The sequence below is a fragment of the Oncorhynchus gorbuscha genome, unplaced genomic scaffold (assembly GCF_021184085.1).
Source record: "Oncorhynchus gorbuscha isolate QuinsamMale2020 ecotype Even-year unplaced genomic scaffold, OgorEven_v1.0 Un_scaffold_2334, whole genome shotgun sequence".
NCBI lineage: Eukaryota > Metazoa > Chordata > Actinopteri > Salmoniformes > Salmonidae > Oncorhynchus > Oncorhynchus gorbuscha.
In genome coordinates, this window is record NW_025746878.1 from 10,045 (window position 1) to 80,000 (window position 69,956).

Genomic DNA, 69,956 nt, shown 5'->3' on the forward strand with positions numbered 1-69,956 from the left:
AAGGGGTTGGGCCACCAGGTAACTGCTAGAATAAAGGAAACACCAACATAGTGTCTTAATAAGGGGTTGGGCCACCAGGTAACTGCCAGAATAAAGGAAACACCAACATAGTGTTTTAATAAGGGGTTGGGCCACCAGGTAACTGCTAGAATAAAGGAAACACCAACAGTGTCTTAATAAGGGGTTGGGCCACCAGGTAACTGCCAGAATAAAGGAAACACCAACATAGTGTTTTAATAAGGGGTTGGGCCACCAGGTAACTGCTAGAATAAAGGAAACACCAACATAGTGTCTTAATAAGGGGTTGGGCCACCAGGTAACTGCCAGAATAAAGGAAACACCAACATGGTGTCTTAATAAGGCACTGGGGCACCAACCACCAGGTAACTGCCAGAATAAATGAAACACCAACATAGTGTTTTAATAAGGGTTGGGCCACCAACCACCAGGTAACTGCCAGAATAAAGGAAACACCAACAGTGTTTTAATAAGGGTGTTGGGCCACCAGGTAACTGCCAGAATAAAGGAAACACCAACAGTGTTTCAATAAGGCTTGACCAACACCAGGTAACTGCCAGAATAAATGAAACACCAACATAGTGTTTTAATAAGGCGTTGGGCCACCAGGTAACTACCAGAATAAAGGAAACACCAACAAACTGCTAAGGAACCACCAACATAGTGACAGACGCTCAGAGAGACAGACGGTAACTCAGAATAAAGGACAGACGCAACAGAGAGACAGGCTCAGAGAGACAGAACTGCTCAGAGAGACAGACGCTCAGAGAGACAGACGCTCAGAGAGACAGACGCTCAGAGAGACAGACGCTCAGAGAGACAGACGGCCAGAGAGACAGACGGTCAGAGAGACAGACGCTCAGAGAGACAGACGGCCAGAGAGACAGACGGCCAGAGAGACAGACGCTCAGAGAGACAGACGGCCAGAGAGACAGACGGCCAGAGAGACAGACGGTCAGAGAGACAGACGGCCAGAGACAGACGGTCAGAGACAGACGGTCAGAGACAGACGGTCAGAGAGACAGACGGTCAGAGACAGACGGTCAGAGAGACAGACGGCCAGAGAGACAGACGGCCAGAGAGACAGACGGCCAGAGAGACAGACGGCAAGAGACAGACTTACCCTGAGTGAGCGGTCATAGGAGGCGCTGAACACCTTGGTCTGGTCTGGTGTAGAGATGACTGCTAGAGCGTACACTGTCCCCACATGACCCGTTAGGGTCCGGACCTGCTCCTTGGACTCTATATCCCAGACCTAGAGAACACATCAGGGATCCACATTAAAAACACTGTTCCCTTGAGGACAGTCTAAATCACGTCCCCTTGAGGACAGTCTAAATCATGTCCCCTTGAGGACGGTCTAAATCATGTCCCCTTGAGGACGGTCTAAATCATGTCCCCTTGAGGACGGTCTAAATCCTGTCCCCTTGAGGACGGTCTAAATCCTGTCCCCTTGAGGACGGTCTAAATCCCCCCTGAGGACGGTCCCCCCCCTGAGGACGGTCTAAATCCTGTCCCCTTGAGGACGGTCTAAATCCTGTCCCCTTGAGGACGGTCTAAATCCTGTCCCCTTGAGGACGGTCTAAATCCTGTCCCCTTGAGGGACAGTCTAAATCCTGTCCCCTTGAGGACAGTCTAAATCATGTCCCCTTGAGGACAGTCTAAATCATGTCCCCTTGAGGACAGTCTAAATCATGTCCCCTTGAGGACAGTCTAAATCCTGTCCCCTTGAGGACAGTCTAAATCATGTCCCCTTGAGGACAGTCTAAATCATGTCCCCTTGAGGACAGTCTAAATCATGTCCCCTTGAGGACAGTCTAAATCATGTCCCCTTGAGGACAGTCTAAATCATGTCCCCTTGAGGACAGTCTAAATCATGTCCCCTTGAGGACAGTCTAAATCATGTCCCCTTGAGGACGGTCTAAATCATGTCCCCTTGAGGACGGTCTAAATCATGTCCCCTTGAGGACAGTCTAAATCATGTCCCCTTGAGGACAGTCTAAATCATGTCCCCTTGAGGACAGTCTAAATCATGTCCCCTTGAGGACAGTCTAAATCATGTCCCCTTGAGGACAGTCTAAATCATGTCCCCTTGAGGACAGTATAAATCATGTCCCCTTGAGGACAGTATAAATCATGTCCCCTTGAGGACATATGTATCTCTGTATATGTGTGTGTCTTACGTGTATAAGGTTCTCGTAGGTGCCACAGACGATGTGATGGTTGGTGACAGCGATGGAATAGACACTGCCCCCACTGGTCTGGAGGACATGAACACAGTCCAGGGAACGGATGTCCCAGATCTGATGACCGGGGAGAGGAGAGGGAGGAGAGAGGAGGAGGGGGGGGAGAGAGGGAGGAGGGGGAGGAGAGAGGAGGGGGAGGAGAGAGGAGGAGGGGAGGAGAGAGGAGGAGGGGGGAGAGAGGAGGAGGAGAGGGAGGAGAGAGGGAGGGGGGAGAGGGAGGAGAGAGGAGGAGAGGGGAGGAGGGGGGAGGAGAGAGGGGAGGAGAGGAGGAAAGGGAGGAGAGAGGAGGAGGGGGGAGGGAGGAGGAGGAGGGGGGAGAGAGAGGAGGGGGAGGAGAGAGGAAAGGGAGGAGAGAGGAGGAGGGGGGGAGGAGGAGGAGAGGGAGGAGGGAGGAGAGGGAGGAGGAGGAGGGGGAGAGGGAGGAGAGAGGAGGAGGGAGGAGAGAGGAGGAGAGGGAGAGGGAGGAGAGAGGAGGAGGGGGAGAGGGAGGAGAGAGGAGGAGGGGGAGGAGAGGAGGAGAGGGAGGGGGAGGGAGAGGAGAGGGAGGAGAGAGAGGGGAGGGAGAGGAGGGAGGGGAGAGGAGGAGGGGAGGAGGAGAGGGGAGGAGGAGAGGAGGAGAGGGAGGAGAGAGGAGGAGAGGGGAGGAGAGAGGGAGGAGAGGGAGGAGGGGAGAGGAGGAGGGGGAGGGGAGAGGAGGAGGGGGAGGGAGGAGAGAGGAGGGAGGGGGGGAGGAGAGGGGAGGGAGGAGAGAGGGGGAGGGGAGGAGAGAGGAGGAGGGGGGAGGAGGAGAGAGGAGGAGGGAGGAGAGAGGAGGGGAGGAGAGAGGAGGGGGAGGAGAGAGAGGGGAGGAGAGAGGAGAGGGAGGAGAGAGGAGAGGGGGAGGAGAGAGGGAGAGGGAGGAGAGAGGAGGGGGGGAGGAGAGGAGGAGGGAGGAGGAGAGGAGGAGGGGGAGGAGAGAGGAGGAGGGGGAGGAGAGAGGAGGGGGAGGGGAGAGGAGGGGGAGGAGAGAGGAGGAGGGGGAGGAGAGGGAGGGGGAGGAGAGAGGAGGAGGGGAGGGGGAGGAGGAGGAGGAGAGAGGGAGGGGGGAGGGGAGAGAGAGGAGGGAGGAGAGAGGAGAGAGGAGGAGAGAGGAGAGGGAGAGAGGAGAGGAGAGAGGAGGGTAGGAGAGGAGAGAGGAGGAGGGGAGGAGAGAGGAGAGAGGAGGAGGGGGAGGAGAGAGGAGAGCAAGGGGGAGGAGAGAGGAGAGCAAGGGGGAGGAGAGAGGAGAGTAAGGGGGAGGAGAGAGGAGAGTAGGGGGAGGAGAGAGGAGAGTAGGGGAGGAGAGAGAGAGTAAGGGGAGGAGAGAGGAGAGTAAGGGGGGGAGGAGAGAGAGGAGAGTAAGGGGGAGGAGAGAGGAGAGCAAGGGGGAGGAGAGAGGAGAGTAAGGGGGAGGAGAGAGGAGAGTAAGGGGAGGAGAGAGGAGAGTAAGGGGGAGGAGAGAGGAGAGTAAGGGGGAGGAGAGAGGAGGAGGGGGAGGAGAGAGGAGGAGGAGAGAGGGGGAGGGGGAGGGGAGAGGAGAGGAGGAGGGAGGAGAGTAAGGGGGAGGAGAGAGGAGGAGGGGGAGGAGGAGGAGAGTAAGGGGGAGGAAGGGGAGAGAGGGGGAGGAGAGAGGAGAGTAAGGGGGAGGAGAGAGGAGAGTAAGGGGGAGGAGAGAGGAGAGTAAGGGGGAGGAGAGAGGAGAGTAAGGGGGAGGAGAGAGGAGAGTAAGGGGGAGGAGAGAGGAGGAGGGGGGAGGAGAGAGGAGAGTAAGGGGAGGAGAGAGGAGAGTAAGGGGGAGGAGAGAGGAGAGTAAGGGGGAGGAGAGAGGAGGAGGAGAGGGGAGGAGAGAGGAGGAGGAGAGAGGAGAGAAGGGAGAGAGGAGGATGGGGAGGAGAGAGGAGAGTAAGGGGGAGGAGAGAGGAGAGTAAGGGGGAGGAGAGAGGAGAGTAAGGGGGAGGAGAGAGGAGGAGGAGAGAGGAGGAGGAGAGTAAGGGGGAGGAGAGAGGGGAGGAGGGAGAGGAGAGAGGAGAGAGGAGGAGGAGGAGGAGAGAGGAGGAGGAGAGAGGAGAGTAAGGGGGAGGAGAGAGGAGGAGGGGGAGGAGGAGGAGGAGGAGAGAGGAGGAGGAGGAGGAGAGAGGAGGAGGAGGAGAGGAGGAGGAGGAGGAGGAGGAGGAGGAGGAGAGGAGAGAGGAGAGTTTTATTAAGTCTAGAATTATTATTCACTGTTCTGAAGCCAGAGAACACAAATAAAGATTCTCTTATCAGCTGTAGAAAGACAGAAACCACAGCTGTAAGTCATCAACTTCCATCCCCATAGCAATGGTGGAATGTTCACATGCTCCACCAATCAGAGAGCTCCTCCAAAACATGCCATGATGTGGTGGAGAGATGGGAAAGGAGAGAAAGGGGGAGGGACAGAGGTGTGAGAGCAAGAGAGGGATGGAGAAGAGAGGAAGAGAAGAGAGGAGAAGAGAGAAGAGAGGGATGGAGAAGAGAGGGATGGAGAAGAGAGAAGAGAGGGATGGAGAAGAGAGGGATGGAGAAGAGAGGAAGAGAAGAGAGGAGAAGAGAGGGAGAAGAGAGGGATGGAGAAGAGAGGGATGGAGAAGAGAGAAGAGAGGGATGGAGAAGAGAGGGATGGAGAAGAGAGGAAGAGAAGAGAGGAGAAGAGAGGAGAAGAGAGGGATGGAGAAGAGAGGGATGGAGAAGAGAGGATGGAGAGAAGAGAGGGATGGAGAAGAGAGGGATGGAGAAGAGAGGAGAAGAAGAGAGAGGAGAGAAGATAGGAGAAGAGGAAGAGAAGAGAGGAGAAGAGGAAGAGAAGAGAGGAGAAGAGGAAGAGAAGAGGAAGAGAAGAGAGGAGAAGAGGAAGAGAAGATAGGAGAAGAGGAAGAGAAGATAGGAGAAGAGGAAGAGAAGAAGAGGAGAAGAGAAGGATGGAGAAGAGAGGGATGGAGAAGAGAGGATGGAGAAGAGAGGGATGGAGAAGAGAGGGATGGAGAAGAGAGGGATGGAGAAGAGAGGGATGGAGAAGAGAGGGATGGAGAAGAGAGGAAGAGAAGAGAGGGATGGAGAAGAGAGAGGAGAAGAGGAAGAGAAGAGAGGAAGAGAAGAGAGGAAGAGAGGAAGAGAGGAAGAGAAGAGAGGAAGAGAGGAAGAGAGGAAGAGAAGAGAGGAAGAGAGGAAGAGAAGAGAGGAAGAGAGGAAGAGAGGAAGAGAAGAGAGGAAGAGAGGAAGAGAAGAGAGGAAGAGAGAAGAGAGGAGAAGAGAGGAAGAGAAGAGAGGGATGGAGAAGAGAGGGATGGAGAAGAGAGGGATGGAGAAGAGAGGAGAAGAGAGGGATGGAGAGGAGAAGAGAGGGATGGAGAGGAGAAGAGAGGGATGGAGAAGAGAGGGATGGAGAAGAGAGGGATGGAGAAGAGAGGAGAAGAGAGGGATGGAGAGGAGAAGAGAGGGATGGAGAAGAGAGGAAGAGAAGAGAGAGGAGAAGAGGTACAAAGAAAGATGTGAGAGAAAGTTGCCAGTATTGTCTGGCCTCCACACATGTTTTACAGACAGACAGACTTGAAGACAGACCCTCATGAACACAACACCTCCATCTCCCTCTCTCTTGTTTCCACCCCTCTGTCTCTCTCCCTCCCCTGAGTCTTCATTAGTGTCTCTCCTTCCCCCTCTCTCTCCCCCTCTCTCTCTCCCTCTCTCTCTCCCTCCACCCAGAACAGTGAGGCACCAGAGGAAAACAGTCAGTCACACCCTACGTCTCTCTCCCTCTCCCCTCCCTCCCCCTCTCTCCTCCCTCTCCTCCCTCCCCCTCTCTCCTCCCCTCTCCACCCAGAACAGTGAGGCACCAGAGGAAAACAGTCAGTCACACCCTACGTCTCTCCCTCTCTCCCCCCTCTCTCCCCCTCTCTCTCTCCCTCCACCCAGAACAGTGAGGCAGCAGAGGAGAACAGTCCCCGCGAGTTCCTGTGTTTCTATATTTAGTAACTGTAACTGCCAAGTACAACCACACATCCCCATGCTTTAACTATGACACACACACACACATCCCCATGCTTTAACTATGATGACACACACACACACACACACACACTTCCTGTCCTCCTACCTTGATGGTCTGGTATGATCCACTGTAGAGGTGGTTCTGAGAGGCCACCAGAGCACGAACCCAGTGGTTCAATCCCGTTAACTCCTTCTTCAGCTTCAACTCTGTCCCCACTATGTCCCACACCTGGAGGGAGACAAGAGGGGAGGAGGAGGGGAGAGAAGAGGAGAGCGAAAAAGGAGAGAGATTAGATAACAGACACAGATCGGTGAGAACCACACATTTAGAACAGGGCAGTATTAACACACACACACACACACACACACACACACACACACACACACACACACACACACACACACACACACACACACACACACACACACACACACACACACACACACACACACACACACACACACACACACACACACACACACACACACACACACACACACACACACACACACCAGGCGTTAGCAGTGATGATGTCATTGAAACACTTCAGGGAAAGACAGAGTTGTGGAAGAGGGAAAATCCCTTTCAATAGTGAGATCATTCCTCCCTCCTTCTGTCCCAGTTCCCTGACAAGTCTCTCGCTCTCTCCCTAACTCTCACTCTCGCTCCCTCAAACTCTCGCTCCCTCAAACTCTCGCTCCCTCAAACTCTCGCTCCCTCAAACTCTCGCTCCCTCAAACTCTCGCTCCCTCAAACTCTCGCTCCCTCAAACTCTCGCTCCCTCAAACTCTCGCTCCCTCACTCTCTCTCCCTCACTCTCTCTCCCTCACTCTCTCTCCCTCACTCTCTCTCCCTCACTCTCTCTCCCTCACTCTCTCTCCCTCACTCTCTCTCCCTCACTCTCTCTCCCTCACTCTCTAACTCTGTGATTATGTCTGTCCTCTCGTCTCAGTAGAAAAGCCACATCAGAAGACCTGAGGTACTGTACAGGAAGAGTAGGTCTGGGGTTAAAGGTTAAAGCTGTATTCCACAGTAAGGACCTCGTACCCAACGGTCAGCAAGGTGGTGGTGGTGTGATGGTAGTGGTGTGGTGGTGTGATGGTAGTGGTGTGATGGTAGTGGTGTGGTGTGATGGTAGAGGTGTGATGGTAGTGGTGTGATGGTAGAGGTGTGATGGTGATGGTGTGATGGTGGTGGTGTGATGGTGATGGTGGTGGTGTGATGGTAGTGGTGTGATGGTGGAGGTGTGATGGTAGTGGTGTGATGGTGGTGGTGTGATGGTAGTGGTGTGATGGTAGTGGTGTGATGGTAGAGGTGTGATGGTGGTGGTGTGATGGTAGTGGAGTGTGATGGTGGTGGTGTGATGATGTGGTGGTAGTGGTGTGATGGTGGTGGTGTGATGGTGGTGGTGTGGTGGTAGTGGTGGTGTGATGGTAGTGGAGTGTGATGGTGGTGATGTGATGGTGGTGGTGTGATGGTAGTGGTGTGATGGTAGTGGTGTGATGGTGATGGTGTGATGGTAGTGGTGTGATGGTAATGGTGTGATGGTAGTGGTGTGATGGTAGTGGTGTGGTGTGATGGTAGTGGTGTGGTGTGATGGTAGTGGTGGTGTGATGGTAGTGGTGGTGTGATGGTAGTGGTGTGATGGTAGTGGTGTGATGGTAGTGGTGTGGTGTGATGGTAGTGGTGTGGTGTGGTGTGGTGGTAGTGGTGTGGTGTGATGGTAGTGGTGTGGTATGGTAGTGGTGTGATGGTAGTGGTGTGATGGTAGTGGTGTGATGGTAGTGGTGTGATGGTAGTGGTGTGATGGTAGTGGTGTGGTGTGATGGTAGTGGTGTGGTGTGATGGTAGTGGTGTGGTGTGATGGTAGTGGAGTGTGATGGTAGTGGAGTGTAATGGTAGTGGTGTGATGGTAGTGGTGTGATGGTGGAGGTGTGATGGTGGAGGTGTGATGGTGGAGGTGTGATGGTGGTGGAGTGTGATGGTGGTGGATTGTGATGGTAGTGGTGTGGTGTGATGGTAGTGGAGTGTGATGGTAGTGGAGTGTAATGGTAGTGGAGTGTAATGGTAGTGGAGTGTAATGGTAGTGGTGTGATGGTAGTGGTGTGATGGTAGTGGTGTGATGGTGGAGGTGTGATGGTGGTGGAGTGTGATGGTAGTGGTGTGATGGTAGTGGTGTGGTGTGATGGTGGTGTGGTGTGATGGTGGTGGTGTGGTGGTAGTGGTGTGATGTGATGGTAGTGGTGTGATGTGATGGTAGTGGTGTGATGGTAGTGCTGTGGTGTGATGGTGGTGGTGTGATGGTGGTGGTGTGATGGTGGTGGTGTGATGGTGGTGGTGTGATGGTAGTGGTGTGATGGTGGTGGTGTGATGGTAGTGGTGTGATGGTAGTGGTGTGATGGTAGTGGTGTGATGGTGGTGGTTTGTGGTGGTAGTAGTGTGATGGTAGTGGTGTGATGGTAGTGGTGTGATGGTGGTGGTGTGATGGTAGTGGTGTGATGGTAGTGGTGTGATGGTAGTGGTGTGATGGTGGTGGTTGTGTGATGGTGTGATGGTAGTGGTGTGGTGGTGGGATGGTGGTGGTGTGATGGTAGTGGTGTGATGGTAGTGGTGTGATGGTAGTGGTGTGATGGTAGTGGTGTGATGGTAGTGGTGTGATGGTAGTGGTGGTGGTGTGATGGTGGTGGTGTGATGGTAGTGGTGTGATGGTAGTGGTGTGATGGTGGTGGTGTGATGGTAGAGGTGTGATGGTAGTGGTGTGATGGTAGTGGTGGTGTGATGGTAGTGGAGTGTGATGGTGGTGATGTGATGGTAGTGGTGTGATGGTGGTGATGTGATGGTAGTGGTGTGATGGTAGTGGTGTGATGGTGGAGGTGTGATGGTAGTGGAGTGTGATGGTAGTGGTGTGTGATAGTAGTGGTGTGGTGTGATGGTAGTGGTGTGGTGTGATGGTAGTGGAGTGTGATGGTAGTGGTGTGATGGTAGTGGAGTGTGATGGTGGTGATGTGATGGTAGTGGTGTGATGGTGGAGGTGTGATGGTGGAGGTGTGATGGTGGAGGTGTGATGGTGGAGGTGTGATGGTGGAGGTGTGATGGTGGAGGTGTGATGGTGGAGGTGTGATGGTGGTGGTGTGATGGTAGTGGAGTGTGATGGTAGTGGTGTGATGGTAGTGGTGTGATGGTAGTGGAGTGTGATGGTAGTGGAGTGTGATGGTAGTGGTGTGATGGTAGTGGTGTGATGGTGGAGGTGTGATGGTAGTGGAGTATGATGGTAGTGGTGTGATGGTAGTGGTGTGATGGTAGTGGTGTGATGGTGGAGGTGTGATGGTGGAGGTGTGATGGTGGAGGTGTGATGGTAGTGGTGTGATGGTAGTGGTGTGATGGTGGTGGTGTGATGGTAGTGGTGTGATGGTAGTGGTGTGATGGTAGTGGTGTGGTGTGATGGTGGTGGTGTGATGGTAGTGGTGTGGTGTGATGGTAGTGGTGTGATGTGATGGTAGTGGTGTGATGGTAGTGGTGTGGTGTGATGGTAGTGGTGTGGTGTGATGGTAGTGGAGTGTGATGGTAGTGGAGTGTAATGGTAGTGGAGTGTAATGGTAGTGGAGTGTAATGGTAGTGGAGTGTAATGGTAGTGGTGTGATGGTAGTGGTGTGATGGTAGTGGTGTGATGGTGGAGGTGTGATGGTGGTGGAGTGTGATGGTGGTGGATTGTGATGGTAGTGGTGTGATGGTAGTGGTGTGATGGTGGTGGTGTGGTGGTAGTGGTGTGATGTGATGGTAGTGGTGTGATGGTAGTGGTGTGATGGTGGTGGTGTGATGGTAGTGCTGTGGTGTGATGGTGGTGGTGTGATGGTGGTGGTGTGATGGTGGTGGTGTGATGGTAGTGGTGTGATGGTGGTGGTGTGATGGTAGTGGTGTGATGGTAGTGGTGTGATGGTAGTGGTGTGATGGTGGTGGTTTGTGGTGGTAGTAGTGTGATGGTAGTGGTGTGATGGTAGTGGTGTGATGGTGGTGGTGTGATGGTAGTGGTGTGATGGTAGTGGTGTGATGGTAGTGGTGTGATGGTGGTGGTTGTGTGATGGTGTGATGGTAGTGGTGTGGTGGTGGGATGGTGGTGGTGTGATGGTAGTGGTGTGATGGTAGTGGTGTGATGGTAGTGGTGTGATGGTAGTGGTGGTGGTGTGATGGTGGTGGTGTGATGGTAGTGGTGTGATGGTGGTGGTGTGATGGTAGAGGTGTGATGGTAGTGGTGTGATGGTAGTGGTGGTGTGATGGTAGTGGAGTGTGATGGTGGTGATGTGATGGTAGTGGTGTGATGGTGGTGATGTGATGGTAGTGGTGTGATGGTAGTGGTGTGATGGTGGAGGTGTGATGGTAGTGGAGTGTGATGGTGGTGATGTGATGGTAGTGGTGTGGTGTGATGGTAGTGGTGTGGTGTGATGGTAGTGGAGTGTGATGGTAGTGGTGTGATGGTAGTGGAGTGTGATGGTGGTGATGTGATGGTAGTGGTGTGATGGTGGAGGTGTGATGGTGGAGGTGTGATGGTGGAGGTGTGATGGTGGAGGTGTGATGGTGGAGGTGTGATGGTGGAGGTGTGATGGTAGTGGTGTGATGGTAGTGGAGTGTGATGGTAGTGGTGTGATGGTAGTGGTGTGATGGTAGTGGTGTGATGGTGGAGGTGTGATGGTAGTGGAGTGATGGTAGTGGTGTGATGGTGGAGGTGTGATGGTGGAGGTGTGATGGTGGAGGTGTGATGGTGGAGGTGTGATGGTAGTGGTGTGATGGTAGTGGTGTGATGGTGGTGGTGTGATGGTGGTGGTGTGATGGTAGTGGTGTGATGGTAGTGGTGTGGTGTGATGGTGGTGGTGTGATGGTAGTGGTGTGGTGTGATGGTAGTGGTGTGATGTGATGGTAGTGGTGTGATGGTAGTGGTGTGGTGTGATGGTAGTGGTGTGGTGTGATGGTAGTGGTGTGATGTGATGGTAGTGGTGTGATGTGATGGTAGTGGTGTGATGGTAGTGGTGTGATGGTAGTGGTGTGGTGTGATGGTGGTGGTGTGATGGTAGTGGTGTGATGGTAGTGGTGTGGTGTGATGGTAGTGGTGTGATGGTAGTGGTGTGATGGTAGTGGTGTGATGGTGGTGGTTGTGTGGTGGTGGGATGGTGGTGGTGTGGAGGTGTGATGGTAGTGGTGTGATGGTGGTGGTGTGATGGTGGTGGTGTGATGGTGGTGGTGTGATGGTAGTGGTGTGATGGTAGTGGTGTGATGGTAGTGGTGTGATGGTGGTGGTGTGATGGTAGTGGTGTGATGGTAGTGGTGTGATGGTGGTGGTTGTGTGGTGGTGGGATGGTGGTGGTGTGGTGGTGGGATGGTAGTGGTGTGATGGTAGTGGTGTGATGGTAGTGGTGTGATGGTAGTGGTGTGATGGTAGTGGTGTGATAGTGGTGGTGGTGTGATGGTAGTGGTGTGATGGTAGTGGTGTGATGGTGGAGGTGTGATGGTAGTGGAGTATGATGGTAGTGGTGTGATGGTGGAGGTGTGATGGTGGAGGTGTGATGGTGGAGGTGTGATGGTGGAGGTGTGATGGTGGAGGTGTGATGATAGTGGTGTGATGGTAGTGGTGTGATGGTGGTGGTGTGATGGTGGTGGTGTGATGGTAGTGGTGTGATGGTAGTGGTGTGGTGTGATGGTGGTGGTGTGATGGTAGTGGTGTGATGGTGATGGTGTGATGGTAGTGGTGTGATGGTAGTGGTGTGGTGTGATGGTAGTGGTGTGATGTGATGGTAGTGGTGTGATGTGATGGTAGTGGTGTGATGGTAGTGGTGTGATGGTAGTGGTGTGGTGTGATGGTGGTGGTGTGATGGTAGTGGTGTGATGGTAGTGGTGTGGTGTGATGGTAGTGGTGTGATGGTAGTGGTGTGATGGTGGTGGTGTGATGGTGGAGGTGTGATGGTGGAGGTGTGATGGTGGAGGTGTGATGGTGGAGGTGTGATGGTAGTGGTGTGATGGTGGTGGTGTGATGGTAGTGGTGTGATGGTAGTGGTGTGATGGTAGTGGTGTGATGGTAGTGGTGTGATGGTGGTGGTTGTGTGGTGGTGGGATGGTGGTGGTGTGGTGGTGGGATGGTGGTGGTGTGATGGTAGTGGTGTGATGGTGGTGGTGTGATGGTAGTGGTGTGATGGTAGTGGTGTGATGGTAGTGGTGGTGGTGTGATGGTGGTGGTGTGATGGTAGTGGTGTGATGGTGGTGGTGTGATGGTAGAGGTGTGATGGTGATGATGTGATGGTAGTGGTGTGATGGTAGTGGTGGTGTGATGGTAGTGGAGTGTGATGGTGGTGATGTGATGGTAGTGGTGTGTGATGGTGGTGATGTGATGGTAGTGGTGTGATGGTGGTGATGTGATGGTAGTGGTGTGATGGTAGTGATGTGATGGTAGTGGTGTGATGGTAGTGGTGTGATGGTAGTGGTGTGATGGTACAGGTGTGGTGGTGGTGGTGTGATGGTACAGGTGTGGTGGTACAGGTGTGGTGGTGGTGGTGTGGTGGTGTGATGGTAGTGGTGTGATGGTGGTGGAGTGTGATGGTAGTGGAGTGTGATGGTAGTGGTGTGATGGTAGTGGTGTGATGGTAGTGGTGTGATGGTAGTGGTGTGATGGTAGAGGTGTGATGGTAGTGGTGTGATGGTAGTGGTGTGATGGTAGTGGTGTGATGGTGGTGGTGTGATGATGTGGTGGTAGTGGTGGTAGTAGTGGTGTGATGGTAGTGGAGTGTGATGTTGGTGATGTGATGGTGGTGGTGTGATGGTAGTGGTGTGATGGTAGTGGTGTGATGGTAGTGGTGTGATGGTGGTGGTGTGATGGTGGTGGTGTGATGGTGGTGGTGTGATGGTGGTGGTGTGATGGTAGTGGTGTGATGGTAGTGGTGTGATGGTAGTGGTGTGATGGTAGTGGTGTGATGGTAGTGGTGTGATGGTGGTGGTGTGATGGTAGTGGTGTGATGGTGGTGGTGTGATGGTAGTGGTGTGATGGTAGAGGTGTGATGGTAGTGGTGTGATGGTACAGGTGTGGTGGTGGTGGTGTGATGGTAGAGGTGTGGTGGTGGTGGTGTGGTGGTGGTGATGGTAGTGGTGTGATGGTAGTGGTGGTGTGATGGTAGTGGAGTGTGATGGTGGTGATGTGATGGTAGTGGAGTGTGATGGTAGTGGTGTGTGATGGTAGTGGTGTGTGATGGTAGTGGTGTGTGATGGTAGTGGTGTGATGGTGGAGGTGTGATGGTAGTGGAGTGGTGTGATGGTAGTGGTGTGGTGGTAGTGGTGTGATGGTGGTGGAGTGTGATGGTGGTGGATTGTGATGGTGTGGTGGTGTGGTGTGATGGTAGTGGTGTGATGGTAGTGGTGTGATGGTAGTGGTGTGATGGTAGTGGTGTGATGGTAGTGGTGTGATGGTAGTGGTGTGATGGTAGTGGTGTGATGGTAGTGGTGTGATGTGATGGTAGTGGTGTGATGGTAGTGGTGTGATGGTAGTGGTGTGATGGTAGTGGTGTGATGGTAGTGGTGTGATGGTAGTGGTGTGATGGTAGTGGTGTGATGGTGGTGGTGTGATGGTGGTGGTGTGATGGTAGTGGTGTGATGGTAGTGGTGTGATGGTAGTGGTGTGATGGTAGTGGTGTGATGGTGGTGGTTTGTGGTGGTAGTGGTGTGATGGTGGTGGTGTGATGGTAGTGGTGTGATGGTAGTGGTGTGATGGTGGTGGTGTGATGGTAGTGGTGTGATGGTGGTGGTGTGATGGTAGAGATGTGATGGTGGTGGTGTGATGGTAGAGGTGTGATGGTAGTGGTGTGATGGTAGTGGTGTGATGGTAGTGGAGTGTGATGGTGGTGGTGTGATGATGTGATGGTAGTGGTGTGATGGTGGTGGTGTGATGGTAGTGTGATGGTAGTGGAGTGTGATGGTGGTGATGTGATGGTAGTGGTGTGATGGTAGTGGAGTGTGATGGTAGTGGTGTGATGGTAGTGGTGTGATGGTAGTGGTGTGATGGTAGTGGTGTGATGGTGGAGGTGTGATGGTGGTGGAGTGTGATGGTAGTGGTGTGATGGTAGTGGTGTGATGGTAGTGGTGTGATGGTAGTGGTGTGATGGTGGTGGTTGTGTGATGGTGTGATGGTAGTGGTGTGGTGGTGGGATGGTGGTGGTGTGATGGTAGTGGTGTGATGGTGTGATGGTAGTGGTATGATGGTAGTGGTGTGATGGTGATGGTGTGATGGTAGTGGTGTGATGGTGGTGGTGTGATGGTGGTGGTGTGATGGTAGTGGTGTGATGGTAGTGGTGTGATGGTGGTGGTTGTGTGATGGTGTGATGGTAGTGGTGGTGGGATGGTGGTGGTGTGATGGTAGTGGTGTGATGGTGATGGTGTGATGGTAGTGGTGTGATGGTAGTGGTGTGATGGTAGTGGTGTGATGGTAGTGGTGTGATGGTAGTGGTGTGATGGTGGTGGTTGTGTGATGGTGTGATGGTAGTGGTGTGGTGGTGTGATGGTAGTGGTGTGATGGTGTGATGGTAGTGGTGTGATGGTGATGGTGTGATGGTAGTGGTGTGATGGTAGTGGTGTGATGGTGTGATGGTGTGATGGTAGTGGTGTGATGGTAGTGGTGTGATGGTGATGGTGTGATGGTAGTGGTGTGATGGTAGTGGTGTGATGGTAGTGGTGTGATGGTAGTGGTGTGATGGTGTGATGGTAGTGGTGTGATGGTAGTGGTGTGATGGTGATGGTGTGATGGTAGTGGTGTGATGGTAGTGGTGTGATGGTAGTGGTGTGATGGTGGTGGTGTGATGGTGGTGGTGTGATGGTAGTGGTGTGATGGTGGTGGTGTGATGGTGGTGGTGTGATGGTGGTGGTGTGGTGGTGGTGTAGTGTGATGGTGGTGTAGTGTGATGGTGGTGGTGTGATGGTAGTGGTGTAGTGTGATGGTGGTGGTGTGATGGTGGTGGTGTGATGGTAGTGGTGTGATGGTGGAGTGTGATGGTAGTGGTGTAATGGTGGTGGAGTGTGATGGTAGTGGTGTGATGGTAGTGGAGTGTGATGGTAGTGGTGTGATGGTAGTGGTGTGATGGTAGTGGTGTGATGGTGGTGGTGTGATGGTGGTGGTGTGATGGTGGTGGTTGTGTGATGGTGTGATGGTAGTGGTGTGATGGTGGTGGTTGTGTGATGGTGTGATGGTAGTGGTGTGGTGGTGGTGGTGTGATGGTGTGATGGTGGTGGTGTGATGGTGTGATGGTAGTGGTGTGATGGTGGTGGTGTGATGGTGGTGGTTGTGTGATGGTAGTGGTGTGGTGGTGGTGGTGTGATGGTGTGATGGTGGTGGTGTGATGGTAGTGGTGTGATGGTGTGATGGTGGAGGTGTGATGGTGGAGGTGTGATGGTAGTGGTGTGATGGTAGTGGTGTGATGGTGGTGGTGTGATGGTGGAGGTGTGATAGTAGTGGTGTGATGGTGGTGGTGTGATGGTGGAGGTGTGATAGTAGTGGTGTGGTGGTGGTGGTGTGATGGTGGTGGAGTGTGATGGTAGTGGTGTGATGGTAGTGGAGTGTGATGGTAGTGGTGTGATGGTAGTGGTTGTGTGATGGTGTGATGGTAGTGGTGTGGTGGTGGTGGTGTGATGGTGGTGGTGTGATGGTGTGATGGTAGTGGTGTGATGGTGTGCTGGTGGTGGTGTGAGATGGTAGTGGTGTGATGGTGGTGGTGTGATGGTGTGATGGTAGTGGTGTGGTGGTGGTGGTGTGATGGTGTGATGGTGGTGGTGTGATGGTGTGATGGTAGTGGTGTGATGGTGTGCTGGTGGTGGTGTGAGATGGTAGTGGTGTGATGGTAGTGGTGTGATGGTGGTGGTTGTGTGATGGTGTGATGGTAGTGGTGTGGTGGTGGTGGTGTGATGGTGGTGGTGTGATGGTGTGATGGTAGTGGTGTGATGGTGTGATGGTGGTGGTGTGATGGTGGAGGTGTGATGGTGGAGGTGTGATGGTAGTGGTGTGATGTTGGTGGTGTGATGGTGGAGGTGTGATAGTAGTGGTGTGATGGTGGTGGTGTGATGGTGGAGGTGTGATAGTAGTGGTGTGATGGTGGTGGTGTGATAGTAGTGGTGTGATGGTAGTGGTGTGATGGTGGTAGTCTGACACCAGGAAAGAGAGGAACCGTCTATCTCTACTGACACCAGGAAAGTTAAGGAAGCAGCTTCACGGCCTCTATTTTTTTAAACGGTCTCCGGCTCTACCTTGATGGCCTTGAGGGATCCGCTAAACAGCATGCTGTGGGAGGACACCAGCGTACACACTGGGTTGTCATGGGCACGGATTGTGTTCACCTTCTGCAGGGTTTGGACGTCCCACACCTACATCACACACAGAGAGAGACAGGGGAGAGAGAGAGACAGGGGAGAGAGAGAGACAGGAGACAGAGAGAGAGAGAGAGAGAGAGAGAGAGAGAGAGAGAGAGAGAGAGACAGGGGAGAGAGGGAGAGAGAGAGAGAGAGAGAGACAGGGGAGAGAGGGAGAGGGAGACAGGGGAGAGAGAGAGAGAGAGACAGGGGAGAGACAGGAGACAGAGAGAGACAGGAGACAGAGAGAGACAGGAGACAGAGAGAGACAGGAGACAGAGAGAGACAGGAGACAGAGAGAGACAGGAGACAGAGACAGGAGACAGGGAGAGACAGGAGACAGGGAGAGACAGGAGACAGAGAGAGACAGGAGACAGAGAGAGACAGGAGACAGAGAGAGACAGGAGACAGGGAGAGACAGGAGACAGGGGAGAGAGAGAGAGACAGGGGAGAGAGAGAGAGACAGGGGAGAGAGAGAGAGAAAGAGACAGGAGACATAGAGAGAGAAAGGGGAGAGAGAGAGAGAGAGACAGGAGACAGAGAGAGACAGGAGACAGGGAGACCGAGAGAGACAGGGGAGAGAGAGAGACAGGAGAGAGAGAGAGAGACAGGGGAGAGAGAGAGAGGGAGACAGGGGAGAGAGAGAGAGACAGGAGACAGAGAGAGACAGGAGACAGAGAGAGACAGGAGACAGAGAGAGACAGGAGACAGAGAGAGACAGGAGACAGAGAGAGACAGGAGACAGAGAGAGACAGGAGACAGAGAGAGACAGGAGAGAGAGAGAGAGACAGGGAGAGACAGGAGAGAGACAGGGGGAGAGAGAGACAGGGGAGAGAGAGAGAGACAGAGACAGGGAGAGAGAGAGACAGAGAGACAGGGGAGAGAGAGAGGAGAGACAGGGAGAGAGAGAGAGACAGGGAGAGAGAGAGAGAGACAGGAGAGAGAGAGAGAGAGACAGGGAGAGAGAGAGAGAGAGGGGACAGGGGAGAGAGAGAGAGACAGGGGACAGAGAGAGAGACAGGGGACAGAGGGAGAGAGAGACAGGAGACAGAGAGAGAGAGACAGAGACAGGGGACAGAGAGAGAGACAGGAGAGAGAGAGAGAGAGACAGGGGAGAGAGAGAGAGACAGGGGGGAGAGAGAGAGAGAGAGACAGGGAGAGACAGAGAGAGACAGGGAGAGAGAGAGAGAGAGACAGGAGAGAGAGAGAGACAGACAGACAGGAGAGAGAGAGAGAGAGACAGGAGAGAGAGAGAGAGACAGGGGAGAGAGAGAGAGAGAGAGACAGAGAGAGAGAGAGAGACAGAGAGAGAGAGAGAGAGACAGGAGACCAGAGAGAGAGAGACAGGGGAGAGAGAGAGAGAGAGACAGGGGAGAGAGAGAGAGAGACAGGGGAGAGAGAGAGAGAGAGACAGGGAGAGAGAGAGAGACAGGGGAGAGAGAGAGAGAGAGAGAGAGAGAGAGAGAGAGAGACAGGGGAGAGAGAGAGAGAGAGGGGAGAGAGAGAGAGAGACAGGGAGAGAGAGAGAGAGAGAGACGGGGGAGAGAGAGAGAGAGACAGGAGAGAGAGAGAGAGAGAGAGGGGGAGAGAGAGAGACAGGGAGAGAGAGAGAGAGACAGGGGAGAGAGAGAGAGAGACAGGGGAGAGAGAGAGAGACAGGGAGAGAGAGAGAGACAGGGGAGAGAGAGAGAGAGACAGGGGAGAGAGAGAGAGACGGGGAGGAGAGAGAGAGAGAGAGACGGGGAGAGAGAGAGAGAGAGACGGGGGAGAGAGAGAGAGAGAGGGGAGACAGAGAGAGAGACAGAGAGACAGGGGAGAGAGAGAGAGGGGACAGGGAGAGAGAGAGAGAGACAGGGAGAGAGAGAGAGAGACACAGGGGAGAGAGAGAGAGAGACAGGGGAGAGAGAGAGAGGAGACAGGGGAGAGAGAGAGAGAGAGACAGGAGACAGAGAGAGAGACAGGGAGACAGAGAGAGACAGGGGAGAGAGAGAGAGAGACAGGAGACAGAGAGAGAGACAGGGAGAGAGAGAGAGACAGGGGAGAGAGAGAGAGAGACAGGGGAGAGAGAGAGAGAGACAGGGGGAGAGAGAGAGAGAGACAGGAGAAGGGGAGAGAGAGAGAGAGAGAAAGGGAGAGAGAGAGAGAGAGACAGGGGAGGGGAGAGAGAGAGAGAGAGAGACAGGAGACAGAGAGAGAGAGGAGACAGGGAGACCGAGAGAGACAGGGAGAGAGAGAGAGACAGGGGAGAGAGAGAGAGACAGGAGAGAGAGAGAGACAGGGGAGAGAGAGAGAGAGGAGAGAGAGAGAGACAGGGGAGAGAGAGAGAGACAGGAGACAGAGAGAGACAGGAGACAGAGAGAGACAGGAGACAGAGAGAGACAGGAGACAGAGAGAGACAGGAGACAGAGAGAGACAGGAGACAGAGAGAGACAGGAGACAGAGAGAGACAGGAGACAGAGAGAGACAGGAGACAGAGAGAGACAGGAGACAGAGAGAGACAGGAGACAGAGAGAGACAGGAGACAGAGAGAGACAGGAGACAGAGAGAGACAGGAGACAGAGAGAGACAGGAGACAAGGGAGAAAGAGACAGGAGACAGAGAGAGAAAGAGACAGGAGACATAGAGAGAGACAGGGGAGACATAGAGAGAGACAGGGGAGACATAGAGAGAGACAGGGGAGACATAGAGAGAGACAGGGGAGAGAGAGAGAGACAGGGGAGAGAGAGAGAGAGACAGGAGACAAGGGAGAAAGAGACAGGAGACATAGAGAGAGACAGGGGAGACATAGAGAGAGACAGGGGAGACATAGAGAGAGACAGGGGAGAGAGAGAGAGAGACAGGGGAGAGAGAGAGAGAGAGAGACAGGAGACAGGGAGACCGAGAGAGAGAGACAGGGGAGAGAGAGAGAGAGACAGGGGAGAGAGAGAGACAGGAGACAGAGAGAGACAGGAGACAGGAGACAGAGAGAGACAGGAGACAGAGAGAGACAGGAGACAGAGAGAGACAGGAGACAGGGAGAGACAGGAGACAGGGAGAGACAGGGGAGACATAGAGAGAGACAGGGGAGACATAGAGAGAGACAGGGGAGAGAGAGAGAGAGACAGGGGAGAGAGAGAGAGAGAGAGACAGGAGACAGGGAGACCGAGAGAGAGAGACAGGGGAGAGAGAGAGAGAGACAGGGGAGAGAGAGAGACAGGAGACAGAGAGAGACAGGAGACAGGAGACAGAGAGAGACAGGAGACAGAGAGAGACAGGAGAGAGAGACAGGAGACAGGGAGAGACAGGAGACAGGGAGAGACAGGGGGGAGAGAGAGAGAGACAGGGGAGAGAGAGAGAGACAGGGGAGAGAGAGAGAGAGACAGGGAGAGAGAGAGAGAGACAGGGGAGAGAGAGAGAGACAGGGGAGAGAGAGAGACAGGGGAGAGAGAGAGAGACAGGGGACAGAGAGAGAGAGACAGGAGACAAGGGAGAAAGAGACAGGAGACATAGAGAGAGACAGGGGAGACATAGAGAGAGACAGGGGAGAGAGAGAGAGACAGGGGAGAGAGAGAGAGACAGGGGAGAGAGAGAGAGAGACAGGGGAGAGAGAGAGAGAGACAGGGAGAGAGAGAGAGAGAGACAGGAGACAGAGAGAGACAGGAGACAGGGAGACCGAGAGAGAGAGACAGGGGAGAGAGAGAGAGAGACAGGGAGAGAGAGAGAGAGACAGGGGAGAGAGAGAGAGAGAGACAGGGAGAGAGAGAGAGAGAGACAGGAGAGAGAGAGAGAGAGACAGGGAGAGAGAGAGAGAGACAGGAGAGAGAGAGAGAGACAGGAGAGAGAGAGAGAGAGAGAGAGAGAGAGAGAGAGAGAGAGAGAGAGAGAGAGACAGGAGAGAGAGAGAGAGAGAGAGAGGAGAGAGAGAGAGAGAGAGAGAGAGAGAGAGAGAGAGAGAGAGAGAGAGAGAGAGAGAGAGAGAGGAGAGAGAGAGAGAGAGAGAGAGAGAGAGAGGGAGAGAGAGAGAGACAGACAGGGGAGAGAGAGAGAGACAGGGGAGAGAGAGAGAGGGGAGAGAGAGAGAGGGAGAGAGAGAGAGAGAGAGAGAGAGAGAGAGACGAGAGAGAGAGAGAGAGGGACGGGAGAGAGAGAGAGACGGGGGAGAGAGAGAGAGAGGGGGAGAGAGAGAGAGAGACGGGGGGAGAGAGAGAAGAGAGACGGGGAGAGAGAGAGAGAGACGGGGAGAGAGAGGTGAGAGACGGGGAGAGAAGAGAGAGACAGGTGAGAGAGAGACGGGGAGAGAGAGAGAGAGACTGTAGGAGGGAGAGAGAGACGTGGGGAGAGAGAGAGAGACGGGGAGAGAGAGAGAGACAGGTGTTGGAGAGAGAGAGACGGGGGGAGAGAGAGAGAGAGACGGAGGAGAGAGAGAGAGAGAGACGGGGGAGAGAGAGAGAGACGGGGTCAGAGAGAGAGAGAGACGGGTGAGAGAGAGAGAGAGACGGGGAGAGAGAGAGAGACTGGGAGAGAGAGAGAGAGAGACGGGGGAGAGAGAGAGAGAGACGGGGGAGAGAGAGAGAGAGACGGGGGAGAGAGAGAGAGAGACGGGGAGAGAGAGAGAGAGAGACGGGGGAGAGAGAGAGAGAGACGGGGAGAGAGAGAGAGAGACGGGGAGAGAGAGAGAGAGACGGGGAGAGAGAGAGAGAGACGGGGAGAGAGAGAGAGAGAGACGGGGAGAGAGAGAGAGAGACGGGGGGAGAGAGAGAGAGAGACGGGGGAGAGAGAGAGAGAGACGGGGGAGAGAGAGAGACGGGGGAGAGAGAGAGAGACGGGGGAGAGAGAGAGAGACGGGGGAGAGAGAGAGAGACGGGGGAGAGAGAGAGAGACGGGGGAGAGAGAGAGACGGGGGAGACCGCACAAGAGGCATGTTGGACACAAAGCAGACACGGGCTGATGATCTAGTACATCATGGTTCTACAGTCAGTCTAGGTGTTGCTGTCGTGTCGTCAGGTGTCGCTGCCGTGTCGTCAGGTGTCGCTGCTGTGTCGTGTCGTCAGGTGTCGCTGCTGTGTCGTGTCGTCAGGTGTCGCTGCTGTGTCGTGTCGTCAGGTGTCGCTGCTGTGTCGTCAGGTGTTGCTGTCGTGTCGTCAGGTGTTGCTGTCGTGTCGCCAGGTGTTGCTGCTGTGTCGCCAGGTGTTGCTGCTGTGTCGTCAGGTGTTGCTGTCGTGTCGTCAGGTGTCGCTGTCGTGTCGTCAGGTGTCGCTGCTGTGTCGTCAGGTGTCGCTGCTGTGTCGTGTCGTCAGGTGTTGCTGTCGTGTCGTCAGGTGTTGCTGCTGTGTCGTCAGGTGTTGCTGCTGTGTCGTGTCGTCAGGTGTCGCTGCTGTGTCGTGTCGTCAGGTGTCGCTGCTGTGTCGTGTCGTCAGGTGTCGCTGCTGTGTCGTCAGGTGTCGCTGCTGTGTCGTCAGGTGTCGCTGCTGTGTCGTCAGGTGTCGCTGCTGTGTCGTCAGGTATCGCTGCTGTGTCGTCAGGTGTCGCTGCTGTGTCGTCAGGTGTCGCTGCTGTGTCGTCAGGTGTCGCTGCTGTGTCGTCAGGTGTCGCTGCTGTGTCGTGTCGTCAGGTGTCGCTGCTGTGTCGTGTCGTCAGGTGTCGCTGCTGTGTCGTCAGGTGTCGCTGCTGTGTCGTCAGGTGTCGCTGCTGTGTCGTCAGGTGTCGCTGCTGTGTCGTCAGGTGTCGCTGCTGTGTCGTGTCGTCAGGTGTCGCTGCTGTGTCGTGTCGTCAGGTGTCGCTGCTGTGTCGTCAGGTGTCGCTGCTGTGTCGTGTCGTCAGGTGTTGCTGCCGTGTCGTCAGGTGTTGCTGCCGTGTCGTCAGGTGTTGCTGCTGTGTCATGTCGTCAGGTGTTGCTGCTGTGTCATCAGGTGTTGCTGCTGTGTCATCAGGTGTTGCTGTCGTGTCGTCAGGTGTTGCTGCTGTGTCGTGTCGTCAGGTGTTGCTGCTGTGTCGTCAGGTGTTGCTGCTGTGTCGTCAGGTGTTGCTGCTGTGTCGTGTCGTCAGGTGTTGCTGCTGTGTCGTCAGGTGTTGCTGCTGTGTCGTCAGGTGTTGCTGTCGTGTCGTCAGGTGTTGCTGTCGTGTCGTCAGGTGTTGCTGCTGTGTCGTGTCGTCAGGTGTTGCTGCTGTGTCGTCAGGTGTTGCTGCTGTGTCGTGTCGTCAGGTGTTGCTGCTGTGTCGTCAGGTGTTGCTGCTGTGTCGTCAGGTGTTGCTGCTGTGTCGTCAGGTGTTGCTGCTGTGTCGTGTCGTCAGGTGTTGCTGTCGTGTCGTCAGGTGTTGCTGCTGTGTCGTGTCGTCAGGTGTTGCTGTCGTGTCGTCAGGTGTTGCTGCTGTGACGTGTCGTCAGGTGTTGCTGCTGTGTCGTGTCGTCAGGTGTTGCTGCTGTGTCGTGTCGTCAGGTGTTGCTGCTGTGTCGCCAGGTGTTGCTGCTGTGTCGTGTCGTCAGGTGTTGCTGCTGTGTCGTCAGGTGTTGCTGCTGTGTCGTGTCGTCAGGTGTTGCTGCTGTGTCGTCAGGTGTTGCTGTCGTGTCGTCAGGTGTCGCTGCTGTGTCGTGTCGTCAGGTGTCGCTGCTGTGTCGTGTCGTCAGGTGTCGCTGCTGTGTCGTCAGGTGTCGCTGCTGTGTCGTCAGGTGTCGCTGCTGTGTCGTGTCGTCAGGTGTTGCTGTCGTGTCGTCAGGTGTTGCTGCTGTGTCGTCAGGTGTCGCTGCTGTGTCGTCAGGTGTCGCTGCTGTGTCGTGTCGTCAGGTGTCGCTGCTGTGTCGTCAGGTGTCGCTGCTGTGTCGTGTCGTCAGGTGTCGCTGCTGTGTCGTGTCGTCAGGTGTTGCTGTCGTGTCGTCAGGTGTTGCTGCTGTGTCGTCAGGTGTTGCTGTCGTGTCGTCAGGTGTCGCTGCTGTGTCGTCAGGTGTCGCTGCTGTGTCGTCAGGTGTCGCTGCTGTGTCGTCAGGTGTCGCTGCTGTGTCGTCAGGTGTCGCTGCTGTGTCGTCAGGTGTCGCTGCTGTGTCGTCAGGTGTCGCTGCTGTGTCGTGTCGTCAGGTGTCGCTGCTGTGTCGTCAGGTGTTGCTGCTGTGTCGCCAGCTGTTGCTGCTGTGTCGTCAGGTGTCGCTGCTGTGTCGTGTCGTCAGGTGTTGCTGCTGTGTCGTCAGGTGTTGCTGTCGTGTCGTCAGGTGTTGCTGCCGTGTCGTCAGGTGTTGCTGCTGTGTCGTGTCGTCAGGTGTTGCTGCTGTGTCGTCAGGTGTTGCTGCTGTGTCGTGTCGTCAGGTGTTGCTGCTGTGTCGTGTCGTCAGGTGTTGCTGTCGTGTCGTCAGGTGTTGCTGCTGTGTCGTGTCGTCAGGTGTTGCTGCTGTGTCGTGTCGTCAGGTGTTGCTGTCGTGTCGTCAGGTGTTGCTGCTGTGACGTGTCGTCAGGTGTTGCTGCTGTGTCGTGTCGTCAGGTGTTGCTGCTGTGACGTGTCGTCAGGTGTTGCTGCTGTGTCGTGTCGTCAGGTGTTGCTGCTGTGTCGCCAGGTGTTGCTGCTGTGTCGCCAGGTGTTGCTGCTGTGTCGCCAGGTGTTGCTGCTGTGTCGTGTCGTCAGGTGTTGCTGCTGTGTCGTCAGGTGTTGCTGCTGTGTCGTGTCGTCAGGTGTTGCTGCTGTGTCGTCAGGTGTTGCTGTCGTGTCGTCAGGTGTCGCTGCTGTGTCGTGTCGTCAGGTGTCGCTGCTGTGTCGTGTCGTCAGGTGTCGCTGCTGTGTCGTCAGGTGTCGCTGCTGTGTCGTCAGGTGTCGCTGCTGTGTCGTGTCGTCAGGTGTTGCTGTCGTGTCGTCAGGTGTTGCTGCTGTGTCGTCAGGTGTCGCTGCTGTGTCGTGTCGTCAGGTGTCGCTGCTGTGTCGTCAGGTGTCGCTGCTGTGTCGTGTCGTCAGGTGTTGCTGTCGTGTCGTCAGGTGTTGCTGCTGTGTCGTCAGGTGTTGCTGTCGTGTCGTCAGGTGTCGCTGCTGTGTCGTCAGGTGTCGCTGCTGTGTCGTCAGGTGTCGCTGCTGTGTCGTCAGGTGTCGCTGCTGTGTCGTCAGGTGTCGCTGCTGTGTCGTCAGGTGTCGCTGCTGTGTCGTGTCGTCAGGTGTTGCTGTCGTGTCGTCAGGTGTTGCTGCTGTGTCGTGTCGTCAGGTGTTGCTGCTGTGTCGTGTCGTCAGGTGTTGCTGCTGTGTCGTGTCGTCAGGTGTTGCTGCCGTGTCGTCAGGTGTTGCTGCCGTGTCGTCAGGTGTTGCTGCTGTGTCGTCAGGTGTTGCTGCTGTGTCGTCAGGTGTTGCTGTCGTGTCGTCAGGTGTTGCTGTCGTGTCGTGTCGTCAGGTGTTGCTGCCGTGTCGTCAGGTGTTGCTGCCATGTCGTCAGGTGTTGCTGTCGTGTCGTCAGGTGTTGCTGCTGTGTCGTCAGGTGTTGTTGTCGTGTCGTCAGGTGTTGCTGTTGTGTCGTCAGGTGTTGCTGTTGTGTCGTCAGGTGTTGTCGTGTCGTCAGGTGTTGTTGTCGTGTCGTCAGGTGTTGCTGTGTTGCCGTGTTGTCGTCTAGGTCTCTTTCATGTTGTGTTGTCTCGTTGTGATGTGTGTTGTGTCCTACATGTGTGTGTTATAGTTTTAAATAACTATTTCTATTTTCCCAGACCCCGCAGGAGGCAGTCATTGTAAATTAGAATTTGTTCTTAACTCGACTTTAGTTCAAATAAAAGGTTAAAATAAATAAAACATGTAAAAAAGGTGAGTTATAGTTTTACACACACACAGGACAGTTTATTAGGTACACTGTTCCATTCACCAGAATGGATCGCTCCTCCAGACACACACAGGACAGTTTATTAGGTACACCGTCCCATTCACCAGAATGGATCGCTCCTCCAGACACACACAGGACAGTTTATTAGGTACACCGTCCCATTCACCATAATGGATCGCTACCACAGACAGTGGGTCACGTGGTCGTAGCTTGTTATATAAAGCAGGCAGACAGGCATCGAGGCATTCAGTTACTGGTCCATCGGACGTTAGAACGGGGGGAAAAAACGAGCGACCTTGAGCGTGGTACGATCGTCGGTGCCGGGCGCTCCAGTATCTCAGAAACGTCTGGACTTCCTGGGACTTTCACACGTCTGAATGTCTGAGGGTTTACAGAGAACGACTAACGTCCAGTCAGCTGTCCTGTGGGTGGAGACTGCTCGTTGAGGAGAGAACGACTAACACCCAGTCAGCGGCTGTGGGTGGAGACTGTTCGTTGAGGAGAGAACGACTAACACCCAGTCAGCTGTCCTGTGGGTGGAGACTGCTCGTTGAGGAGAGAACGACTAACACCCAGTCAGCTGTCCTGTGGGTGGAGACTGCTCGTTGAGGAGAGAACGACTAACACCCAGTCAGCTGTCCTGTGGGTGGAGACTGCTCGTTGAGGAGAGAACGACTAACACCCAGTCACCTGTCCTGTGGGTGGAGACTGCTCGTTGAGGAGGGAACGACTAACACCCAGTCAGCAGCTGTGGGTGGAGACTGCTCGTTGAGGAGAGAACGACTAACACCCAGTCAGCTGCTGTGGGTGGAGACTGCTCGTTGAGGAGAGAACGACTAACACCCAGTCACCTGTCCTGTGGGTGGAGACTGCTCGTTGAGGAGAGAACGACTAACACCCAGTCAGCTGTCCTGTGGGTGGAGACTGCTCGTTGAGGAGGGAACGACTAACACCCAGTCAGCGGCTGTGGGTGGAGACTGCTCGTTGAGGAGAGAACGACTAACACCCAGTCAGCTGTCCTGTGGGTGGAGACTGCTCGTTGAGGAGAGAGGTTCAAGGAGGCAGAGACAGAATTTGGCGTTGGGGAGTCCATTGCTCAGATCCTGCCTGGTGTCACCGGTACAGGCTGATGGCAGTGGTGTAATGGTGTGGGGAATGTTTTATACCCCGAAGAAGTCAGGCTGTTCTGGAGGCAAAGGTGGGTCCGACTTGGTACAAAATGGGTGTACCTAATTAACAGTCAGACTGTAGGTGTGTTGTTGTGGTTTATAAGAGAGAACAGTCAGACTGTAGGTGTGGTTTATAAGACACAACAGTCAGACTGTTGGTGTAGTTTATAAGAGACAACAGTCAGACTGTAGGTGTGTTTTATAAGAGACAACAGTCAGACTGTAGGTGTGTTTTATAAGAGACAACAGTCAGACTGTAGGTGTGTTTTATAAGAGACAACAGTCAGACTGTAGGTGTGTTTTATAAGAGACAACAGTCAGACTGTAGGTGTGTTTTATAAGAGACAACAGTCAGACTGTAGGTGTGTTTTATAAGAGACAACAGTCAGACTGTAGGTGTGTTTTATAAGAGACAACAGTCAGACTGTAGGTGTGTTTTGTAAGAGACAACAGTCAGACTGTAGGTGTGTTGTATAAGAGACAACAGTCAGACTGTAGGTGTGTTGTTGTGGTTTATAAGAGACAACAGTCAGACTGTAGGTGTGTTTTATAAGAGACAACAGTCAGACTGTAGGTGTGTTTTATAAGAGACAACAGTCAGACTGTAGGTGTGTTTTATAAGAGACAACAGTCAGACTGTAGGTGTGTTTTATAAGAGACAACAGTCAGACTAGGTGTGTTTTATAAGAGACAACAGTCAGACTGTAGGTGTGTTTTATAAGAGACAACAGTCAGACTGTAGGTGTGTTTTATAAGAGACAACAGTCAGACTGTAGGTGTGTTGTTGTGGTTTATAAGAGACAACAGTCAGACTGTAGGTGTGTTTTATAAGAGACAACAGTCAGACTGTAGGTGTGTTGTATAAGAGACAACAGTCAGACTGTAGGTGTGTTGTATAAGAGACAACAGTCAGACTGTAGGTGTGGTTTATAAGAGACAACAGTCAGACTGTAGGTGTGTTTTATAAGAGACAACAGTCAGACTGTAGGTGTGTTTTATAAGAGACAACAGTCAGACTGTAGGTGTGTTTTATAAGAGACAACAGTCAGACTGTAGGTGTGTTTTATAAGAGACAACAGTCAGACTGTAGGTGTGTTTTATAAGAGACAACAGTCAGACTGTAGGTGTGTTTTATAAGAGACAAGTCAGACTGTAGGTGTGTTTTATAAGAGACAACAGTCAGACTGTAGGTGTGTTGTTGTGGTTTATAAGAGACAACAGTCAGACTGTAGGTGTGTTTTGTAAGAGACAACAGTCAGACTGTAGGTGTGTTGTTAAACAGGATCATTTATAAGAGACAACAGTCAGAACAGACTCACTATGATGGTGCAGTCAGCTGAGCCACTATACAGTCTGTTCCTACAGGGAGGGAGAGGAGAGGAGAAGGAGAGCGAGAGGGGAAGAGGAGAGAGGAGAGACAGAAGAGTGAGAGAGGGGGGGAAAGAGAGCGAGAGGGGGAAGAAAGAGAGCGAGAGGGGGAAGAAAGAGAGCGAGAGGGGGAAGAAAGAGAGCGAGAGGGGGAAGAAAGAGAGCGAGAGGGGGAAGAAAGAGAGCGAGAGGGGAAGAAAGAGAGCGAGAGGGGGGGAAAGAGAGCGAGAGGGGGAAAGAGAGCGAGAGGGGGGAAAGAGAGCGAGAGGGGAAAGAGGAGAGACAGAAGAGTGAGAGAGGGGGAAGAAGGAGAGCGAAAAGGGGAAGAAGGAGAAGGAGAGCGAGGGGGAGAAGGGAGAGCGAGAGGGGAAAGAAGGAGAGCGAGAGGGGAAAGAAGGAGAGCGAGAAGGGGGGAAAGAAGGAGAGCGAGAAGGGGGAGAAGGAGAGCGAGAGCGAGAGGGGGAGAAGGAGAGCGAGAGCGAGAGGGGGGAGAAGGAGAGCGAGAGGGGGAGAAGGAGAGCGAGAGGGGAAAGAAGGAGAGCGAGAGGGGGAAAGAGGGCGAGAGGGGGGAAGAGGGCGACAGGGGGAAGAAAGAGAGCGAGAGGGGGAAGAAAGAGAGCGAGAGGGGGAAGAAGGAGAGACAGAAGAGTGAGAGAGGGGGAAGAAGGAGAGCGAGAGGGGAAGAAGGAGAGCGAGAGGGGGAAGAAGGAGAGCGAGAGGGGGAAGAAGGAGAGCGAGAGTGGGAAGAAGGAGAGCGAGAAGGGGGAGAAGGAGAGCGAGAGGGGGAGAAGGAGAGCGAGAGGGGAAAGAAGGAGAGCGAGAGGGGGAGAAGGAGAGCGAGAGGGGGGAGAAGGAGAGCGAGAGGGGGAGAAGGAGAGCGAGAGGGGGAGAAGGAGAGCGAGAGGGGGAGAAGGAGAGCGAGAGGGGGAGAAGGAGAGCGAGAGGGGGAGAAGGAGAGCGAGAGGGGGAGAAGGAGAGCGGTGAGGGGGGAGAAGGAGAGCGAGAGGGGGAGAAGGAGAGCGAGTTGAGGGGGAGAAGGAGAGCGAGAGGGGGGAGAAGGAGAGGAGAGGGGGGAAGGAGAGCGAGAGGGGGGGGGAGGAGAGCGAGAGGGGGGGGAGAGCGAGAGGGGGGGGAAGGAGAGCGAGAGGGGAAAGAAGGAGAGCGAGAGGGGAAAGAAGGAGAGCGAGAGGGGGAAAGAAGGAGAGCGAGAGGGAGAAGAAGGAGAGCGAGAGGGGGGAAGAGGGAGAGGGGGAAGAAGGAGAGCGAGAGGGGAAAGAAGGAGAGCGAGAGCGAGAGCGAGAGCGAGAGGGGAAAGAAGGAGAGCGAGAGCGAGAGGGAGAGCGAGAGCGAGAGGGGGGAGAAGGAGAGCGAGAGGGGAAAGAAGGAGAGCGAGAGGGGAAAGAAGGAGAGCGAGAGGGGAAAGAAGGAGAGCGAGAGGGGAAAGAAGGAGAGCGAGAGCGAGAGCGAGAGAGAGGGGAAAGAGAGAGGGGGGAGAAGGAGAGACAGAAGAGTGAGAGAGTTCCACAACAGCAGCATTGAAGCCTGAATACATGATTATATGTCCTGCTATTATTACTACTACTATTAACACATCTGTGTGTGTGTGTGTGTGTGTCCTTACCCCTGTGTGTGTGTGTGTGTGTGTGTGTGTGTGTGTGTGTGTGTGTGTGTGTGTGTGTGTGTGTGTGTGTGTGTGTGTGTGTGTGTGTGTGTGTGTGTGTGTGTGTGTGTGTGTGTGTGTGTGTGTGTGTGTGTGTGTGTGTGTGTGTGTGTGTGTGTGTCCTTACCCCTGTATACACAGTGCCAGCACGATTCCATCATGACCCTCCAGAGTCTTCTGGCATTTATAGGTGGTGCAGGTATCCCACACCTAGCAGAGAGAGAGACAGAGAGACAGAGACGGAGAGAGACAGAGACGGAGAGAGAGAGAGAGAGAGACAGAGACAGACAGAGAGAGAGAGAGACAGAGACGGAGAGACAGAGAGACAGAGAGACAGAGAGACAGAGACGGAGAGAGAGACAGAGAGACAGAGAGAGAGAGAGAGACAGAGAGACAGAGAGAGAGAGAGAGACAGAGAGACAGAGAGAGAGACAGAGAGACAGAGACGGAGAGAGAGACAGAGAGACAGAGAGACAGAGAGACAGAGACGGAGAGAGAGAGAGAGAGACGGAGAGAGAGAGAGAGAGACGGAGAGAGAGAGAGAGAGAGAGAGAGAGAGAGAGAGAGAGAGAGAGAGAGAGAGAGACAGAGAGACAGAGACGGAGAGAGACAGAGAGACAGAGAGACAGAGAGACAGAGACGGAGAGACAGAGAGACAGAGAGAGTCAACATGTGTCTGTGTGTGCGGTCTGAGCGTTGATCAACGATTACAACTCAGACCTAGAAGACTTCTGATCAACGATTACAACTCAGGTCTAGAATCAAATCAAATTGATTCATGAAGCCCTTCGTACATCAGCTGATATCTCAAAGTGCTGTACAGAAACCCAGCCTAAAACCCCAAACAGCAAGCAATGCAGGTGTAGAAGCACGGTGGCTAGGAAAAACTCCCTAGAAAGGCCAAAACCTAGGAAGAAACCTAGAGACAAACCAGGCTATGTGAAGAATTCTGATCAACGATTACAACTCAGACCTAGAAGACTTCTGATCAACGATTACAACTCAGACCTAGAAGACTTCTGATCAACGATTACAACTCAGACCTAGAAGACTTCTGATCAACGATACAACTCAGGTCAAGAAGTCTTCTGGTCAACGATTACAACTCAGACCTAGAAGACTTTTGAGAGTCGATCGACGGTGATAAATGCAATAAGTGAGTAAAGGATAATTATCTAAATAAAAAGTTGAGTAAAAAACGTTTGTTCGTTTCCACTACGTCCCTGGTTGGGTCTGGTGTAAACCCATCCAGGCAGGCTGGAATCTACATTTGCACGGCATTTTAGCTATCGATGAGACGTTTGGCGGTGCCTAATCAGTTCACTCTGTACCTGCCTGGCTGAGGAGCAGCGTGGGAATGAGAGGGAGCTCTCCTGACAACCAGAGAGACAGTGTGGGTAGAATGAGGGAGCTCTCCTGACAACCAGAGAGGCATTGTGGGTAGAATGAGAGGGATCTCTCCTGACAACCAGAGAGGCATTGTGGGTAGAATGAGGGATCTCTCCTGACAACCAGAGAGGCATTGTGGGTAGAATGAGAGGGATCTCTCCTGACAACCAGAGAGGCATTGTGGGTAGAATGAGAGGGAGCTCTCCTGACAACCAGAGAGGCATTGTGGGTAGAATGAGGGAGCTCTCCTGACAACCAGAGAGGCATTGTGGGTAGAATGAGAGGGATCTCTCCTGACAACCAGAGAGGCATTGTGGGTAGAATGAGGGATCTCTCCTGACAACCAGAGAGGCATTGTGGGTAGAATGAGAGGGAGCTCTCCTGACAACCAGAGAGGCATTGTGGGTAGAATGAGGGATCTCTCCTGACAACCAGAGAGGCATTGTGGGTAGAATGAGAGGGAGCTCTCCTGACAACCAGAGAGGCATTGTGGGTAGAATGAGAGGGAGCTCTCCTGACAACCAGAGAGACAGTGTGGGTAGAATGAGAGGGATCTCTCCTGACAACCAGAGAGACAGTGTGGGTAGAATGAGAGGGATCTCTCCTGACAACCAGAGAGGCATTGTGGGTAGAATGAGAGGGAGCTCTCCTGACAACCAGAGAGGCATTGTGGGTAGAATGAGGGATCTCTCCTGACAACCAGAGAGGCATTGTGGGTAGAATGAGAGGGAGCTCTCCTGACAACCAGAGAGGCATTGTGGGTAGAATGAGAGGGAGCTCTCCTGACAACCAGAGAGGCATTGTGGGTAGAATGAGAGGGATCTCTCCTGACAACCAGAGAGACAGTGTGGGTAGAATGAGAGGGATCTCTCCTGACAACCAGAGAGACAGTGTGGGTAGAATGAGAGGGATCTCTCCTGACAACCAGAGAGGCATTGTGGGTAGAATGAGGGATCTCTCCTGACAACCAGAGAGGCATTGTGGGTAGAATGAGAGGGAGCTCTCCTGACAACCAGAGAGGCATTGTGGGTAGAATGAGGGATCTCTCCTGACAACCAGAGAGGCATTGTGGGTAGAATGAGAGGGATCTCTCCTGACAACCAGAGAGACAGTGTGGGTAGAATGAGAGGGATCTCTCCTGACAACCAGAGAGACAGTGTGGGTAGAATGAGAGGGATCTCTCCTGACAACCAGAGAGGCATTGTGGGTAGAATGAGGGATCTCTCCTGACAACCAGAGAGGCATTGTGGGTAGAATGAGAGGGAGCTCTCCTGACAACCAGAGAGGCATTGTGGGTAGAATGAGAGGGATCTCTCCTGACAACCAGAGAGGCATTGTGGGTAGAATGAGAGGGAGCTCTCCTGACAACCAGAGAGACAGTGTGGGTAGAATGAGGGAGCTCTCCTGACAACCAGAGAGGCATTGTGGGTAGAATGAGGGAGCTCTCCTGACAACCAGAGAGGCATTGTGGGTAGAATGAGAGGGATCTCTCCTGACAACCAGAGAGGCATTGTGGGTAGAATGAGGGATCTCTCCTGACAACCAGAGAGGCATTGTGGGTAGAATGAGGGATCTCTCCTGACAACCAGAGAGGCATTGTGGGTAGAATGAGAGGGAGCTCTCCTGACAACCAGAGAGGCATTGTGGGTAGAATGAGAGGGAGCTCTCCTGACAACCAGAGAGGCATTGTGGGTAGAATGAGAGGGATCTCTCCTGACAACCAGAGAGACAGTGTGGGTAGAATGAGAGGGATCTCTCCTGACAACCAGAGAGGCATTGTGGGTAGAATGAGGGATCTCTCCTGACAACCAGAGAGGCATTGTGGGTAGAATGAGAGGGAGCTCTCCTGACAACCAGAGAGGCATTGTGGGTAGAATGAGGGATCTCTCCTGACAACCAGAGAGGCATTGTGGGTAGAATGAGAGGGATCTCTCCTGACAACCAGAGAGGCATTGTGGGTAGAATGAGAGGGAGCTCTCCTGACAACCAGAGGTTGAAACACGTGATGAAATGAAACTCGGGTCGTCTGTCTGGAAATGAATCCCCCAAGATTCCCTGACCATTTTTCATGTGAAGATATTTCGATCATTTTTCTGTTTCTCCTCTCATTTTTAAATTCAAGTAGTTTTCAAAAATACCAACTTGAGAGAATGTCTGATTTTTAAGGTGTCCCAGTTGTTTGTGTGTGTGTGTGTGTACCTTGATGGTCTTGTCCGAGGACCCAGAGAAGAGCAGGTCCCCTGTAGAGTAGACACACAGACACCAGACTGGCCCCTGGTGACCTACGAACGTCCCTTTACATTTAAAGATCTGCTGGGGGTCGTAGGCTGGAGGAGGGACACAAACAGGTTAGTCTAACATCTCTTCACAACTTAACATCTCCGTTTCACAACGGACAAGTGAAGGAGAGGGGAGAGGAGAGGAGAGGAGAGGAGAGGAGAGGAGAGGAGAGGAGAGGAGAGGAGAGGAGAGGAGAGGAGAGGAGAGGAGAGGAGAGGAGAGGAGAGGAGAGGAGGAAAAAACGGAGGAGAAACTCACAGCCCAGGATGCCCATGTTGAGTCTGGCGTTGATGTGGGACAACTCATCCTGAGAGACACGGAGAAAGAGAGAGAGACACAGAGACAGAGAGAGACACGGAGAGAGAGAGACACGGAGAGAGAGACACGGAGAGAGAGACACGGAGAGAGAGACACGGAGAGAGAGAGACACGGAGAGAGAGACACGGAGAGAGAGAGAGAGAGAGAGAGACAGAGAGAGAGAGAGACAGAGAGAGAGTAAATGATAAATGTAATGTGTGTGACGGTCATCCTAGTATAATATAGAGATCAGAAACTCACGTTGAGCATGGAGGCATCTCTCCTAAACTCCATCAGGTCTTCACTCAGCTTACTCTGGTTCTCATCCAGGACATCTGGAATACACACCCCAGGTCAGAAACACACACCCCCCAGGTCAGAAACACACACCCCCCAGGTCAGAAACACCCCCCCAGGTCAGAAACATACACCCCCCAGGTCAGAAACACACACCCCCCAGGTCAGAAACACACACACCCCCAGGTCAGAAACATACACACCCCCCAGGTCAGAAACACACACCCCCCAGGTCAGAAACATACACCCCCCAGGTCAGAAACACCCCCCCCAGGTCAGAAACACACCCCCCCAGGTCAGAAACACACACCCCCCCAGTTCAGAAACACACATCCCCCCAGGTCAGAAACATCCCCCAGGTCAGAAACACACACCCCAGGTCAGAAACACACACCCCAGGTCAGAAACACACACCCCAGGTCAGAAACACACACCCCCAGGTCAGAAACACACACCCCCCAGGTCAGAAACACACACCCCCCCAGGTCAGAAACACCCCACCCCCCCAGGTCAGAAACACCCCCCCCCCAGGTCAGAAACACACACCCCAGGTCAGAAACACACACCCCCAGTTCAGAAACACACACCCCCCCAGGTCAGAAACATCCCCCCAGGTCAGAAACACACACCCCAGGTCAGAAACACACACCCCAGGTCAGAAACACACACCCCAGGTCAGAAACACACACCCCCAGGTCAGAAACACACACCCCCCAGGTCAGAAACACACACAGAAACATACACCCCCAGGTCAGAAACATACACCCCCCCCAGGTCAGAAACATACACACCCCCAGGTCAGAAACACACACCCCCCCAGGTCAGAAACACACACCCCCCAGGTCAGAAACACACACCCCCAGGTCAGAAACACACACCCCCAGGTCAGAAACACACACCCCCAGGTCAGAACCCCCCCTCATACCAAACTTCAGTTCCAGGTTCTTCTCCAGCTGGTCCAGTTTCTCAGACAGTTTCCCCAGCATGGACCGCAGGAAGGCAATGTCCTGGTCCTTCTGAGACAGGGTCACCTGCATCTCATGGAACCTATCAGGGAGAGGGGGAGGGTCAACATGGAACCTATCAGGGAGAGGGGAGGGTCAACATGGAACCAATCAGGGAGAGGGAGAGGGTCAACATGGAACCAATCAGAGAGAGAGGGAGGGTCAACATGGAACCTATCAGGGAGAGGGGGAGGGTCAACATGGAGAGAGAGGGAGGGTCAACATGGAGAGAGAGGGAGGGTCAACATGGAGAGAGGGGGAGGGTCAACATGGAACCTATCAGAGAGAGGGAGGGTCAAACATGGAGAGAGAGGGAGGGTCAACATGGAGAGAGAGGGAGGGTCAACATGGAGAGAGAGGAGGGTCAACATGGAGAGAGAGGGAGGGTCAACATGGAGAGAGAGGGAGGGTCAACATGGAGAGAGAGGGAGGGTCAACATGGAGAGAGAGGGAGGGTCAACATGGAGAGAGAGGGGAGGGTCAACATGGAGAGAGAGGGAGGGTCAACATGGAGAGAGAGGGAGGGTCAACATGGAGAGAGAGGGAGGGTCAACATGGAGAGAGAGGGAGGGTCAACATGGAGAGAGAGGGAGGGTCAACATGGAGAGAGAGGGAGGGTCAACATGGAGAGAGAGGGAGGGTCAACATGGAGAGAGAGGGAGGGTCAACATGGAGAGAGAGGGAGGGTCAACATGGAGAGAGAGGGAGGGTCAACATGGAGAGAGAGGGAGGGTCAACATGGAGAGAGAGGGAGGGTCAACCTATCAGGGAGAGAGGGAGGGTCAACCTATCAGGGAGAGAGGGAGGGTCAACATGGAACCTATCAGGGAGAGAGGGAGGGTCAACATGGAACCAATCGGGGAGAGAGGGAGGGTCAACATGGAACCAATCGGGGAGAGAGGGAGGGTCAACATGGAACCAATCGGGGAGAGAGGGAGGGTCACCATGGAACCTATCAGGGAGAGAGGGAGGGTCAACATGGAACCTATCAGGGAGAGGGGGAGGGTCAACCTATCAGGGAGAGAGGGAGGGTCAACCTATCAGGGAGAGAGGGAGGGTCAACCTATCAGGGAGAGGGGAGGGTCAACCTATCAGGGAGAGAGGGAGGGTCAACCTATCAGGGAGAGAGGGAGGGTCAACCTATCAGGGAGAGGGGGAGGGTCAACCTATCAGGGAGAGAGGGAGGGTCAACCTATCAGGGAGAGAGGGAGGGTCAACCTATCAGGGAGAGGGGGAGGGTCAACCTATCAGGGAGAGGGGGAGGGTCAACCTATCAGGGAGAGAGGGAGGGTCAACCTATCAGGGAGAGAGGGAGGGTCAACCTATCAGGGAGAGAGGGATGGTCAACATGGAACCAATCAGAGAGAGAGGGAGGGTCACCTGTACCTCATGGTTGTACGTACCTGTCATCTGTCTGCTGCAGGAACTCCTTCAGCCCTTCAAACTTACACAAGTCCAGATGTGTGGAATAGGTATCCTGGTTACCGATAAACGCACATCTGAGGAGAAGGAGAGAGAGGGGTCAGACAGGGGGTCAGACAGGGAGAGAGAGGGGTCAGACAGGGGGTCAGACAGGGGTCAGACAGGGGGAGAGAGAGGAGGGTCAGGGTCAGACAGGGGGTCCAGATGTATGGAATAGGTATCCTGGTTAGGGATAAACGCACATCTGAGGAGAAGGAGAGAGAGGGGTCAGACAGGGGGTCAGACAGGGGGTCAGACAGGGGGTCAGACAGGGAGAGAGAGGGGTCAGACATGGGTTAGACAGGGAGAGAGAGAGGGGTCAGACAGGGGTTAGGCAGGGGGAACCAGACAGGGAGAGAGAGAGGGGTCAGACAGGGAGAGAGAGAGGGGTCAGACAGGGGTCAGACAGGGGGTCAGACAGGGGGTCCAGGTGTGTGGAATACGTATCCTGGTTACCATGGAAACGCACATCTGAGGAGAAGGAGAGAGAGGGGTCAGACAGGGGTTAGGCAGGGGAGACAGGGGGGTCGGACAGGGAGAGAGGTCAGACAGGGGTCAGACAGGGAGAGACAGGGGGAGAAAGAGGGGTCAGACAGGGGGTCAGACGGGGGGAGAGAGAGATGGGTCAGACATGAGGTCAAGGAGAGGGTGTGTGTGTGTGTGTGTGTGGTGTGTGTGTGAGTGGTGTGGAACCAATGTGTGTGTGTGTGTGTGTGTGTGTGTGTGTGTGTGTGTGTGTGTGTCCTACCCATATTTGGAGTGAGGGCATTTGATGTGTTCGCATTCCTTTAGGTGTCCCTCCAGGTTCATGGTGAGGAGAAGGAGAGGAGGGCAGGAGGGGTTGTTGGGACAGCGCACTGGAGGGTCACAGCTCACCTCGTGCTCCCTGCAGGTCAGAGGTCAACATCAGGGCACACCTCAGGGGATCGTTTCCTGAAACGTCTAACCAGCAAAGGGGATCGTTTCCCTCCGACGACGTCTAACCAGCAAAGGGGATCGTTTCCCTCCGACGACGTCTAACCAGCAAAGGGGATCGTTTCCCTGAAACGTCAACCAGCAAAGGGATCGTTTCCTGAAACGTCTAACCAGCAAAGGGGATCGTTTCCTTCTAAATTCCGGCAGCTATAGACTGTCTCTGCATCAGACAGGGACACCTATTGAGGTCTGAGAACATCTGGACAAACGTTTGGATGTTTAGAGTGAACTGTCCTCTTCAAAAACACAACGACACAATAACTAACTAAACAAAAGTGACATCTCAGAGTGACATCTCAGAGTGACATCTCTTACTTGCGTGTGGTGAGCTTGATGGTAAAAGGACAGCCCATTGGATCAACCTCAAAGTTCCCAGGTCCTCCCATCTTAGGTGTCCCTTCACCCCGACTAGCAGCAGTGCCTCCTCCGGCCCCGTTAGGGGAAGCCCCTCCTCCGGCCCCGTTAGCGAAAGCCCCTCCTCCGGCCCCGTTAGGGGAAGTGGGGCTGGTGTTTAAGAGCCGGCAGCCGTCAGTGTGGATAAACAGCTCTCCTATCTGTTCTGCTACGGCTATGTTATTCACCACCACCGTCAACTATAGCCGTGTCCACCGGACACTTATCTAGAGGAGGGGAGAGAGGGAGGAGGAGGGGGAGGAGGAGGAGGGGAGAGAGGGAGGAGGAGGGGAGAGGACAGGGAGGAGGAGGGGAGGAGGAGGAGGGGAGAGGGGGAGAGAACAGGGAGGAGGAGGAGGAGAGGGGGAGAGAACAGGGAGGAGGAGGGAGGAGGGAGGAGGGGGGAGAGGACAGGGAGGAGGAGGGAGGAAGGGGGAGAGAACAGGGAGGAGGGGCTGGAGGGAGGGGAGAGGGGGAGAACAGGGAGGAGGGGGGAGGGGGAGAGAACAGGGAGGAGGGGTGGAGGAGGGGAGAGAACAGGGAGGGGAGGGGGGAGGGGAGGGGAGAATGGGGGAGAGAACAGGGAGGAGGGGTGGAGGAGGGGTTCTGGGGGAAGAGGGAGAACAGGGAGGAGGGGTGGAGGAGGGGAGAGAGAGAGAATGAGAGAACAGGGAGGAGGAGGGAGCTCTGGGGAGGGCAGAGAGACAACGGAGAATGAGAGAACAGGAGAAAGAGAGGAGGGGGGAGGAGGGCAGAGAGAGGGAGAATGAGAGAACAGGGAGAAAGAGGGGAGGGGTGGAGGAGGGCAGAGAGAGGGAGAATGAGAGAACAGGGAGAAAGAGGGGAGGGGTGGAGGAGGGCAGAGAGAGGGAGAATGAGAGAACAGGGAGAAAGAGGGGAGGGGTGGAGGAGGGCAGAGAGAGGGAGAATGAGAGAACAGGGAGAAAGAGAGGAGGGGTGGAGGAGGGCAGAGAGGGAAAATGAGAGAACAGGGAGAAAGAGAGGAGGGGTGGAGGAGGGCAGAGAGAGGGAGAATGAGAGAACAGGGAGAAAGAGGGGAGGGGTGGAGGAGGGAGAATGAGAGAACAGGGAGAAAGAGAGGAGGGGTAGAGGAGGGCAGAGAGAGGGAGAATGAGAGAACAGGGAGAAAGAGGGGAGGGGTGGAGGAGGGAGAATGAGAGAACAGGGAGAAAGAGAGGAGGGGTGGAGGAGGGCAGAGAGAGGGAGAATGAGAGAACAGGGAGAAAGAGAGGAGGGGTGGAGGAGGGCAGAGAGAGGGAGAATGAGAGAACAGGGAGAAAGAGGGGAGGGGTGGAGGAGGGAGAATGAGAGAACAGGGAGAAAGAGGGGAGGGGTGGAGGAGGGCAGAGAGGGAGAATGAGAGAACAGGGAGGAGGAGGGGAGGGGTGGAGGAGGGCAGAGAGAGGGAGAATGAAGAACAAGAAAGAGGGGAGGGGTGGACAGGGCAGAGTGAGAGAACAGGGAGAAAGAGGGGAGGGGGTGGAGGAGGGTAGAGAGAATGAGAGAACAGGGAGAAAGAGGGGAGGGGTGGAGGAGGGCAGAGAGAGGGAAAATGAGAGAACAGGGAGAAAGAGAGGAGGGGTGGAGGAGGGCAGAGAGAGGGAGAGCGAGAGAACAGGGAGAAAGAGGGGAGGGGTGGAGGAGGGCAGAGAGAGGGAGAATGAGAGAACAGGGAGAAAGAGGGGAGGGGTGGAGGAGGGCAGAGAGAGGGAAAATGAGAGAACAGGGAGAAAGAGAGGGAGGGGTGGAGGAGGGCAGAGAGAGGGAGAGCGAGAGAACAGGGAGAAAGAGGGGAGGGGTGGAGGAGGAGCAGAGAGAGGGAGAATGAGAGAACAGGGAGAAAGAGGGGAGGGGTGGAGGAGGGCAGAGAGAGGGAGAGCGAGAGAACAGGGAGAAAGAGGGGAGGGGTGGAGGAGGGCAGAGAGAGGGAAAATGAGAGAACAGGGAGAAAGAGAGGAGGGGTGGAGGAGGGCAGAGAGAGGGAGAATGAGAGAATAGACAGGAGGAGGGGTAGAGGAGGGCAGAGAGAGGGAGAGTGAGAGAACAGGGAGAAAGAGGGGAGGGGTGGAGGAGGGCAGAGAGAGGGAGAATGAGAGAACAGGGAGAAAGAGAGGAGGGGTGGAGGAGGGCAGAGAGAGGGAGAATGAGAGAACAGGAGAAAGAGGGGAGGGGTGGAGGAGGGCAGAGAGAGGGAAAATGAGAGAACAGGGAGAAAGAGAGGAGGGGTGGAGGAGGGCAGAGAGAGGGAGAATGAGAGAACAGGGAGAAAGAGAGGAGGGTGGAGGAGGGCAGAGAGGGAGAATGAGAGAACAGGGAGAAAGAGGGGGGGGTGGAGGAGGGCAGAGAGGGAAAATGAGAGAACAGGGAGAAAGAGAGGAGGGGTGGAGGAGGGCAGAGAGAGGGAGAATGAGAGAATAGACAGGAGGAGGGGTAGAGGAGGGCAGAGAGAGGGAGAATGAGAGAATAGACAGGAGGAGGGGTAGAGGAGGGCAGAGAGAGGGAGAGCGAGAGGAGGGCAGAGAGAGGGAGAATGAGAGATAAACGAATGTAACAACAATTTGCATCCACATATATATGTGATGCTGGAAAGGTGTAACTATTTAACCAACAGTGTAGGAAGGTAAAGTCCCCTACCGGAGGTCAAGGCACATCGCCTGCAGAAGGTGTGCTGGAGGGAGAGACAGATAGAGACAGTGGTCAATGAAGGAGGTTGTGAGGAGAGGAGAGGAGAGGAGGAGGAGAGGAGGAGGAGGAGGAGAGGAGGAGGAGAGGAGAGGGAGAGGAGAGAGGGAGAATGAGAGGAGAGGAGAGGAGAGGAGAGGGAGGAGAGGAGAGAGAGAGGAGAGGAGAGGAGAGAAGAGGAGAGGAGAGGAGAGGGTGGAGGAGGGCAGAGAGGAGAGGAGGACAAACAGGGGAGCGGAGAGGAAGTGAGAGGCTAGCGGCTGGTTTCTCTCACCCCACAGGTGGTGATGACAGGGTCTTTGAAGGAGGGGTGAGGAGAGGAGGGGTGAGGAGAGGAGAGGAGAGGAGAGGAGAGGACAAACAGGGGAGCGGAGAGGAAGTGAGAGGCTAGCGGATGGTTTCTCTCACCCCACAGGTGGTGATGACAGGGTCTTTGAAGGAGGGGTGAGGAGAGGAGGGGTGAGGAGAGGAGGGGTGAGGAGAGGAAGTGAGAGGCTAGCGGATGGTTTCTCTCACCCCACAGGTGGTGATGACAGGGTCTTTGAAGGAGGGGTGAGGAGAGGAGGGGTGAGGAGAGGAGGGGTGAGGAGAGGAGAGGAGAGGAAGTGAGAGGCTAGCGGATGGTTTCTCTCACCCCACAGGTGGTGATGACAGGGTCTTTGAAGGAGGGGTGAGGAGAGGAGGGGTGAGGAGAAGAGGGGTGAGGAGAGGAGGGGTGAGGAGAGGAAGTGAGAGGCTAGCGGATGGTTTCTCTCACCCCACAGGTGGTGATGACAGGGTCTTTGAAGACACTGCAGCAGAGCTGACAACACAGCTTCACCGACGGCTGCTCTGCAAACACCAGGGGCTCCTACACACACATCATTAGCATAGTTAGCATTCAGGTATCACTAGCACAGCAGAGCTGACAACACAGCTTCACCGAGGGCTTCTCTGCAAACACCAGGTATCACTCATTAGCATAGTTAGCATTCAGGTATCACTAGCACAGCAGAGCTGACAACACAGCTTCACCGTCGGCTTCTCTGCAAACACCAGGGGCTCCTACACACACATCATTAGCATAGTTAGCATTCAGGTATCACTAGCACAGTTAGCATTCATGTATCACTAGCACAGTTAGCATTCATGTATCACTAGCACAGTTAGCATTCAGGTATCACTAGCATTCAGGTATCACTAGCACAGTTAGCATTCAGGTATCGTCAGCATCGATAGCACCCTGGCTATCGGCAGCATCGATAGCACCGGGGGTATCGGCAGCATCGGTATTTTCAAATCACAGCACAGTTAGCACCGGGGTATCGGCAACACGGTTAGCACCAGGGGTATCACAGCATCGATAGCACCCTGGTATCGGCAGCATCGATAGCACCGGGGGTATCATCAGCATCGATAGCACCCTGGGTATCGGCAGCATCGATAGCACCGGGGGTATCGGCAGCATCGGTAGCACCGGGGCTATCGGCAGCACCGGGGTACCATTGAAGTATAATTAGCATTGAGTTAACATTGGCATCGATAGCGTTAGCGCATTTAATGTTGAAGGATTGTTAGCATCGAGTTAACATTGGCATCGATAGCGTATTTAATGTTGAAGGATTGTTAGCACCTTTAGCATCATTAGTGTAGCCATACCGTGTCGTCGTCGTCCTCGTGAAGAGAGAAGGTCGAGCGGAGAGACATGTTGGACTCAGAGAGGAGGGAACGCACTGAGATGGCAGAGTCAGAACGCCTCGGGGTGCTGATGGGGAGCTGAGGGGGGGGACAGAGACAGAGAGAGACATGTTGGACTCAGAGAGGAGGGAACGCACCGAGATGGCAGAGTCAGAACGCCTCGGGGTGCTGATGGGGAGCTGAGGGGGGGGACAGAGACAGAGAGAGACATGTTGGACTCAGAGAGGAGGGAACGCACCGAGATGGCAGAGTCAGAACGCCTCGGGGTGCTGATGGGGAGCTGAGGGGGGGACAGAGACAGAGAGAGCGAGTAATGATAACTAGGCTATATACACAGGGTACCAGTACTGAGTAATGATAACTAGGTTATATACACAGGGTACCAGTACTGAGTAATGATAACTAGGTTATATACACAGGGTACCAGTACTGAGTAATGATAACTAGGTTATATAGACAGGGTACCAGTACTGAGTAATGATAACTAGGCCGTCTCATCCTGGTCTGATGAGTGTGGGTCTAAGGGTTTCTGGGATAACGGTGCTGATGATTGTGGGTCTAGGGTTTCTGGGATGACGGTGGTGATGAGTGTGGGTCTAGGGGTTTCTGGGATAACGGTGGTGATGAGTGTGGGTCTAGGGGTTTCTGGGATGACGGTGCTGATGAGTGTGGGTCTAGGGGTTTCGGTGCTGATGAGTGTGGGTCATCTGGGATAACGGTGCTGATGAGTGTGGGTCTAGGGGTTTCTGGGATGACGGTGCTGATGAGTGTGGGTCTAGGGTTTCTGGGATGAGGGTACTGATGAGTGTGGGTCTAGGGGTTTCTGGGATGACGGTGCTGATGAGTGTGGGTCTAGGGGTTTCGGTGCTGATGAGTGTGGGTCATCTGGGATAACGGTGCTGATGAGTGTGGGTCTAGGGGTTTCTGGGATGACGGTGCTGATGAGTGTGGGTCTAGGGTTTCTGGGATGACGGTACTGATGAGTGTGGGTCTAGGGGTTTCTGGGATGACGGTGCTGATGAGTGTGGGTCTAGGGGTTTCTGGGATGACGGTGCTGATGAGTGTGGGTCTAGGGGTTTCTGGGATAACGGTGCTGATGAGTGTGGGTCTAGGGGTTTCTGGGATGACGGTGCTGATGAGTGTGGGTCTAGGGGTTTCTGGGATGACGGTGCTGATGAGTGTGGGTCTAAGGGTTTCTGGGATGACGGTGCTGATGAGTGTGGGTCTAGGGGTTTCTGGGATGACGGTGCTGATGAGTGTGGGTCTAGGGGTTTCTGGGATGACGGTGCTGATGAGTGTGGGTCTAGGGGTTTCTGGGATAACGGTGCTGATGAGTGTGGGTCTAGGGGTTTCTGGGATGACGGTGCTGATGAGTGTGGGTCTAGGGGTTTCTGGGATAACGGTGCTGATGAGTGTGGGTCTAGGGGTTTCTGGGATGACGGTGCTGATGTAAGTCAAAGCCTTTCATGGCTACAGATGTAAGTGCTAATAGGTCGCTAGTCATTCAGACAGGTAACCATGGCATTTTTTGGGCACAGGGACCATGACGGTCTGAAACATGTCGGTATAACAGACGGAGTCGGGGGTTGAAACGGTCAGTGAAGACACTAACCAGCTGGCCAGGGCTCCGAACACGTGTCCCGGTAAATCGGTCTGTTCCTGCGGCCTTGTGAACGTTAAAACCTATTTAAAGATCTACAGAGAGGTTGGTTCACACAGTCGTCTGGAACAGTCGGTGCGCTCATGCATGGTTCAGTGTTGCTTGTGAAGGTTAAACCTATTTAAAGATCTTACTCACATGAGCTACAGAGAGGTTGGTTCACACAGTCGTCTGGAACAGTCGGTGCGCTCGTGCATGGTTCAGTGTTGCTTGTGAAGGTTAAACCTATTTAAAGATCTTACGCACATGAGCTACAGAGAGGTTGTTCACACAGTCCTCTGGAACAGTCGGTGCGCTCATGCATGGTTCAGTGTTGCTTGCCTCAAGAGTGAGCATAGACTGTATTTAGCTCATCTGGTGGGCTCGCGTCAATGGGCAGCTCGCGGTTGGGTTACCCTTTGTAAATCCGTGATAGTTTGAAAGCCCCCCCCCTGCCACATCCGACGAGTGTCGGACCCGGTGTCGTAGGATTCTACCTGTGAGTCCTCTTGCCTGTTTTATATCTTTCGTCAGAAGTCGTAGCAGGATTTACTTATCCGTGTCAGTGTTCCCGCTACTTGAAAGCGACAAGTCTTTCGGTTGGGATATATTCGTCACCGTGGGGACGAAGACGTCGTCGCCCTTATTAATGAAGTCAGTGACTGATGTGGTAAAACTCCTCAATTACCATCGGGTGATTTCCCGGGAACATATTCCAGAATGTTCCAAGAAGCTAGCCAGAAGCTAATCAGAAGCTAGTTCAGAAGCTAGTTAGCTTCTTTACTGGCAAATCGTTAGTATTCAGCTAACCACAGTTTGTGGTCATCAGCTATCCTTTAGCTTGAAAATCTATCGCCAGTTTTGTACGGCGCAGCACGGCTCGGAACGGAACATACCGGACCAATTTTTCTCTCCATGTCCTTGGATTTCAACTGCTCTCTGGACATTCATTCCCGGATCTCACAGCTAGCCAGCTGCTATCCGTGTGTCTATCTGCTCTCGTCGATTCCGGAGCAAACATCAATTACTCCGGAGCTAGCCAGCTCCGTAAATCACTCCTGAGCTCCGTCAATCACTCCTGGGCTGCAGTCACCTATCCGGACCCGTTTCACTGCCTACGCGGAGCCCCACCGGGCCTTCACAACTGGACTGCCGACGTTGTCTACCCGAAGGAGATCCGGCTGGCTCCTCCGTCGCGACGTTACCTGAACGCCCATCTGCGGCCTGCTAACCGTTAGCGGTCTTACCGGCAGCTCTCAGAATAGACAATCGGACAATTTATTTATTTTTATTATTATTATTATGTTTATTCTTGGGCCTCTATAACTATATCTATTGTTTTTATTTTATTTTTGTTGTTGTGTGATTTGGACTAATTCCCTCTACCACACGGAACCCCACTAATCTACTGACGGAACGCAAGAGGTGGCTAACAACAGACCCCCTTCCTATGCTAGCTTGCTACCGATGTCCTGGCTAGCTGTCTAAATCGCCTTGACCCCGAAACCAACCACTCCACTCTCTGGACTCTTTTGATCACTCGACTAAGGATGCCTCTCCTTAATGTCAATATGTCTTGTCCATTGCTGTTCTGGTTAGTGTTTATTGGCTTATTTCACTGTAGAGCCTCTAGTCCTGCTCACTATACATTATCCAATTTATTAGTTCCACCACCCACACATGCAATGACATCTCCTGGTTTCAATGATGTTTCTAGAGACAATATCTCTCTCTTCATCACTCAATACCTAGGTTTACCTCCACTGTATTCACATCCTACCATACCTTTGTCTGTACATTATACCTTGATGCTATTTTATCGCCCCCAGAAACCTCCTTTTACTCTCTGTTCCAGACGCTATAGACGACCAATTCTTATTGCTTTTAGCCGTACCCTTATTCTTCTCACCCTATGTTCCTCTGGCGATGTAGAGGTGAATCCAGGCCCTGCAATGCCTAGCTCCACTCCTATTCCCCAGGCGCTCTCTTTTGATGACTTCTGTAACCGTAATAGCCATGGTTTCATGCATGTTAACATTAGAAGCCTCCTCCCTAAGTTTGTTCTATTCACTGCTTTAGCACACTCTGCCAACCCGGATGTTCTAGCTGTGTCTGAATCCTGGCTTAGGAAGACCACCAAAAATTCTGAAATTTTAATTCCAAATTACAACATTTACAGACAAGATAGAACTGCCAAAGGGGGCGGTGTTGCAATCTACTGCAAAGATAGCCTGCAGAGTTATGTCCTACTATCCAGGTCTGTACCCAAACAATTTGAACTTCTACTTCTAAAAATCCACCTCTCTAAAAACAAGTCTCTCACCGTTGCCGCCTGCTATAGACCACCCTCTGCCCCCAGCTGTGCTCTGGACACCATATGTGAACTGATTGCCTCCATCTATCTTCAGAGCTCGTGCTGCTAGGCGACCTAAACTGGAACATGCTTAACACCCCAGCCATCCTACAATCTAAACTTGATGCCCTCAATCTCACTCAAATTATCAATGAACCTACCAGGTACCCCCCCAAAGCCTTAAACACGGGCACCCTCATAGATATCATCCTAACCAACTTCCCCTCTAAATACACCTCTGCTGTCTTCAACCAAGATCTCAACGATCACTGCCTCATTGCCTGCATCCGTAATGGGTCAGCGGTCAAACGACCTCCACTCATCACTGTAAAACGCTCCTTGAAACACTTCAGCGAGCAGGCCTTTCTAATCGACCTGGCCGGGGTATCCTGGAAGGATATTGATCTCATCCCGTCAGTAGAGGATGCCTGGATATTTTTTTTAAATGCCTTCCTAACCATCTTAAATAAACATGCCCATTCAAGAAATTTAGAACCAGGAACAGATATAGCCCTTGGTTCTCCCCAGACCTGACTGCCCTTAACCAACACAAAAACATCCTATGGCGTTCTGCATTAGCATCGAACAGCCCCCGTGATATGCAGCTATTCAGGGAAGCTAGAAACCGTTATACACAGGCAGTTAGAAAAGCCAAGGCTAGCTTTTTCAAGCAGAAATTTGCTTCCTGCAACACTAACTCAAAAAAGTTCTGGGACACTGTAAAGTCCATGGAGAATAAGAACACCTCCTCCCAGCTACCCACTGCACTGAAGATAGGAAACACTGTCACCACTGATAAATCCACCATAATTGAGAATTTCAATAAGCATTTTTCTACGGCTGGCCATGCTTTCCACCTGGCTACTCCTACCCCGGTCAACAGCACTGCACCCCCAACAGCAACTCGCCCAAGCCTTCCCCATTTCTCCTTCTCCCAAATCCACTCTGCTGATGTTCTGAAAGAGCTGAAAAATCTGGACCCCTACAAATCAGCCGGGCTAGACAATCTGGACCCTTTCTTTCTAAAATTATCTGCCGAAATTGTTGCCACCCCTATTACTAGCCTGTTCAACCTCTCTTTCGTGTCGTCTGAGATTCCCAAAGATTGGAAAGCAGCTGCGGTCATCCCCCTCAACAAAGGGGGGGACACTCTTGACCCAAACTGCTACAGACCTATATCTATCCTACCATGCCTTTCTAAGGTCTTCGAAAGCCAAGTCAACAAACAGATTACCGACCATTTCGAATCTAACCATACCTTCTCTGCTATGCAATCTGGTTTCAGAGCTGGTCATGGGTGCACCTCAGCCACGCTCAAGGTCCTAAACGATATCTTAACCGCCATCGATAAGAAACATTACTGTGCAGCCGTATTCATTGATCTGGCCAAGGCTTTCAATTCTGTCAACCACCACATCCTCATCGGCAGACTCGACAGCCTTGGTTTATCAAATGATTGCCTCGCCTGGTTCACCAACTACTTCTCTGATAGAGTTCAGTGTGTCAAATCGGAGGGTCTGCTGTCCGGACCTCTGGCAGTCTCTATGGGGGTGCCACAGGGTTCAATTCTTGGACCGACTCTCTTATCTGTATACATCAATGAGGTCGCTCTTGCTGCTGGTGAGTCCCTGATCCACCTCTACGCAGACGACACCATTCTGTATACTTCCGGCCCTTCTTTGGACACTGTGTTAAACAACCCTCCAGGCAAGCTTCAATGCCATACAACTCTCCTTCGGTGGCCTCCAATTGCTCTTAAATACAAGTAAAACTAAATCCATGCTCTTCAACCGATCACTGCCTGCACCTACCCGCCTGTCCAACATCACTACTCTGGACGGCTCTGACTTAGAATACGTGGACAACTACAAATACTTAGGTGTCTGGTTAGACTGTAAACTCTCCTTCCAGACCCATATCAAACATCTCCAATCCAAAGTTAAATCTAGAATTGGCTTCCTATTTCGCAACAAAGCATCCTTCACTCATGCTGCCAAACATACCCTTGTAAAACTGACCATCCTACCAATCCTCCACTTTGGCGATGTCATTTACAAAATAGCCTCCAATACCCTACTCAACAAATTGGATGCAGTCTATCACAGTGCAATCCGTTTTGTCACCAAAGCCCCATATACTACCCACCATTGCGACCTGTACGCTCTCGTTGGCTGGCCCTCGCTTCATACTCGTCGCCAAACCCACTGGCTCCATGTCATCTACAAGACCCTGCTAGGTAAAGTCCCCCCTTATCTCAGCTCGCTGGCCACCATAGCATCTCCCACCTGTAGCACACGCTCCAGCAGGTATATCTCTCTGGTCACCCCCAAAACCAATTCTTTCTTTGGCCGCCTCTCCTTCCAGTTCTCTGCTGCCAGTGACTGGAACGAACTGCAAAAATCTCTGAAACTGGAAACACTTATCTCCCTCACTAGCTTTAAGCACCAACTGTCAGAGCATCTTACAGATTACTGCCCCTGTACATAGCCCACCTATAATTTAGCCCAAACAACTACCTCTTTCCCAACTGTATTTAATTAATTTATTTATTTTGCTCCTTTGCACCCCATTATTTTTATGTCTACTTTGCACATTCTTCCATTGCAAAACTACCATTCCAGTGTTTTACTTGCTATATTGTATTTACTTCGCCACCATGGCCTTTTTTGCCTTTACCTCCCTTCTCACCTCATTTACTCACATCGTATATAGACTTGTTTACACTGTATTATTGACTGTATGTTTGTTTTACTCCATGTGTAACTCTGTGTCGTTGTATCTGTCGAACTGCTTTGCTTTATATTGGCCAGGTCGCAATTGTAAATGAGAACTTGTTCTCAACTTGCCTACCTGGTTAAATAAAGGTGAAATAAAAAAATTATTGAACTATGAACCAGTCAAATAAACTTCATTTGAAATAAATCACATTTTCTATACATTATATTTCTATAGAACACAAAGAGAACATGAGCTAAATCAGTGTGTGTGTGTGTGTGTAGTGTGTGTGTGTGTGTGTGTGTGTAGTGTGTGTGTAGTGTGTAGTGTGTAGTGTGTGTGTAGTGTGTAGTGTGTGTGTAGTGTGTGTGTAGTGTGTAGTGTGTAGTGTGTAGTGTGTAGTGTGTGTACCATGCCATCCTCGTCGTCTCGTGGCGAGTATGTGAGGGTACTGGAGGAGGAGGGGGTACGGCGGTGCTGCTTGTAGGTACCGGAGGCTTCCGCTGAAACAGAGAGAGAGTCTGGGGTTACCCTTAGTCATCTTATAGTTTAACTTAACCATATTTAGGAACCATTCAGTTACCATAGTGACCTTATTAAACTAAGATGAACACGGAGTGGAGAGAGAGTCTGGGGTTACCCTTAGTCATCTTATAGTTTAACCATATTTTAGGTACCATACAGTTACCATAGTGACCTTAAAATCACTAGGAAGTTACCACAATAAATCGCTGACACCATAGAATCTAGATTATATATTTCTATGTCTGACACCTATGGCTTAGTGAGTGAGGTTAAACTGACACCATAGAAATGTAATCTAAAAACTAGATTCTATGGTGTCAGTTTAACCTCAGACTAAACCCTTGGTGTGTCAGACATAATCTAGAGTTTCGATTACATTTCTGTCTCTGACACACCAAGGGCTTTGTCTGAGGTTAAACTGACACAATAGAATCTAGATTATATATTTATACGTCTGACCTAGGGCTTAGTCAGTGAGGTTACACTGACACCATATAATCTAGATTATATATTTCTGTCTCCGACACACCAAGGGCTTAGTCAGTGAGGTTACACTGACACCATAGAAATATATAACCTAGATTCTATGGTGTCAGTGTAACCTCACTGACTAAGCCCTTTGTGTGTCAGACATAGAAATATATAACCTAGATTCTATGTCTGACACACCAAGGGCTTAGTCAGTGAGGTTACACTGACACCATAGAATCTAGATTATATATTTCTATGTCTGACCTAGGGCTTTGTCTGAGGTTAAACTGACACCATAGAATCTAGATGATATATTTCTACATCTGACCTGGGGCTTTGTCTGAGGTTAAACTGACACCATAGAATCTAGATGATATATTTCTACGTCTGACCTGGGGCTTAGTCAGTGAGGTTAAACTGACACCATAGAATCTAGATTATATATTTCTACGTCTGACCTATGGCTTAGTCAGTGAGGCTAAACTGACACCATATAATCTAGATTATATATTTCTACATCTGACCTGGGGCTTTGTCTGAGGTTAAACTGACACCATAGAATCTAGATGATATATTTCTACGTCTGACCTAGGGCTTAGTCAGTGAGGTTAAACTGACACCATAGAATCTAGATTATATATTTCTACGTTTGACACACCTATGGCTTTGTCTGAGGTTAAACTGACACCATAGAATCTAGATTATATATTTCTACATCTGACCTAGGGCTTAGTTCTTAGGTTACACTGACACCATAGAATCTAGATTATATATTTCTACATCTGACCTAGGGCTTTGTTCTTAGGTTACACTGACACCATAGGATCTAGATTATATATTTCTACATCTGACCTAGGGCTTTGTTCTTAGGTTACACTGACACCATAGAATCTAGATGATATATTTCTACGTCTGACCTAGGGCTTTGTTCTTAGGTTACACTGACACCATAGAATCTAGATGATATATTTCTACGTCTGACCTGGGGCTTTGTCTGAGGTTAAACTGACACCATAGAATCTAGATGATATATTTCTACGTCTGACCTAGGGCTTTGTTCTTAGGTTACACTGACACCATAGAATCTAGATGATATATTTCTACGTCTGAACTGGGGCTTTGTCTGAGGTTAAACTGACACCATAGAATCTAGATTATATATTTCTACGTCTGACCTAGGGCTTTGTCTGAGGTTACACTTCCAGGATGTTGCTGACATGATTCCTTATCAGAGTTTTTCCCTGACAGAGGTTTTCCTGAGGTGGACTCACTTTTAGCTCCAGGAACCACGGCTGAGAAGGTGGGGCCGAAGGAGGCCTCCATGCTGGTGGGTTGTCACCCCGCTGGGGGGGGTCTGGCTGAGGGAGGGGGGGGTTGAGATGTCTGGATGGGTGGCAGGCTGCTGCTGGTGCTCTGGAGGTGCTGGAGTAGAGGACACTCACTGCTGCTCACAACCCACAACCCTCTACAGCCTGGGGGGTACAGGAGGTCAGAGGTCAGGGGAACCCACACACTGGACACAGCCTCTACAGTCTGGGGGTTGGGGGGTGGTACAGGAGGTCAGGGGAACCCACACACTGGACACAGCCTCAACAAATGACAAACCAATTGACCTTAATCTCAGACCAACGGGTGACCATCTGAGATCAGACCAACAGGTGACCATCTGAGATCAGACCAACAGGTTACCATCTGAGATCAGACCAACAGGTTACCATCTGAGATCAGACCAACAGGTGACCATCTGAGATCAGACCAACAGGTGACCATCTGAGATCAGACCAACAGGTTACCAGACCAACAGGTGACCATCTGAGATCAGACCAACAGGTCTGAGATCAGACCAACAGGTCTGAGATCAGACCAACAGGTGACCATCTGAGATCAGACCAACAGGTGACCATCTGAGATCAGACCAACAGGTGACCATCTGAGATCAGACCAACAGGTGACCATCTGAGATACCATCTGAGATCAGACCAGCAGGTGACCATCTGAGATCAGACCAACAGGTGACCATCTGAAATCAGACCAACAGGTGACCATCTGAGATCAGACCAACAGGTGACCATCTGAAATCAGACCAACAGGTGACCATCTGAGATCAGACCAACAGGTTACCATCTGAGATCAGACCAACAGGTGACCATCTGAGATCAGACCAACAGGTGACCATCTGAGATCAGACCAACAGGTGACCATCTGAAATCAGACCCAACAGGTGACCATCTGAAATCAGACCCAACAGGTCTGAGATCAGACCCAACAGGTCTGAGATCAGACCCAACAGGTCTGAGATCAGACCAACAGGTGACCATCTGAGATCAGACCAACAGGTGACCATCTGAGATCAGACCAACAGGTGACCATCTGAGATCAGACCAACAGGTCTGAGATCAGACCAACAGGTGACCATCTGAGATCAGACCAACAGGTTACCAGACCAACAGGTGACCATCTGAGATCAGACCAACAGGTCTGAGATCAGACCAACAGGTCTGAGATCAGACCAACAGGTCTGAGATCAGAACCAACAGGTCTGAGATCAGACCAACAGGTGACCATCTGAGATCAGACCAACAGGTGACCATCTGAGATCAGACCAACAGGTTACCATCTGAGATCAGACCAACAGGTGACCATCTGAGATCAGACCAACAGGTCTGAGATCAGACCAACAGGTGACCATCTGAGATCAGAACCAACAGGTCTGAGATCAGACCAACAGGTGACCATCTGAGATCAGACCAACAGGTGACCATCTGAGATCAGAACCAACAGGTGACCATCTGAGATCAGAACCAACAGGTCTGAGATCAGACCAACAGGTGACCATCTGAGATCAGACCAACAGGTGACCATCTGAGATCAGACCAACAGGTGACCATCTGAGATCAGACCAACAGGTGACCATCTGAGATCAGACCAACAGGTTACCAGACCAACAGGTGACCATCTGAGATCAGACCAACAGGTGACCATCTGAGATCAGACCAACAGGTTACCAGACCAACAGGTGACCATCTGAGATCAGACCAACAGGTCTGAGATCAGACCAACAGGTCTGAGATCAGACCAACAGGTCTGAGATCAGACCAACAGGTCTGAGATCAGACCAACAGGTGACCATCTGAGATCAGACCAACAGGTTACCAGACCAACAGGTTACCAGACCAACAGGTGACCATCTGAGATCAGACCAACAGGTCTGAGATCAGACCAACAGGTCTGAGATCAGACCAACAGGTGACCATCTGAGATGAGACCAACAGGTGACCATCTGAGATGAGACCAACAGGTGACCATCTGAGATCAGACCAACAGGTGACCATCTGAGATCAGACCAACAGGTGACCATCTGAGATCAGACCAACAGGTGACCATCTGAGATCAGACCAACAGGTGACCATCTGAGATCAGACCAACAGGTGACCATCTGAGATCAGACCAACAGGTGACCATCTGAGATCAGACCAACAGGTGACCATCTGAGATCAGACCAACAGGTGACCATCTGAGATCAGACCAACAGGTGACCATCTGAGATCAGACCAACAGGTGACCATCTGAGATCAGACCAACAGGTGACCATCTGAGATCAGACCAACAGGTTACCATCTGAGATCAGAACCAACAGGTGACCATCTGAGATCAGACCAACAGGTTACCAGACCAACAGGTGACCATCTGAGATCAGACCAACAGGTGACCATCTGAGATCAGACCAACAGGTGACCATCTGAGATCAGACCAACAGGTGACCATCTGAGATCAGACCAACAGGTGACCATCTGAGATCAGACCAACAGGTGACCATCTGAGATCAGATCAACAGGTGACCATCTGAGATCAGAACCAACAGGTCTGAGATCAGAACCAACAGGTCTGAGATCAGACCCAACAGGTCTGAGATCAGACCAACAGGTGACCATCTGAGATCAGACCAACAGGTGACCATCTGAGATCAGACCAACAGGTGACCATCTGAGATCAGACCAACAGGTGACCATCTGAGATACCATCTGAGATCAGACCAGCAGGTGACCATCTGAGATCAGACCAACAGGTGACCATCTGAAATCAGACCAACAGGTGACCATCTGAAATCAGACCAACAGGTGACCATCTGAAATCAGATCAACAGGTGACCATCTGAGATCAGAACCAACAGGTGACCATCTGAGATCAGACCAACAGGTCTGAGATCAGACCAACAGGTGACCATCTGAGATCAGACCAACAGGTTACCAGACCAACAGGTGACCATCTGAGATCAGACCAACAGGTCTGAGATCAGACCAACAGGTCTGAGATGAGACCAACAGGTCTGAGATCAGACCAACAGGAGACCATCTGAGATGAGACCAACAGGTGACCATCTGAGATCAGACCAACAGGTGACCATCTGAGATCAGACCAACAGGTGACCATCTGAGATCAGACCAACAGGTGACCATCTGAGATCAGACCAACAGGTGACCATCTGAGATCAGACCAACAGGTGACCATCTGAGATCAGACCAACAGGTGACCATCTGAGATCAGACCAACAGGTGACTATCTGAGATCAGACTGACGACAACACGGCCTACTTTCACCTGAACACGTGAACCTGTCCAACAACTATCAATGATCAACAACTCTGTGCTAGCTACACATGACATACATACCAACGCCTTCCTGGCCAGTGTAAAAACAGACTTCTATCTGCACATAAACCCCTCAGTCCAAGCAGTCCTAATGAGAAAAGAAACGTGTAACAAGAGGACCAAGTCCACAGAGACCAGAGCAGTGTTTCTCTCGACCATCTGCTCCTCTCTAAACTCATGATGTAAACAGAAAGGCATGCAGACAGTCACCTCACATGGTCATAGCATACCGAATCAGCCAATAAAAACTGCCCGGGACCACTAATCGTAGGGAATACGTGAGGGGTCCCACCCCCCCTGTCAGAGAGAGAGGGAGAGAGGCAGAAAGAGAGAGAGAAGCAAAAAGAGAGAGAGAGAAGTAGAAAGAGAGAGAGAGAAGCAAAAAGAGAGAGAGAGAAGTAGAAAGAGAGAGAGAAGCAGAGAGAGAGAGACGGAGAAAGAGAGAGAGAGAAGCAGAAAGAGAGAGAGAGAAGCAGAAAGGGAGAGGCAGAAGCAGAAAGAGAGAGAGAAGCAGAAAGAAAGAGAGAAGCAGAAAGGGAGAGGCAGAAGCAGAAAGAGAGAGAGAGAAGCAGAAAGAGAGAGAGAGAAGCAGAAAGGGAGAGGCAGAAGCAGAAAGAGAGAGAGAGAAGCAAAAAGAGAGAGAGAAGCAAAAAGAGAGAGAGAGAAGCAAAAAGAGAGAGAGAGAAGCAGAAAGAGAGAGAGAAGCAAAAAGAGAGAGAGAGAAGTAGAAAGAGAGAGAGAAGCAGAAAGAGAGAGAGAGAAGCAAAAAGAGAGAGAGAGAAGTAGAAAGAGAGAGAGAAGCAAAAAGAGAGAGAGAGAAGTAGAAAGAGAGAGAGAAGCAGAGAGAGAGACGGAGAAAGAGAGAGAGAGAGAGAAGCAGAAAGAGAGAGAGAGAAGCAGAAAGGGAGAGGCAGAAGCAGAAAGAGAGAGAGAAGCAGAAAGAAAGAGAGAAGCAGAAAGGGAGAGGCAGAAGCAGAAAGAGAGAGAGAGAAGCAGAAAGAGAGAGAGAGAAGCAGAAAGGGAGAGGCAGAAGCAGAGAGAGAGAGACGGAGAAAGAGAGAGAGAGAAGCAAAAAGAGAGAGAGAGAAGTAGAAAGAGAGAGAGAAGCAAAAAGAGAGAGAGAGAAGCAAAAAGAGAGAGAGAGAAGCAGAAAGAGAGAGAGAGAAGCAAAAAGAGAGAGAGAGAAGCAGAAAGGGAGAGGCAGAAGCAGAAAGAGAGAGAGAGAAGCAGAAAGAGAGAGAGAGAAGCAGAAAGGGAGAGGCAGAAGCAGAAAGAGAGAGAGAGAAGCAGAAAGAGAGAGAGAGAAGCAGAAAGGGAGAGGCAGAAGCAGAAAGAGAGAGAGAGAAGCAGAGAGAGAGAGAAGCAGAAAGAGAGAGAGAGAAGCAGAAAGAGAGAGAGAGAAGCAGAAAGAGAGAGGCAGAAGCAGAAAGAGAGAGAGAGAAGCAGAAAGAGAGAGAGAGAAGCAGAAAGAGAGAGAGAGAAGCAGAAAGGGAGAGGCAGAAGCAGAAAGAGAGAGAGAGAAGCAGAGAGAGAGAGAAGCAGAGAGAGAGAGAAGCAGAAAGAGAGAGAGAGAAGCAGAAAGAGAGAGAGAGAAGTAGAAAGAGAGAGAGAAGCAGAGAGAGAGAGACGGAGAAAGAGAGAGAGAGAAGCAGAAAGAGAGAGAGAGAAGCAGAAAGGGAGAGGCAGAAGCAGAAAGGGAGAGAGAAGCAGAAAGAAAGAGAGAAGCAGAACGAGAGAGAAGCAGAAAGAGAGACGGAGAAAGAGAGAGAGAGAAGCAGAAAGGGAGAGAGAGAAGCAGAAAGGGAGAGAGAGAAGCAGAAAGAGAGAGAGAGAGAGAAGCAGAAAGAGAGAGAGAGAGAGAAGCAGAAAGAGAGAGAGAGAAGCAGAAAGAGAGAGAGAGAAGCAAAGAGAGAGAGAGAAGCAGAGAGAGAGAGAGAAGCCGAAAGAAAGAGAGAAGCCGAAAGAAAGAGAGAAGCCGAAAGAAAGAGAGAAGCAGAAAGAGAAAGAGAAGCAGAAAGAGAGAGAGAAGCAGAAAGAGAGAGAGAAGCAGAAAGAGAGAGAGAAGCAGAAAGAGAGAGAGAAGCAGAAAGAGAGAGAGAAGCAGAAAGAGAGAGAGAAGCAGAAAGAGAGAGAGAAGCATAAAGAGGCATACTGAACCAATGTTAACTCACTCCTGGGCACTGGGCCAAATATGTGATGGACAACGATTCACACACTGATAGTTTGGTATCTGCTACCTAACGAGAATGCAAATAGATAAAACGTTATCTAGTGCAAATGGTCAATGATGATGTGTAAACTAGGTAGGAAATTATCACCAAATTAGCTAATTATCATACCCGAAACAGACTAGTCCTCCAGCTGGTTAGCTAGTTATCATACCAGAAACAGACTAGTCCTCCAGCTGGTTAGCTTTTAGCTGTAGAGACTTAGCTAGTTATCATACCAAAACAGACTAGTCCTCCTGCTGGTTAGCTTTTAGCTGTAGAGACTTAGCTAGCTATCATAACAAAACAGACTAGTCCTCCAGCTGGTTAGCTGGCTATCATAACAAAACAGACTAGTCCTCCTGCTGGTTAGCTTTTAGCTGTAGAGACTTAGCTAGCTATCATACCGAAACAGACTAGTCCTCCAGCTGGTTAGCTTGTTATCATACCCGAAACAGACTAGTCCTCCAGCTGGTTAGCTAGTTATCATACCGAAACAGACTAGTCCTCCAGCTGATTAGCTAGTTATCATAACAAAACAGACTAGTCCTCCTGCTGGTTAGCTAGTTATCATACCAAAACAGACTAGTCCTCCAGCTGATTAGCTAGTTATCATAACAAAACAGACTAGTCCTCCTGCTGGTTAGCTAGTTATCATACCAAAACAGACTAGTCCTCCAGCTGATTAGCTAGTTATCATAACAAAACAGACTAGTCCTCCTGCTGGTTAGCTAGTTATCATACCAAAACAGACTAGTCCTCCAGCTGGTTAGCTGGCTATCATAACAAAACAGACTAGTCCTGCAGCTGGTTAGCTAGTTATCATTACCGAAACAGACTAGTCCTCCAGCTAGTTAGCTGGTTAGCTCTTAGCTGTAGAGACTTAGCTAGCTATCATACCAAAACAGACTAGTCCTCCAGCTGGTTAGCTAGTTATCATACCGAAACAGACTAGTCCTCCAGCTGGTTAGCTAGTTATCATACCGAAACAGACTAGTTCTCCAGCTGGTTAGCTAGTTATCATACCGAAAACAGACTAGTCCTCCAGCTGGTTAGCTGGCTATCATACCGAAACAGACTAGTCCTCCAGCTGGTTAGCTAGTTATCATAACAAAACAGACTAGTCCTCCTGCTGATGAGCTTTTAGCTGTAGAGACTTACATTTACATTTTACATTTAAGTCATTTAGCAGACGCTCTTATCCAGAGCGACTTACAAATTGGCTAGTTATCATACCGAAACAGACTAGTCCTCCTGCTGGTTAGCTAGTTATCATAACAAAACAGACTAGTCCTCCTGCTGGTTAGCTTTTAGCTGTAGAGACTTAGCTAGCTATCATAACAAAACAGACTAGTCCTCCAGCTGGTTAGCTGGCTATCATAACAAAACAGACTAGTCCTCCTGCTGGTTAGCTTTTAGCTGTAGAGACTTAGCTAGCTATCATACGGCAAGACGGAGCTGCTCTTCCTCCCGGGGAAGGACTGCCCGTTCCATGATCTCGCCATCACGGTTGACAACTCCATTGTGTCCTCCTCCCAGAGCGCTAAGAACCTTGGCGTGATCCTGGACAACACCCTGTCGTTCTCAACCAACATCAAGGCGGTGGCCCGTTCCTGTAGGTTCATGCTCTACAACATCCGCAGAGTACGACCCTGCCTCACACAGGAAGCGGCGCAGGTCCTAATCCAGGCACTTGTCATCTCCCGTCTGGATTACCGCAACTCGCTGTTGGCTGGGCTCCCTGCCTGTGCCATTAAACCCCTACAACTCATCCAGAACGCCGCAGCCCGTCTGGTGTTCAACCTTCCCAAGTTCTCTCACGTCACCCCGCTCCTCCGCTCTCTCCACTGGCTTCCAGTTGAAGCTCGCATCCGCTACAAGACCATGGTGCTTGCCTACGGAGCTGTGAGGGGAACGGCACCTCAGTACCTCCAGGCTCTGATCAGGCCCTACACCCAAACAAGGGCACTGCGTTCATACACCTCTGGCCTGCTCGCCTCCCTACCACTGAGGAAGTACAGCTCCCGCTCAGCCCAGTCAAAACTGTTCGCTGCTCCGGCCCCCCAATGGTGGAACAAACTCCCTCACGACGCCAGGACAGCGGAGTCAATCACCACCTTCCAGAGACACCTGAAACCCCACCTCTTTAAGGAATACCTAGGATAGGATAAGTAATCCTTCTCACCCCCCTTAAAAGATTTAGATGCACTATTGTAAAGTGACTGTTCCACTGGATGTCATAAGGTGAATGCACCAATTTGTAAGTCGCTCTGGATAAGAGCGTCTGCTAAATGACTTAAATGTAATGTAAATGTATACCGAAACAGACTAGTCCTCCAGCTGGTTAGCTAGTTATCATACCGAAACAGACGAGTCCTCCAGCTGGTTATCATACCGAAACAGACTAGTCCTCCAGCTGGTTAGCTAGTTATCATACCGAAACAGACTAGTCCTCCAGCTGGTTAGCTAGCTATCATACCAAAACAGACTAGTCCTCCAGCTGGTTAGCTAGCTATCATACCAAAACAGACTAGTCCTCCAGCTGGTTAGCTAGCTATCATACCAAAACAGACTAGTCCTCCAGCTGGTTATCTAGCTATCATACCAAAACAGACTAGTCCTCCAGCTGGTTAGCTAGCTATCATACCAAAACAGACTAGTCCTCCAGCTGGTTAGCTAGCTATCATACCAAAACAGACTAGTCCTCCAGCTGGTTAGCTAGCTATCATACCAAAACAGACTAGTCCTCCAGCTGGTTAGCTAGCTATCATACCAAAACAGACTAGTCCTCCAGCTGGTTAGCTAGTTATCATACCGAAACAGACTAGTCCTCCAGCTGGTTGCTAGTTATCATACTGAAACAGACTAGTCCTCCTGCTGGTTAGCTTTTAGCTGTAGAGATTTAGCTAGCTATCATAACAAAACAGACTAGTCCTTCTGTTGGTTAGCTTTTAGCTGTAGAGACTTAGCTAGCTATCATACCGAAACAGACTAGTCCTCCAGCTGGTTAGCTAGTTATCATAACAAAACAGACTAGTCCTCCTGCTGGTTAGCTAGTTATCATAACAAAACAGACTAGTCCTCCTGCTGGTTAGCTGGCTATCATAACAAAACAGACTAGTCCTCCTGCTGGTTAGCTGGCTATCATACCAAAACAGACTAGTCCTCCAGCTGATTAGCTAGTTATCATAACAAAACAGACTAGTCCTCCTGCTGGTTAGCTAGTTATCATAACAAAACAGACTAGTCCTCCTGCTGGTTAGCTGGCTATCATAACAAAACAGACTAGTCCTCCTGCTGGTTAGCTGGCTATCATACCAAAACAGACTAGTCCTCCTGCTGGTTAGCTAGTTATCATACCGAAACAGACTAGTCCTCCTGCTGGTTAGCTAGTTATCATACCGAAACAGACTAGTCCTCCAGCTGGTTAGCTAGTTATCATACCCGAAACAGACTAGTTAGCTAGTTATCATACCGAAACAGACTAGTTAGCTGGTTATCATACCGAAACAGACTAGTTAGCTGGTTATCATACCGAAACAGACTAGTTAGCTGGTTATCATACCCGAAACAGACTAGTTAGCTGGTTATCATACCCGAAACAGACTAGTTAGCTGGTTATCATAACCGAAACAGACTAGTTAGTGATTTATTAATTTAACTGCCATTAATCATTTCAAACCGTGTTTCCTCCAAAACGGGAGAATCTATTGGGACAGATTCCTTCCTGTTTGGTTTTTGTGTTCTTTAAAATAAAAATAAAAAGATAAACTGTTTCCATAATGAATAAGTTTACACCCCATGAATAGTTGGCCAGCTGGAAGAAAAATAAAACTAGATATAAATGGTATCTAGCTGCTTGAAATAACGTTACAGCTGATGTTAACTGATCGCAAACACTGCAACAAACACAAATATATATATATTTAACTATGCTGTTTACCAATGATATGACACATTTAACATAATCACAATTCGTGAGTGATCTTACCATGGTGTTAAATCGTAGTTAACTGTGTAGTTGAAATGCTCCTTTTTCTCTCTTTCACGCCTCAAAACAACCAGCAGTCGGAAGCGGAAGTGCTCTCGACCGTGTACGTCGGATACAGGGGTCAAAGACCGCAATGTATCATGGGTATCATTTTTGGAGGGGTGGCTGATCTATAAATAATAATGAGTATTATTTTTTATTTTTTTTATGATGTAAAGTGATTTTTTTTTGGTAGATTAGTAAGTCGTTTTTGACGCTCTCGAACAACGGGCCCCCTATTTCATACGGCTCAGAGTGTAACCAAACGGGACTACAATGCCCAGAAGGCCCTGATCCAGAAGACTTAACAGTTCATCTTGCAGCTTTTAGCACAGATGGACCATTGAGACAGATTTCTTCGGATGTATAAATGTGAAGCATCCGGTTGGCGGTTTTTTTCCCCACTCATACCAAATATGGTAGTGAGAGGAAGCCCAGTGGCTGACAGTGGGAGAAGAGATGGATTTTGGGCCTGACATTCTGCAAATGTATTCATCGATTAAACATTTTATCTCAATACAGTTTCCTTTATTCCCAAATAATAAAATCTGTTGCGAAGTTTTGCCCAAGTTTTCCCAAAATATTGTGTTGTTTAGAAGGCGTGCCAAGGCAAATTTAGTTATTGAACACGCACACTTCAGAGTCGGCGTTTGCCAAAGGAAATATGTAAATCAATTCTAGAAGGCGCCAATTGGATCTCTCTAGCTCTTGCTTGGTTCTGCCCACCATAAAAAAATATCTAATTTGTTCTCATTTGAAACGACAAGGCTGTGGTCTATCTTGGTTTAGTTACAAAAAAATATATAAAAAAATTGGCTTTAGAGTTCAGCTCATGGAATTCCGAAACACGTAATGCATCTCCAACTACATTTAAATGTGTCTACCACAGGAGGTTGGTGGCACCTTAATTGAGGAGGGACGGGCTCGTGGTAATGGCTGGAGCGGACTGGGGTGGAATGGTATCTAATAAATCAAACACGTGGTGTTTCCAGGTGTTTGATGACATCATTCCATTCACGAGGTTCCAGCCATTAATATGAGCCTTTCCTCCCCTTCAGCAGCCTCCTCTGGTGTCTACCGTGTCCACCGTGTGTCCGGATTCCCAGGTAGGCTATATTCAAATTACATTTACATTTAAGTCATTTAGCAGACGCTCTTATCCAGAGCTGACAGTATGCATTTTATAAACGGTGGAATAGGCTAAGTATGATAACAACACAACAACATCTGATGGCAGTAGCTAACTAGCCTGCTAACCTCTGTAGCTAACAAGCCAGCTAACCTCTGTAGCTAACAAGCCAGCCAACCTCGGTAGCTAACTAGCCAGCTAACCTCTGTAGCTAACTAGCCAGCTAGCCTATGTAGCTGACTAGCCAGCTAACTTCTGTAGTTAACTAGCCAGTTAACCTCTGTAGCTAACTAGCCAGCTAACCTCTGTAGCTAACTAGCCAGCTAACCACTGTAGCTAACTAGCCAGCTAACCTCTGTAGTTAGCTTATCAAGCTGGTCAAGTAACGCCTCGATCACACCAACAGCGTCATCGCACAAAATAGTATGCAGCATCATCAGGATCAAAACAGTAGCAGAAGGATCACCTTCTGCTACCATTTCTGTCAGTCTACACGCAAACAGTCTACACGCAAACAGTTTGACACAGTGAGAAAACCACCTCTTTTTTTCACCTTTATTTAACCAGGTAGGCTAGTTGAGAACACCTTTATTTAACCAGGTAGGCTAGTTGAGAACACCTTTATTTAACCAGGTAGGCTAGTTGAGGGCACCTTTATTTAACCAGGTAGGCTAGTTGAGAACACCTTTATTTAACCAGGTAGGCTAGTTGAGAACACCTTTATTTAACCAGGTAGGCCAGTTGAGAACACCTTTATTTAACCAGGTAGGCTAGTTGAGAACACCTTTATTTAACCAGGTAGGCCAGTTGAGAACACCTTTATTTAACCAGGTAGGCCAGTTGAGAACACCTTTATTTAACCAGGTAGGCCAGTTGAGAACACCTTTATTTAACCAGGTAGGCCAGTTGAGAACACCTTTATTTAACCAGGTAGGCTAGTTGAGAACACCTTTATTTAACCAGGTAGGCTAGTTGAGAACACCTTAATTTAACCAGGTAGGCTAGATGAGAACAAGTTCTCATTTGCAACTGCGACCTGGCCAAGATAAAGCATAGCAGTGTGAACAGACAACACAGAGTTACACATGGAGTAAACAATTAACAAGTCAATAACACAGTAGAAAAAAATAAAGAGTCTATATACATTGTGTGCAAAAGCCATGAGGAGGTAGGGGAATAATTACAATATTGCAGATTAACACTGGAGTGATAAATTATCAGATGGTCATGTACAGGTAGAGATATTGGTGTGCAAAAGAGCAGAAAAGTAAATAAATAAAAACAGTATGAGGATGAGGTAGGTAAAATTGGGTGGGCTATTTACCGATAGACTATGTACAGCTGCAGCGATCGGTTAGCTGCTCCTCTACCATCAGTCCTATTAGCCAATGTGCATTCGTAGGGCGAGGGAGTAAACCACCTCTACCATCAGTCCTATTAGCCAACGTGAATTCGTAGGGCGAGTGAGAAAACCACCTCTACCATCAGTCCTATTAGCCAACGTGCATTCGTAGGGCGAGTGAGTAAACCCACTCTACCATCAGTCCTATTAGCCAACGTGCATTCGTAGGGCGAGTGAGTAAACCACCTCTACCATCAGTCCTATTAGCCAACGTGCATTCCTAGGGCGAGTGAGTAAACCCACTCTACCATCAGTCCTATTAGCCAACGTGCATTCGTAGGGCGAGTGAGTAAACCCACTCTACCATCAGTCCAATTAGCCAACGTGCATTCGTAGGGCGAGTGAGTAAACCCACTCTACCATCAGTCCCATTAGCCAACGTGCATTCGTAGGGCGAGTGAGTAAACCCACTCTACCATCAGTCCTATTAGCCAACGTGCATTCGTAGGGCGAGTGAGTAAACCCACTCTACCGTCAGTCCTATTAGCCAACGTGCATTCCTAGGGCGAGTGAGTAAACCCACTCTACCTTCAGTCCTATTAGCCAACGTGCATTCGTAGGGCGAGTGAGTAAACCCACTCTACCATCAGTCCCATTAGCCAACGTGCATTCGTAGGGCGAGTGAGTAAACCACCTCTACCATCAGTCCCATTAGCCAACGTGCATTCGTAGGGCGAGTGAGTAAACCCACTCTACCATCAGTCCCATTAGCCAACGTGCATTCGTAGGGCGAGTGAGTAAACCCACTCTACCATCAGTCCCATTAGCCAACGTGCATTCGTAGGGCGAGTGAGTAAACCACCTCTACCATCAGTCCTATTAGCCAACGTGCATTCGTAGGGCGAGTGAGTAAACCCACTCTACCATCAGTCCTATTAGCCAACTTGCATTCGTAGGGCGAGTGAGTAAACCACCTCTACCATCAGTCCTATTAGCCAACGTGCATTCGTAGGGCGAGTGAGTAAACCCACTCTACCATCAGTCCTATTAGCCAACGTGCATTCGTAGGGCGAGTGAGTAAACCACCTCTACCATCAGTCCTATTAGCCAACGTGCATTCGTAGGGCGAGTGAGTAAACCACCTCTACCATCAGTCCTATTAACCAACGGACAACAAAATGGACGAGCTCTATGTTCGAGACTATCCTACGGGACTGTGTGTGTGTGTGTGTGTGTGTGTGTGTGTGTGTGTGTGTGTGTGTGTGTGTGTGTGTGTGTGTGTGTGTGTGTGTGTGTGTGTGTGTGTGTGTGTGTGTGTGTGTGTGTGTGTGTGTGTGTGTGTGTGTGTGTGTGTGTGTGTGTGTGTGTCCTGCTGTAAGAGTCCTGCTGAAATATGTGTCATGAATTAATGAGTACTGCTCAGACACTGTCTCTAAGTGCTGCTCTTCCTCACATTACTGTGTGTGTGTGTGTGTGAGTGAGTGAGTGAGTGAGTGAGTGAGTGAGTGAGTGAGTGAGTGAGTGAGTGAGTGAGTGAGTGAGTGAGTGAGTGTGTGTGTGTGTGTGTGTGTGCATCAGTAATCTGTCGAGGGACGTCTAATCCACAGGAATCACACTCACACACACACACACACACACACACACACACACACACACACACACACACACACACACACACACACACACACACACACACACACACACACACACACACACACACACACACACACACACACACACACACACACACACACACATCCTTCTCCGGCACTGATAATCTAATCCAGCTCTGTAAATCCATCAAATATGTCCCATAACAAACGACTGTAGATTATCCAGACGAGGACTGACAAAGAGCTGAGACACCACAGATCAGATCCATGTTACTACTACTACTGTCAATACAGCAACTAGATGGAGAGATGAGACACCACAGGAACTAGATGGAGAGATGAGACACCACAGGAACTAGATGGAGAGATGAGACACCACAGGAACTAGATGGAGAGATGAGACACCACAGGAACTAGATGGAGAGATGAGACACCACAGGAACTAGATGGAGAGATGAGACACCACAGGAACTAGATGGAGAGATGAGACACCACAGGAACTAGATGGAGAGATGAGATACCACAGATCAGATCCATGTTACTACTGCTACTGTCAATACAGGAACTAGATGGAGAGATGAGACACCACAGGAACTAGATGGAGAGATGAGACACCACAGGAACTAGATGGAGAGATGAGACACCACAGGAACTAGATGGAGAGATGAGACACCACAGATCAGATCCAGGTGTTACTAGGTCCCACAGTGCAGTAGAACCAGGTGTTACTAGGTCCCACAGTGCAGTAGAACCAGGTGTTACTAGGTCCCACAGTGCAGTAGAACCAGGTGTTACTAGGTCCCACAGTGCAGTAGAACCAGGTGTTACTAGGTCCCACAGTGCAGTAGAACCAGGTACTAGGTCCCACAGTGCAGTAGAACCAGGTGTTACTAGGTCCCACAGTGCAGTAGAACCAGGTGTTACTAGGTCCCACAGTGCAGTAGAACCAGGTGTCCCTAGGTCCCACAGTGCAGTAGAACCAGGTGTTACTAGGTCCCACAGTGCAGTAGGACCAGGTGTTATTAGTTCCCACAGTGCAGTAGAACCAGGTGTTACTAGGTCCCACAGTGCAGTAGAACCAGGTTGCCCTAGTTCCCACAGTGCAGTAGAACCAGGTGTTACTAGGTCCCACAGTGCAGTAGAACCAGGTGTTACTAGGTCCCACAGTGCAGTAGGACCAGGTGTTACTAGGTCCCACAGTGCAGTAGAACCAGGTGTTCCTAGTTCCCACAGTGCAGTAGAACCAGGTTGCCCTAGTTCCTACAGTGCAGTAGAACCAGGTGTTCCTAGGTCCCACAGTGCAGTAGAACCAGGTTGCCCTAGTTCCCACAGTGCAATAGAACCAGGTGTCCCTAGGTCCCACAGTGCAGTAGAACCAGGTGTCCCTAGGTCCCACAGTGCAGTAGAACCAGGTGTTACTAGGTCCCACAGTGCAGTAGAACCAGGTGTCCCTAGTTCCTACAGTGCAGTAGAACCAGGTGTTACTAGGTCCCACAGTGCAGTAGAACCAGGTGTTACTAGGTCCCACAGTGCAGTAGAACCAGGTGTTACTAGGTCCCACAGTGCAGTAGAACCAGGTGTCCCTAGTTCCCACAGTGTGGTAGGACCAGGTGTTACTAGGTCCCACAGTGCAGTAGAACCAGGTGTTACTAGGTCCCACAGTGCAGTAGAACCAGGTGTTACTAGGTCCCACAGTGCAGTAGAACCAGGTGTCCCTAGTTCCCACAGTGCAGTAGAACCAGGTTGCCCTAGTTCCCACAGTGCAGTAGAACCAGGTGTTACTAGGTCCCACAGTGCAGTAGAACCAGGTGTTACTAGGTCCCACAGTGCAGTAGAACCAGGTGTTACTAGGTCCCACAGTGCAGTAGAACCAGGTGTTACTAGGTCCCACAGTGCAGTAGAACCAGGTGTCCCTAGTTCCCACAGTGCAGTAGAACCAGGTTGCCCTAGTTCCCACAGTGCAGTAGAACCAGGTGTTACTAGGTCCCACAGTGCAGTAGAACCAGGTGTTACTAGGTCCCACAGTGCAGTAGAACCAGGTGTTACTAGGTCCCACAGTGCAGTAGAACCAGGTGGCCCTAGTTCCCACAGTGCAGTAGAACCAGGTGTCCCTAGTTCCCACAGTTCACCAGGTGTTCTAACAATATGCAAATAGTTTAATTTAAAAAAGTGAAAATAAATAAGCATAAATATGGGTTTGTTTTTAAAATAGTGTTTGTTCTTCACTCGTTGCCCTTTTCTTGTGGCAACAGGTCACACATCTTGCTGCTGTGATGGCACACTGTGGTATTTCACCCAGTAGATATGGGACTTTATCAAAATTGGATTTGTTTTCGAGTTCTTTGCTGGTCAATATACATGTATATAATTTTAAAAAACAATGTTTTCTTCTTCACATGTTCAAACAGTACATTTATATTTTCCAACGGGGCTGTACATTTGGGGGAGGTTTCTTCTCCTCACCTGAGGAGCCTCGTTTCACTGCCAAACATAAAATTAAACCATCTAGTGTTCAGTGAAATAACAAAACAACGTCAAATACAGGAAGCCTAGTCAAATAATTAACATCCAATCACATTAACCAGGTAGCCTAGTCAAGTAATTAACATCCAATCACATTAACCAGGTATCCTAGTCAAATAATTAACATCCAATCACATTAACCAGGTATCCTAGTCAAATAATTAACATCCAATCACATTAACCAGGTATCCTAGTCAAGTAATTAACATCCAATCACATTAACCAGGTATCCTAGTCAAATAATTAACATCCAATCACATTAACCAGGAAGCCTAGTCAAGTAATTAACATCCAATCACATTAACCAGGTATCCTAGTCAAATAATTAACATCCAATCACATTAACCAGGTATTGTGGTCCTTCTGTGGCTCAGTTGGTAGAGCATGGCACTTGTAACGCCAGGGTAGTGGGTTCGATCCCCGGGACCACCCATACGTAGAATGTATGCACACATGACTGTAAGTCGCTTTTGATAAAAGCGTCTGCTAAATGGCATATATTATTATTATTATTATCCCAGTCAAATAATTAACATCCAATCACATTAACCAGGTGCCCTAGTCAGATAATTAACATCCAATCACATTAACCGTTACTCTCTCGTGGGAATTAGCTGCTGCTCATGTTGGTGTCTGTACTGATGGAGCAAAAGCCATGACAGGGAGACATAGTGGAGTGGTAACGCGCCTGCAAGCAGTTGCTCCCGATGCCACTTGAGTCACTGCAGCATCCACCAAGAGGCTCTTGGGTAGACAGCAGCATCCATCTAGAGGCTCTTGGGTACACTGCAGCATCCACCTAGAGGCTCTTGGGTACACTGCAGCATCCACCGAGAGGCTCTTGGGTACACTGCAGCATCCACCTAGAGGCTCTTGGGTACACTGCAGCATCCACCGAGAGGCTCTTGGGTACACTTCAGCATCAACCTAGAGGCTCTTGAGTACACTGCAGCATCCACCTAGAGGCTCTTGGGTACACTGCAGCATCAACCTAGAGGCTCTTGGGTACACAACAGCATCCACCTAGAGGCTCTTGGGTACACAGCAGCATCCACCTAGAGGCTCTTGGGTACACTGCAGCATCCACCGAGAGGCTCTTGGGTACACTTCAGCATCAACCTACAGGCTCTTGGGTACACTGCAGCATCCACCGAGAGGCTCTTGGGTACACTGCAGCATCCACCGAGAGGCTCTTGGGTACACTGCAGCATCCACCGAGAGGCTCTTGGGTACACTGCAGCATCCACCGAGAGGCTCTTGGGTACACTGCAGCATCCACCTAGAGGCTCTTGGGTACACTACAGCATCCACCTAGAGGCTCTTGGGTACACTGCAGCATCCACCTAGAGGTTCTTGGGTAGACTGCAGCATCCACCGAGAGGCTCTTGCTGCCAAGGGAACGCCTGACATTGAAAAGACGTTTTGGACACTACAGTGAAAATGGTTAACTTTGTTAAAGCAAGGCCCCTGAACTCTCATGTATTTTCTGCGTTATGCAATGACATTGGCAGCAACCATGTAACGCTTTTACAACATACAGAAGGTTGCGCTGGTTATCACGGGGCAAATTATTGACATGTTTTTTTTTTACCTGTTAAGGAAGTCGAGAATTTAAGCAGCTTTTCGCAGCTTTTTGTTAAAAATCGTGCAACATTTCAGCGCCCTGCTATTCATGCTAGGAATATAGTATATGCATATGATTAGCATGTGTGGATAGAAAACACTCAGACGTTTCTAAAACTGGTTAAATCACGGCTGTGACTATAACAGAACGTGCGTTTCATCGAAAAGTCCATGAAAATATGATCACTGAAAATGGAAAAAATATCCATCCGCGACTTCAAGGAATTGTTCAAAGTGAACCGAATTAAATGAGGCCGAGGTTGCAGTGCCTACCGCTTCCACACGTTGTCTAGAGTCTTGTCATTTGATTCGCAATTGATTCTTGGTCTAACCGAATCAAGGGAACCACTTCCCTCCGGTCTCCGACGGGATGTTTTGGTCGAGCTTACTTCAGACATGTTTTCGACACGGACAGCTAAAGAATTTACATCGCCTCCTGATGAATTGTATCGCTTATTAACGTGTACTAATACCTAAAGTTGCATTACAAAAGTATTTCGAAGTGTTTTGTGAAAGTTTATCGTCGACTTTTTGAATTTAAAAAAATTACGTTACGTTATGAAACGCTATTTTTTTCCGTTTATCACACAGTATTCATAGATCGATATCTAGGCTATATATGGACCGATTTAATCAAAAAAAGACCCAAATGATGTCTAGGAGTGCCAAGAAAGAAGCTCGTCAAAGTAATGAATGTTTTATATTTTATTTCAGCGTTTTTGGTTTGCGCCGGCTAACGCAAAATCTGTCGTGTTAGGTGATGTTGCAGTTTTTTGAGGGTGCATGGTATCAGATAATAGCTTCTCATGCTTTCGCCGAAAAGCATTTTACAAATCTGACGTGGTGGATAGATTCACAACGAGTGTAGCTTTAATTCAGTATATTGTATGTCAATTTTAATGAAAGTTTGAGGTTTATCAACCTCTATAGGTGGGGCTCTTGAACATTTCCTCTGATTGTGGTTCCCACCACGGGACCACGTCCCTAAGAATTAAATTGAGAGACAAGCTTAAAGTTTTCTTTACTGACCATAATTTTGACTTGTCTGACGGCTTGATGATG

The 69,956-nt window shown here is 50.9% G+C and overlaps 1 pseudogene; it reads right to left on the reverse strand.

Annotated features, from left to right (window-relative positions):
- Positions 1-1,141: 1,141 nt before the first annotated feature.
- Positions 1,142-60,737, reverse strand: LOC124025667 (annotated as a pseudogene).
- Positions 60,738-69,956: the final 9,219 nt, after the last annotated feature.